The 72089-nt window shown below is 38.1% G+C and overlaps 2 protein-coding genes across 5 annotated transcripts; one reads left to right on the top strand and one right to left on the bottom strand.

Moving 5' to 3' along the window:
• Positions 1-24438: 24438 nt before the first annotated feature.
• Positions 24439-58193, bottom strand: LYRM7 (LYR motif containing 7). 4 transcript variants are annotated; one of them, XR_015768156.1, is made up of 6 exons: positions 57922-58189; positions 50156-50228; positions 48379-48449; positions 43751-43832; positions 28175-28773; positions 24439-24570 (listed from the first exon to the last, which is right to left on the bottom strand). XR_015768156.1 is itself a non-coding variant. In XM_088023247.1 (5 exons), exons 1-5 carry the CDS (start codon positions 57937-57939, stop codon positions 24461-24463), a joined length of 354 nt encoding a protein of 117 aa, XP_087879373.1. In that variant the 5' UTR covers positions 57940-58193; the 3' UTR covers positions 24439-24460. The 4 variants fall into 4 exon arrangements, 3 of the variants coding, with proteins under 3 accessions (XP_087879373.1, XP_087879374.1, XP_027959521.1); XM_088023247.1 differs by lacking the exon at positions 28175-28773 and having other exon boundaries at positions 57922-58193; XM_088023248.1 differs by lacking the exon at positions 28175-28773 and having other exon boundaries at positions 48379-48446; positions 57922-58193.
• Positions 58194-62105: 3912 nt separating this feature from the next.
• On the top strand, positions 62106-66443 carry HINT1 (histidine triad nucleotide binding protein 1). Its single transcript, XM_028103685.2, has 3 exons — positions 62106-62354; positions 64401-64505; positions 66124-66443. The coding sequence occupies exons 1-3, from the start codon at positions 62244-62246 to the stop codon at positions 66286-66288; spliced, it is 381 nt and encodes a 126-aa protein (XP_027959486.1). The 5' UTR covers positions 62106-62243; the 3' UTR covers positions 66289-66443.
• The last annotated feature ends 5646 nt before the right edge of the window (positions 66444-72089 follow it).

Below are 72089 nucleotides of genomic sequence, written 5' to 3'. Positions count from 1 at the left end.
GAAAGGCCATTTAATCATCTCATCAGGTAAAGCAAACATAAAAACCTCTTGGATGACTATGAATGTACAAAAACTTTCCTAATCTGAAGGAGGATACCGTGCAGCTCTTGACTTGTAGCTGTCAGCTTTATTTCTGAACTTGCTTTTTCTCTTCCATCACAGGGGGCTGGAAGCCTGACAATTCTATTTCCCCTGCTCCCTTGCTGTGGTTTGGTTAGGTTCTGCCAAGGGGAGACACTGGCGAGGACTTGAAAGGTGGCAGAGGGAAAGAAATCATTTGTCTCCTTCTGCTCCCGGCCCCTAGCAGCAGGAGCAGCGTCACCAGCTGTGTCCCAGCTGCCCAGAAGTACATAATGCCTGGGCTCTGAGAACCACTTTCACCTTTCTGCTCCTTCATCTTTTTAACAATTTTATAATTAGTTCTCTGTGTTAACTACCCTCTGACATTCCTAAAATGGTTTCTGTTTTTCAGACTGGTTAATAAATGATACAGACTGCAACAAACATCATTAATCGTGGTGAAACATTAAAAGATTTTCCTGTGGAGTCAAGACTGGGACAAATGCCACCTTTACTGCTTTCCAAGGAATATTGTACTGGAAGCCTCAGTCCGAGCAACAGGATAATTAAAAGGAAATGAATTATAAGGAATTAAAAGAGGGCAAGAGAATTGTCAATACAAAAAATAGGATGTTTGGCAACACTTCTTGGGGCTATATTAAACCAAAATCAATTGCATGCTTAGAAATGCTATCTGAAGGATTTTCAGAGAGGGCTCTGGTGTCTTTGCGTAAGGGAAACTGATCTTAAAGGATCAGGGCATTGCCCTTATGACCTCATTCAATCTCAATTACTTCCTTTGAGTGCCCTCTCCAAAAACAGCCCCACTGGGGGTTAGGGCCTCAGTATAAATTTGTGTGTGTGTGTGTGGAGGGACACCGACATTCAGTCCATAACAAAATATATGCCCTGAAAGAAGGTCAGAAGCTAGGCTGCTTGTGTTTGCACTCCAGAAAAACTGAGGGATTCTTAATTGCTTTCAGAGTCAAATGTCTTTTATTAAAGAGAATAGAGCCTTTGAATAACTCAGATAAAGGGCATAAGTCTCACGGAAACCAGAGACTGAAGCCAAAATTCCAATGGATTTCATGGGAACTAGAAAGCCACAAGGGACCAAGGCTGCTCTATGTTTATAGTCTATGGGGCAAATTCTTTATATGGTGCTATAGATTGGGTAGACAATGAGATACATGTCTCATACAATTACTAAGCATGAAGTTAGCAGTGCACCTCTAACAAATATTCTATTCATTCATGCATTTACCATATACATCCATACACTGACTTTATACTTAGCAAGAAAACTTGCCAACGGAGATTGAAATATGAAAGTCTAAAATAAAATTAAATTGTATAATGCTTAATTTAGTTTTATAAAACAACTGTACCCAACCTGACATTGAGTCATGAGTTACCAAATACAGAAGTTACATTTCATAACTATAAAGCCCTACTTCTTTCTAAGACCACATCTTGTAAAGGGATCTTCTTTATTAGCATTATTTTTTAAAATTTTACTTCCAGTGTAGTTAATATACAGTGCTATATTTGTTTCAGATGTACAATACAGGGATTCAACAATTCCATATGTTATTCAGTGCTCATCAAGATAAGTGTACTCTCAATCCCCATCACCTATTTCACCCATCCCCCACCCAACTCCCCTCCGGTAACCGTCTGTCTGTTCTTTAGAGTCAAGACTTTTTTCCCCCGCTTTGTTCATTTATTTTGTTTCTTAAATTCCACATGTGAGTGTGAGTATCACATGGTATTTGTCTTTCTCTGACTGGCTTGTTTCGCTTACTGAGGGGACACCACAGCTCTACTCTGAATTGCCATGCTGTGCTCCAACCAAGCCACTGTTCACCCAGGAGCCTCTGTTTCACGCTCCCTGCCCCTCGTGCTTGCCACAGCGGCTTCACCTGGGTCCCCGCTCCCTTTTCCTTAGGCTGCTGCTTACCGCTGCTACTGCTGTCCTCCACGCCCTTCTTGGCTCCTCCACATGGGATAGGGCTGCTCCAGATGCTGTCACTCTACCTGGATACTACTTCTCAGTGCTGTGCCACTCTGCCCGGCTCCACGCCTGGACCTTGTGCTTTGGCTCCTGCTTCTACCACTGTTATCCTCTGTGGCCGAACAGACCTCCCTGGGACCACAGCTCTGGCCCAGGCTGCTAGTGCTCAGCTTTCGTTTCTACAATAGGTAGGGAAACGGTTTCCTCTTCCCTGTTTTCGGTCCTCCTATAGAAGCCTATGTCAGGATTGCTTGGGGTCTAACGTGCTACGAAGTGTAAGGAGTCTGTAGTATTATCCACACGCTTCCCTGCTCTTACGCATCCTCCACACTGGCAATTAGAATGGCAACAGAGCTTAGGGGGAGGTCGCATCAGAGGCATTGCACGGTCCCCAGAAATCCTCTTGAAATTGCAGGCCTTATGACTTAGTTTAGTTTATCATGCCAGGCTTCCTTCCTTGAGATTGTGCCATACTTCTTCCAGGAGCTGCAGAATCCACTTTTCTTTTACCCAGTTTTCCACTCAATTTGAATTCCTATCATGAACACAGTTCAAATACTTGTCCTAGAAGATGCATTAACTTGTCGCTCAATCAGTGAATACGAACAGATCCAGTGGTAGCTGTGGGCCTCACCCCACACTAAAATATGGGGGACGGTCATGCCACTGCAGGAGTTAAGAATTCTCATTTGGTTTTATCAGACAGAAATAACTTTCCTATAATATCAACTATTCATCAAATATATACATTGTACAGATGCTTCTAGTACACTGGGACTAAAACAAGGATTTTTACCCTCAAGCAGCTAACATTTCAGTGAGAATACAGAAAATAAATAACAAATATAATAAGTAAGTTATATATTAGCGGGTGATGACTACAGAAACAAAGGGAACAGAACAGAATAATCAGAAATGCCAGTGGTATATGTGTTGCACCTGTGTGAGCGTGTGCATGCATGCACGGCCACAGCTGTAGTAGGAAACCAAGTGGTTAGAGCAAGTCTCGTCAAGAAAGGTCCCTCACTGAGGGAAGACATGAAGGAAGGGAGGGAGTTAGCTAAGGAAAAGAACACTTCAGGCACAGAGCACAGCCAGAGGAAGTGTGCCTGGGGTAATGGAGTAACAGCAAAGAGGCCAGTGAGTGAAGGGGAGAGTAGAAAGAGATAAAGTCAGGAGATAATGGGATGCCAGATTAAATAGGACCTTCAGCCTATTGTAAGAGTTTTGCTTTTGATCCAAGTAAAACGGGAAGTTACTGGAGGATTTTGAACAAATGATATGTCTGTCTTACCTTTTTAAAGCTCATTCTACCTACTGAAATGGGGTTTAGGTTAGAGGAAGACAGAGAGTTCTGACTTAGTTCAGATAAGAGAGGATGGTGGTTTAATCAGGGTAGTAACCAAGGAGGTGATGAGTAGTTTGATTCTGGTAATATCCGATGGAAGAGTCAAATAGGAATTCCTGACAAACCAGATGTGTGAGATACCATAACAGTCAAAGAGCGAACTCTGAGATTTTTGACCTGAGCAGATGGAAGGCCAGAGTTGTACAGGATGCCAAGATACCAGGATGGAGAAGGTTGTAGTTGGGCCAGGTGTGAAGAGTAAGATCTGGAGCTCTGTTTGAGACCTGTCAAGTTTGAGATTCCTATTAGATTTCAACTAGGCAGTTGGACATGGAAGTCAAGAATTCAAGAGAAAGACTGAAGCTGGAGAGATAGCTTTGGGATTTGTCAGATTAGAGGTGGCATTTTTAGCCCAGAGAACAGATGAGATCATCAAGGGAGTGAACGTGGACACAGAAGAAGAGAGGGCCCAGGACTGCTCCTGAGGCACACTCCAGAACTAGGAGGTGTGAGAGAGAAGAGACTAGGTTAGCCAGAGGCTGAGAAGAAACAGCTAGGCAAGTAGGAAGAAAACGAAGAGTGTGGGATTGTGGAAGCCCAGTGAAGAAAGTACATCAAAGAGGAGGGAGTGATCAGTGTCATCAATGCTGCTGGTCAGGTTAGATGAGGACTGAGAACTGAGAATTGGAATGATCCAGTGAGGTCTCTTGATGGCCTTGCCACAAACAGATTTGGTGGAACAAGGTGGGCAAAAGCCTCATTGGAGTATATTCAAGAAAATGGGAGGGAAACAATGGAGAGAGTTTATAGATGGCCTTTAGGAAATTTAACTGTAAAGAAAATGGGCAGTAGATGGAGGGGAAAGTAGGTCAAAAGAAGCCTTTTGTTCATTTCATTAAAGATGATAGAAACAATGGCATGCTTGTAGGCTGATGGAAATGATTTCGTGGAGAGGGAAAAATGGCTAACCTGAGCCAAGGAGTAGGAGTAACTGTGGCAATGTCCATTACTGGGTGAGAGGGGGTAAGAGCTAGTGCACGTGTTGAAGGACTGCCTTTAAACAGAACACGATGAGTTCATCCACAGTAACAAGCCATTTTGGGGGAGTTTTTATTTTATGTAAAAAATTGCATGTTTTTATCTGATTAATAATATTGATTGTAAGAAAGCAGAATGTTTGTCAGATTAATGGAAAGTCGCCTTTCCAAGTTGGTAGTTGTGCCCCCAGACATCCTCCTACCAGTACTCATCCTGCAGACACATGTCCAATCCTAAGAGTGGAGTCCACGCCCCAGACATATTTGGGGTAAGCCCAAGAAGGCCAAAGACCATCTTTCTGATGGTCACTGACATTCAATTCTGGGTTGAAGATGCTCCAGATTAGATTAAAACCTCAGGAGGAAAGAAAGAAAGAATCACATTTTACAGTCAATTGAGTTCCATTTAGGACTAGAAAGGAAGAAGAAAGAAACAATTTTCTATTTTAAGTAAATGATAGGGTGACGATGAGTCAAGTAAATTAGCTAAGAAACAGTGCTAGGAAGAAGGAGAGAAAATAATATGCTATTTTAAAAAAAATGGATGAGGTGACAATGATTTAATTACCTTAGCTAAGAAACGAGTCAGTGCTTATGGTACTTATTGGGGGGAGAGGTCTGGAGACTTGAATCTAGGACAAATCTGGAAGCTTGGCAGCAAGCAGAGTAAGAAGCAAAGATTTGATAAATGGTAAAAAATGATATTATCATCTGCATCTGTCTTTCTGAGAGAATCACCGGGAATGGCATTGAAAAGTTCCAGGTATGTCCCACATTCATGACCTCCTGTGTCCATGCCAGCCCACATGTTACTCTGTTAAAGAAGACTGCTGAGATAAAACCAATGGACAAGAAGCATATAGTGTGTCATCTCTGGCCAAAATAGGATTGGAGGGGATTCATCTGTGATAAACACACAGTAGAAACGCAAAGGCAAGTTCAGTGATGTGTGGGTCATTTCCGTTCATTTTTTTTATGTTTCATTTAGCAATAGCTCTGGTTTCTTTTGATTCAGTGTCATTATCAAACAATGCAAATAATAGGTGACATATTAAGAATTTACATGTGCCACACTCTGTTCGAAGTAGTTAAAATTTATTAATTCTTGGGTGCCTGGGTAGCTCAGTTGGTTAAGCAACTGCCTTCGGCTCAGGTCATGATCCTGGAGTCCCGGGATCGAGTCCCGCATCGGGCTCCCTGCTCAGCGAGGAGCCTGCTTCTCCCTCTAACCCTCTCCCCTCTCATGTACTCTCTCTCTCTCTTTCATTCTCACTCTCTCAAAATAAATAAATAAAAAAAATCTTTAAAAAAAGCTTTAAAAAATTTATTAATTCTTCTCAAGAAGGGACTATTATTTTCCCTTTACAGATGAGGAAACTGAGACACAGGAGAGGTTAGATAACCTGAACCTTCACACAAAACTAATGGCAAAGCTTGTTTTCTTGCCTACTCTGGAATACTCCATCTCAGGACTTTTGGCTGGCTAAGCACTTTTTATTGTATTTGTGTGTGTTTGTGAAAAATCTGTTTTATCTTTGAATTATGAGATTCTATCCCAATATTGAAAAATGAGGGGTGCCTGGGTGGCTCGGTTGGGTGTCAGACTCTTGGTTTCAGCTGAGCTTATGGGTCGTGAGATCAAGCCCTGGGTCAGGCTCCATGCTTAGTGGGGAGTCTGCTTGAGATTCTCTCTCTCCCTCTGCCCCCACTCACCCTTGCTCACTTTCTCTTTGTAAAAAATGGATAAATCTTTTCTAAAAAAGAATAAAAAAAAAAAGAATAAGGGGTGCCTGGGTGGCTCAGTTGGTTAAGCGTTCAACCCTTGGTTTTGCCTTGGTTGGTGATCTTGGGGTTGGGGTCCTGGGATGGAGCCTCACTGTGTTGGGTTCCATGCTTGGCATGGAGTCAGCTTGTCCCTCTCCCTCTGTTCCTCCCCAGCCCCCGCTCTCTCATAAATAAATAAAATCTTAAAAAAAAAAAGAATTAATAAAAAGAAAACTGAGCAGAACTTTATGGTCTTCACAGAGATATTAAAGTAGAAAACCTTAGGTACTCTTCCTTTGAAAGCAAACAATTTCTGGGAGCATTCATCCATGTGAGCATTATGTAATGATAAATCAGAGCTGTCTGAAAGGTTTGGGGAGTGATATATTATTCATATTGCTAATTTCCTTATCACTAAAATTATAACTTTACACAGTGTTTATTGTGAATGTTCTTCAGGTAGAGTTTAGTTATTTAAATGATTTCTAACTTTATGTATACATATGAATCAATGATAACTTGCCATGTTCTTTTCAGTACCAATATTTAACAATTAATAAAATATTAAATTTACACAATTCACCTATGGAAAAGAGCTCATGGGAAGTATGAAAAAAGAGGGCTGCAAATAGAGAAAAAAGGTGTGAAAGAAAACATTATTTGTGTAAGTTAGCAGAACCATTTTCCTCTTTAGAAATTGTAGAGGAGGAAAAATGAAACAAATCAGAATATATTCTGTTAGGCATAAAGATTCTCCATTCTGTGAAACTGGACCATTTTCTTACACCACACACAAAAATAGACTCAAAATGGATGAAAGACCTAAATGTGAGACAGGAATCCATCAAAATCCTAGAGGAGAACACAGGCAGCAACCTCTTCGACCTCAGCTGCAGCAACTTCCTCCTAGACACATTGCCAAAGGCAAGGGAAGCAAGGGCAAAAATGAACTATTGGGACTTCATCAAGATAAAAAGATTTTGCACAGCAAAGGAAACAGTCCACAAAACCAAAAGACAACCAGAGAATGGGAGAAGATAATTTGCAAATGACATTATCAGATAAAGGGCTAGTATCCAAAATCTATAAAGAACTTATCAAACTCAACACCCAAAGAACAAATAATCCAATCAAGAAATGGGCAGAAGACATGAACAGATATTTCTGCAAAGGAGACACCAAAATGGCCAACAGATACATGAAAAGGTGTTCAACATCATTCCACATCAGGGAAATACAAATCAAAACCTTAATGAGATACCACCTCACACCAGTCAGAATGGCTAAAATTAACAAGTCAGGAAATGACAGATGTTGGTGAGGATGCGGAGAAAGGGGAACCCTCCTACACTGTTGGTGAGAATGCAAGCTGGTGCAGCCACTCTGGAAAACAGTATGGAGGTTCCTCAGAAAGTTGAAAATAGAGCTACCCTATGACCCAGCAATTGCACTATTGGGTTTTTACCCCGAGGATACAAATGTAGTGATCCGAAGGGGCACATGCACCCCAATGTTTATAGCAGCAATGTCCACAATAGCCAAACTATGGAAAGAGCCAAGATGTTCATCAACAGATGAATGGATAAAGAAGATGTGGTGTATATATACAATGGGATATTATGCAGCCATCAAAGAAACGAAATCTTGCCATTTGCAACAATGTGGATGGAACTAGAGGGTATTATGCTAAGCTAAATAAGTCAATCAGAGAAAGACAAGTATCATATGATTTCACTAATATGGGGAATTTGAGAAACAAGACAGAGGATCATAGGGGAAGGGAGGGAAAAATGAAACAAGATGAAACCAGAGAGGGAGACAAACCATAAGAGACTCTTAATCTCAGGAAACAAACTGAAGGTTGCTGGAGTGGTGGGGTGCTGGGAGGGATGGGGGGGCTGGGTGATGGACATTGGGGAGGGTATGTGCTATGGTGAGCACTGTGAATTGTGTAAGACTGATGAATCATAGACCTGTACCTCTGAAACAAATAATACATTATATGTTAAAAAAAAAAAAAAGAAGAAGATAGTAGGAAGGGGAAAACGAAGGGGGGGATTCACAGGGGGAGATGAACCATGCATGAGAGACTATGGACTCTGAGAAACAAATTGAAGGTTTTAGAGGGGAGGGGGGTGGGGGGATGGGTGCCCAGTGATGGGTTATTAAGGAGGGCACATATTGCATGGAGCACTGGGTATTATACACAAACAATGAATCATGGAACACTACATCAAAAACTAACGATGTAATGTATGGTGACTAACATAACATAATAAAATTAATTAAAAAAAAAAGATTCTCCATTCTGTAATAAAAGAAGTCCATGAGAGCTCTACTCCATCCTCTGGAAAGACAGAGTGGGTATTCTGGGGTGGCTTGCTTTATTCCCCCCCTCTTTTTTTTTCTCAATGATAGTGTGCTCACACAGGAGAATACTATTACATTTTAAACTCTGAGGGTGGAGTCAAATTTCTTTTGTATTTTGGCTACTATCTAGTGCTATGGTTTGCTTAGTGGAGGGTGTTAAATAAATATTGATTTAGCTGGGTGTGATGGTTAATTTTTTTTAAAGATTTATTTATTTATTTATTTGAAAGAGAGAGAATGAGAGAGAGAGAGAGCACATGAGACGGGGGAGGGTCAGAGGGAGAAGCAGACTCCCTGTTGAGCAGGGAGCCCGACGTGGGACTCAATCCTGGGACTCCAGGATCATGACCTGAGCTGAAGGCAGTCGCTTAGCCAACTGAGCCACCCAGGCGCCCGATGGTTAATTTTATGCGTCAACTTCACTAGGCTAAAGGATGTTGGTAAAGCATTATTTCTGGAGAGCTAGTAAATCTCAGCTTGTAAAACATTATTTCTGGATGTATCTGTAAGGATGTCTCTGGAAGATTAGGATTTAAACAGTAGACTAGAAAAGATCTCCCTTACCAATGTGGTTAGGCATCATCTAATCTATTGAGGGCCTGAACAGACCAAAAAAATTGAGGATGGGCAAATTTATTCTTTCTGTTTGATTCGAGTCATCCACCTTCACCTGTCCTCAGACAGTGGTACTGCTGGTCCTTGGGATTTCAGACTCAGATCGGAACTGACTCCACTGGGCTCCCCAACCCCAACCCCTCTTCCCAGGTCTTTGGATTGGGCTGAATTCCACTGGTGGCCTTTCTGATTCTCCAGTTTGGAGATGGCAGATGGTGGTTGGCCTCCATAACAGTGTGAAACAATTCTTATAATAAATATAAATATTTATATATATTGGTTCTTTTTCTCTGGAAAACCCTAAGCAATACACAGGGTGATAGAATGAATGAGCAGACATTTAGTCTCAGGTGAGATACTCTTGGAAACATTTTGGCCTTGGAGATACACAAACAAGTGTGTTTAACTTGGGAGATGAGAGTCAAATATACATAGGCACCAATAATGTAGAACTGTGCCCTAGTAATTCGGCCATAGCACATGCTTCACAAAAATACCACTTGACAAATGGCTCATCCTGAGCAAAATCCCAGTAATAGTTCTGGCCTGATTTGCTTTGTGATCTTAAATAATTTATTACCTTCTGTCATTCTACCTCATTTTCTACATCTATAATAGGATATTCTATCAAGGTGCCACAAAAGCACATTAAGCTAAATGTGTTGTTGCAGATGGAATTAGCTGTTATGTGCTGCCTGCTTGGAAATATTTTCTGAGAAACAAGTAAAAAGTATTTTTAAAATAGGGTTATTCCTAAAACAAATGACATAATTAAATGCAAGTGTATGAGCAGAGCATTATTTCACTTAGAGAAATTCAATACTTCTAAGTATTTCCTGTATCAACCATTACTCAGCCATATTGATATAAAATATAGAGGAATTAGAGTGATCATAAGCAGACATAATCAAAACCTTATTCAAATAGATACCTACATTACAGTTACTGTGGCAACCCACAACTTTTCTTTTCCTGCATTGTATATCAAGCCACATGATGTTTTGGCAAATGATGTTTTAGCAGCCCAGGCTCCAAGGACAAGAGTTAATGACCCATCTCAATAAACAGTATTTTTAGTCTTACTTGTTCAGTATTGTGGAGGGAAGTAATAAAGTGCTACAGTTCCTGGAAAAAATGGCCAGACTTTATTTTTAGTGTAAACAGTCAGAATCGAGGTATATTCACAATAAGCAACAAATGTGGGCTTATATATAAACTGCTATTAGGGAGCTTCCTAGTGCCAGATGTAATTAAAAGGTAACTGATAATTTTTGAATCTTAAAATATAACAGAATTGTGAACTTCACTTACTAGTTTAATTTATACCATTATAAGTCCCAAAAATGTTTTTTTATTTTTCAAATATGTGTTGTGTTCAAGTCACCATGCCAAGATCACAGACAGGAGCTAACAATCTAATGTAAACTGCACTTTTTTTTTTGAACTTTCTTTTTAAATCAAAATCTTCACTGTTGGCATAATATACATATATAAAGAAAGGCACACAAATTATAAGTGTGTAAGCTCAGTGAATTTTCACAAAGTGAACCCTCTGCAATTCCCACTTCAATCAAAATACAGAGCCTTAGTAATACTCTAATAATTTGTTTCCAGTTTGGGCTAATATATTACTGACCATTTTTGTACGTCTTTGGTAAACATAGTTCCATAACTCAGAAGGCAAATGCTGGGTCACAGAATATGCTTATGTCCAGCTTTAGTAAATACAGCCAAACAGGATTCCAAAGTTGGACCAATTTGCATTCCTATCAGCAACATATGAAAGCTCCAGATGCTCCATATCCTTGTCAACTCTTGTTATTATCTGTCATTTACATTTTAGTCATTCTAGTAGGCATGTAGTGATACTGCCTTCCACTTACATTTTCCATTTCCATGATGAGCACTATCGTCAAATACCTTTTTCACAGGTTCATCAACTAAAAAAAAAATCCCCTTTTGGAGATATCTACTCAGGTCTTATGCCCATTTTTCTAATGTTTGTCTTTTGTATACTGATTTGGAAGAATTCTTTACATATTTTGGATATGAATCAGATACATGTATTACAAATACCTTCTTCTACTCTGTAGTCTGCCTATTCATTTTTTTCTTTTTCAAGATTTTATTTATTTATTTGTCAGAGAGAGAGAGTGCATAAGTAGGGAGAGTGGCAGGCAGAGCAGGCAGAGGGAGAAACAGGCTCCCTGCTGAGCAAGGAGCCCAATGTGGGACTAGATCCCAGGACCCTGGGATCATGACCTGAGCCAAAGGCTGACACTTACCCGAAAGGCAGATGCTTAACTGACTGAGCCACCCAGGTGTCCCTGCCTATTCATTTTCTTAATGTGTCTTTAGCAAAGAGCTTCTTAAGTTAAATGTAGCCCAACTGATTTTTTTTTCTTTAAGGTTAATTATTTTTTTGTGTTCAAGAAATTTTTGCTTCCCCCAAAGTCATAAAGATATTCTATTTTTCCTTTAAAAGCTTTGTTTTCTCTTTCGTATTTAAAGTCTATACAACATTCAGAATGGATTTCTTAGTATGGTGTGAGATATGGTCCAATATCTTTTTTTCATATTAATATCCTATTCACCCATTACCATTTATTGAAAAGAACATATTTTCTAAATCATGCTTTTGAGACAAGCCTATATGAGAAGGCACATTCAGAAAACATAGGTCTTTAAAAGCAGAACTGTATATAATCATGTGACTAATTTGGAATGCTCTAGACTGCCAATACAGATGTAAGAAATTTATCTTTAGACTAGAGTTGGCAAACTTTTTATGTAAAGAAGGAGATAGTAGGGGCACCTGCCTGGCTCAGTCAGTTCAGTATCAACTCTTGATCTTGGGGTCATGAGTTCAAGCCCCATGTTGGGTGTAGAGATTACTCAAACAAACAAAGAATGAGATAGTAAATATCTTAGGCTTTGTGGGTCATATAATTTCTGTCCTAACTACTCAGTGTTCCTACAGTGTGCTACTAGCAAAAAGAAGAGCTACAGACAACATGTAAATAAATGAGCATGGTAGTACTCCAATCAAAATTTATTTACGAAACCAGGTAGAAGGCTGGATTTGGGCTGATGGCCATGGTTTGCCAACTCCTGCTCTAGATTGTAAAAAAAATTACCAGATAATTATGCGTTTCTCTATTTCTTTGTATCAGTGAAACCCAGATATAGAAATAGGCCTTTGGCAGACAGATGGTCTGATCCTGCTTAGGAATTGCTCATAGGAGTTGATACTGATTCATCCAGTCTAAGCTACTTTAGCTGTTTCAAGTATTTAAGGTAAGACTGAGTGAATCAATATAAACTTCTCCAGTAAATCATCCCTAGGCAGTCATTTGGTGAGAGTTTTTAGAATGGTTTGGAAGGAAGGATTAATGTGGTATAAAGTTTCCTGACAGGAGAGGGAATGGAATTCTTGAGGACCTGATTGGATCATTCTCCCAAGTCAGGTCATTTCATTGGCAGCTTGATATCTCTTTGAGGACCTGTGGATCAGGGAAGTTTGTACCCAGTACTGGAAACACTGCTGTGTTCCCTGTTTTAGTGCAAATGAACTGTGTCTTCTACCTAAATTAAAGACTGTATCCTCACCCTGTGTCGATAGCTTGTTTCCGTCAATCACTTCAAAAACTCTTATGATAGCTACACTCCTGGTTATAGAAAATAAACTTCATTGTAAGTGAGTATCAGAAATTGGTTTAAGCCACACACCAATCACAAATCAAGGAAAATCTTTAGTCCAAGTGGTTTAAACATTTACATTTTCCCCTTTTGAAAACATTTTGTACTTCTTGATATTTTACTACCAGGTTAATATGGGTTCATTACCAGTTTTGTATGGGCCTAAGTAGAAGAGTGAAGCTGTCAATGCATTTTGCTGAGGGATTTAAACTTCAACCTCCCTCATTTAATTGTCAAATTTCCATTCACACTTTATGTATTTTAATTAACCACTATAATTTTTAAATGATAGTTTAAAGCATCATTTAAGAATCAGTGAAAAGTGAATCAAATTTTACTTGGGTAAGCTGCTTAATTAAATCATAGGATTTTAGAGATAGCAGCAGTGGACAAGTTAGCTGCCACATAGCATAGCATAGCATTGTCCTAAATGTTTTCTGGAAACTTCTCTCCCCGCTAGGTTCTCCTCACCTAAGCGCAGTTTGAATCAGAGGTTGTTCTCTTCATACATATATGGCCAACAAGCACTGTTCTCAGACAATCTGGAACTGAGACCCAGGGATTTTAGTCTGGGTGTGGCTGCTGTCTTTAATATAGGAAATGAAAACTCAAGAGTGGCTGTTTGTGTTATTTTCCTCATGTGAACTGAAAATCAGAATGAGCTGGACTGCAGCAATGGTGAAGAATGAAGCAAGCGCAGAGGTTGGGGTGGAGGGTGTCTCTGGATAGCCTGTAGCACTCCAGTGTGTTTCTGAAGCTCAGTTTCAACCCAGCTTCTGTGAGATGCACATTTATTCTTTAAACCAATTCCCTCCTCTTTCTCTCTCTCTTTCTCTCTCTAGCTAGGTAAAGGGGGTTTCTGTTAGTAACAACCTAAAATATTTCTAACTAATACATCATCTAGTCCATACCTTCCATTGTACAGGAAAAGAAACACAAGTCCAGGGATGATAAATGATTTGCTCAAAGACCCCATTTTCAGCGACAGAGTCGTGACTAGAACCCAGTCTCCTCCCTTTTTGCCAGGTTTTTCTCTAGGTGATGTTAGATAGACATTTATTGAATGAATGACCCCATGAATGAATTCACCTTGAATCTCAGCTTGTAATTAGCTTTTTCTAACGGGTTTGCTCTCTTCTTTTGGTCTGAATAGGTGACAAACTCTCTCTGGGGTACTTACTTTCCAGAAGGGAAAACGCTCAGCTTTAGAGTTGTGCTTCTCCTGCTCAGTTTGAGCTAATTATGGAAAGGCCTTATTTGGTATAGCAGATTCTGTGCACAGCCCAGATGTCCCCTTCAGAAGGAGGCATTCATTTCCCTAGCTCCTGAAGTGTTGGCTGCTGAAGGTTCACAAATGTTGCTCTTTCTGGTTATACCACTGCAGGGAATTGCCTAGTGAGGCTATGCCTCTTCCCTGGGGTCCAAACAAAAGTCTGGTCCCCTTGCCTCAACTATGTACAATTCTGAAGGCCATTTCATCTCCAGGCTTCCTTTGCAGCTGTGTGGCAGTTCAAAAACTCCCTCTGCCCAATCTCCCTTACTCCCTCCAGGGGTTATTCCTGAGCACACTCCTTAAATCTCTTGCATGCACAAAATCTGTTTCTCTGGGAATCTTATCTAACACAGTAGAACTTTCACTCTGTTACCAGAGTAAAAGATAAGAGGAGCAAAAAAGCTACATAAAGCAGTTTGTATCTTAAGATTCCCCAAACTTCTCCTGGCTCACAAAGCTCCATTTTTTCATTCTCATTGGTATTTTAAAATACTGTTAGCTGTGAGTTATTTTATAACTGTTTACTTCTTTAAGAGATTAAAAGTACATCATCTTGTATATTTATTGTATTTTATCAACCACTTTCTAATAAACTACTTTTATATTCCTTTTTTTTAAAGATTTTATTTATTTATTCATCAGAAAGGGGGAGAGAGAGAGAGAGAGAACACACAAGCAGGGGGAGCAGCAGGCAGAGGGAGAAGCAGGCTCCCCACTGAGCAGGGAGCCTGATGTGGGACTCGATCCCAGGACCACAGGATCCTGACCTGAGCCGAAGGCAGACGCTTAACCGACTAAGCCACCCAGGCGTCCCTACTTTTATATTCTTAAAACTCTATTTAATCCATGTATAGCAGTAATTATACTACAACTGCTTCCTTTGCTGGTCTTAACTTTGAATCTCTAGCACCTATCTTTCAGACTGCCCTTGAGCAATTCAGTTAATGTTGGTTGAATAAATAGATTGTATTCAGTTGAAATTTGGAAAAAGATTACAGCAGAAAAAAATTCCTAAACGGGACGCCTGAATCACATTTCATTAAATAAGATTTCTTTTTAAAAATTTAAACAATTTTTACTTTATTTTTAAAGATTTTATTCATTTGGGCGCCTGGGTGGCTCAGTTGGTTAAGCGACCGCCTTCGGCTCAGGTCATGATCCTGGAGTCCTGGGATCGAGTCCCGCATCGGGCTCCCCGCTCAGCGGGGAGTCTGCTTCTCCCTCTGACCCTCTTCCCTCTCGTGCTCGCTATCTCTCATTCTCTCTCTCTCAAATAAATAAATAAAATCTTAAAAAAAAAGATTTTATTCATTTATTTGAGAGAGCGAGAGTGAACATGGTGGGGGTAGTGGTAGAGAGAGAGGGGGAAGCAGACTCCCCGCTGAGCAGGGACCTGGGACACAAGGCTTGATACCAGGACCCTGGGCCTACTGAGCCACCCAGGTGCCCCTGAATAAGATTTCTTATACTCAGAACCCTTGAGATATTAACAATGGATTGTCAGAAAGACATTTTAGAGATTTGTTTCTAAAAGAATCAGTATCTGGAATTCAGTTTGGCAACATGTGAACTAAGCTAATGTAGAACATTCCCCCCCAACAAAATGCTGAATGAGATTCAATTTTTAATTTCCTCCAACTTTTATTTTGAAAAATTTCAAAGCTAAAGAAAATGTCAAAGTCTATATACAAATAAAAAACCTTACTTTTTTTTCTTTCTCTCCTTGAATGTCTTTATGAACTAATGGGTTATTTTATTTTTTATTTAATGTATTGTCCATGATAGTCTAATTATTATTTTTGATCCATAAATTGTCCCAAATTTGACTGAAGATTCTTTCAGTCTGGCTTCTGTGTCCTTTTAACATTACAACATTAGTCTTTTAGTATTTCTTTGCATTCTGGCTCATATTACACGGCTAAACTCATAAGAAAGGAAATTCGTATTTGCTAGAAAGGAAAGATAACTGAAAGCCAAAGCAGATTGTAATTGTAAACTGACACTGAGGTAACCTGGGAGGCTGTGAGGGGACCTGCACCTGGGCCTTGATAGCGAGGGGCTTAGATTTTAGTTCCTGCATATCAACAGGTGATGAGCCCCTGGACTGGGGTGTAGCATGGAGAGAAGTGAGACCTCTGTGTAAAGCAAGTCTCTTTCAAAGAGCTGCAAGTACCATGAAAGGGGACTGAAAAACTGTTCATAAAGCCGGAGAGAGAGCAAAGATCCAGGGACTCTGGGTAGAGGAAAAAAACTATTGGTGAGAGAAGAAAATCACCACACCATTCAGTGATTCAGTATCAGTTTTAAATTACCTGAGTGGTAAGGACATGTCCCAGGTACTCTTGGCATACCTGACAAAGGCATGTATAAAATCTCTTTGGAGGAACACTCCCATGATCTACAATTCCACGTTAGATCTTCAGAGAAATAACAATTGCCATTCAAGATATACACATAATCAAAAAATTAAAGGACACATGAGTAAAGACTGTCATGAACAAAGGAGTATTGAAAATCTAGACAGTTGATAAAATAGAATATTCTGAGAGATACTATAAAATTAGTATTTTTTTTTTTTAGAGAGAGTACATGTGAGTAGGGTCGGGAGAGGGGCAGGCTCTGTGCCCAGCATGGAGCCCAACATGGGACTTGATCCCATGACCCTGAGATCGTGACCTGAGCCGAAATCAAGAGTCAGACACTTAAATGACTAAGCCACCCAGGCACCCCTAAAATTAGTATCTTTCAATGATGAAACATATAAAGTATGATTAGAGATCAAATCACTGTGCGAAAGGAACAGTGTATTTGATTAAAAAACCAAACATAATGACAAGAAGTGAAAAATAAAGTCACTGAAATTACAAGAGAAATGCATGGTGTGAATAAAATGATCAGCCACAGATGAAGAAAGTAGTAATGAATTAGAGCAGATACTAAACTAGTAAAATTGAGCAAAGTACCAGAATGAAGCACAATGAGAGATGCCTAAGAGAAGCTCCACTAGGAAAAAACTGTAGAGAATATTTGTGAGATATTGAAAATATAGTGGATGAGAAATTTCCAAAATTGAAGCATGGCATGAATCCTCCGAAAAATCAAATACACCAAGTTTGAGTAAGATAAACAAAAATAAAATCCCTATCTAGAATACCGAAGAAAACAAAAATCTTAAAAGCAGTCATAAAGAAAGGGCAAATAAGGTAAAAGGGACTGGAATTAAACTGCTAATAAACACGTCCGCAGTAAAATGAGGTTAAAAGACAATACAAAGTATCTGTGAGGTGCTAAGGGCAAAAAAAGCCAACATAGAATTCTGTACCTTACTAAACTATTATTCAAAAAAAAGGGTGAAAATAAGGATTTACAGACGCAGATAATTATTAAAAGAAATATTAAGAATGTATAGAATGGTCAACTGCTACTATTTTCAGTTCTTTGACCAATACTACACTTAAAAAGAAAATCACTATAGGGGCGCCTGGGTGGCTCAGTCGTTAAGCCTCTGCTTTCTGTTCAGGTCATGATCCCAGGGTCCTGGGATCGAGCCCTGCATCCAGCTCCCTGCTCAGTGGGAAGTCTGCTTCTCCCTCTCCCACTCCCCCTGCTTGTGTTCCCTCTCTCGCTGTGTCTCTCTCTGTCAGATAAATAAATAAAAATCTTTAAAAAAAATCACTGTAACTTTGTAGTATTTTTTAACAGCTTTATTGTATTATAGTTGATATAAATTATACATATTTAAAATGTACACATGCATTTTGTACATTTTTTGACATGTGCATATACACATGAATACAGTACCACAATCAAGGTAATGAACATATACATTACCCTCCAAAATTTCCTCAGGTACCTTTTTAATCTCACCCTCCATCCCTCCCCATGCCCTCATCCCCTGGAAACTATTGATCTGCTTTCTATCACTATGAATTAGTTTGCAGTTTCTAGAGTTTTATAGAAACAGAATCAGAAAATATGTACTTGTTTTTATCTGTTTCTTTCACTCAGGATAAAGTATTTTGAGATTCATTTATGTTGTTGCATGTAACAATAGTTCATTTCTTTTTATTCCAGAGAAGTATTCCTTTGTATGGATATGATAAACAAAATTTGTTTATTCACTCATCTGCTGATGGACATCTGGGTTGTTTCCAGTTGTGGGCCATTACAAATAAAGTTGCTAGAAATAAGTCTTTTTTATTGAGATATAATTGACATATAATATTATACTAGTTTCAGTGTACAATGTAATGATTCAGTGTTTGTATGTATTATGAAATAATCACAATAAGTAAAATAACAATAAGTCTAGTTAAAATTCATCACCACACATAGTTGTAGTATCTTTTCTTGTGATGAGAACTTTTAAAATTTACTTTTCCCATCTTTCAAATATACAATATTATTAACTACAGTCACCATGCTGTACATTACATCCCCATGATTTATTTTTTTTACAACTGGAAGTTTGTACCTTTTGACCACCTTTGATCACCCTTTTTGCCCACCCCTCACTCCCTGTCTCTGGAAGCTACCAATCTGTTCTCTGTATGAGTTTAGCCTTTTGTTTTCAGAGTCCACAAATAAGTGAGATCATATAATATTTGTCTTTCTCTGTCTTATTTCACTTAGCATAATGTCCTTAAGGTCCATCCAATTTGTTGCAAAGGGCAAGATTTTATTCTTTTTTATAGCTGAATAATATTCCTATATATATATTATACACACATATCACATTTTATTTATCCATTCATCCATCAATGGACAGGTTACTTCCATGTCTTGGCTACTGTAAATATGCTGCAGTGAACATGGGGGTGCATCTATCTTTTCCAGTTAGTGTTTTCATTTTCTTTGGATAAGAAGTGAAGTGCTGGATCAAATGGTAGTTTTATTTTGGATTTTTTGAGAAACTTCCATACTGTTTTTCCATCATGCCTGCACCAGTTTACATTCTATCCACAGTGTACAAAGATTCCCTTTTTGTCCATATTCACACCAAAACTTATCTCGTCTTTTTGATAAGAGTCATTCTAACAGATATGAGGTGATATTTCATTGTGGTTTTGATTTGCATTTCGCTGATGAATAGTGATGTTGAGCATCTTTTCATGTAGTTGTTGTCCATTTGTACGTCCTCTTTGGAAAAATGTCTATTCAGATCTTTTGTCCATTTATTAAACTGGATTGTTTGTTTTTTGCTATTGAGTTGTATAAGTTCTTTATATATATATATATTTTTAAGATTTTATTTATTTATTTGAGAGAGAGAGAATGAGATATAGAGAGCACGAGAGGGAAGAGGGTCAGAGGGAGAAGCAGACTCCCCGCTGAGCAGGGAGCCCGATGCGGGACTCGATCCTGGGACTCCAGGATCATGACCTGAGCCGAAGGCAGTCGCTTAACCAACTGAGCCACCCAGGCGCCCGTTCTTTATATATTTTGGATATTAGTCCCTTATCAGATATGATCTGCAAATATTTTCTACAATTCCATAGGTTGCCTTTTCATCTGGTTGATGGTTTCCTTTGCTGTGAAATATCAGTAAGTCTTTGCATGGATAAATGCTTTCATTTCTCTTAAATACCAAGGAGTGGAAAGTTTGGATTATATGGGGAGTATATGTTTAACTTCTTAATAGCTTTTCAAATTTGTTCTGCCATTTTGCATTGCATTCAGCAATGTGTGGGAATTTCAGTTCCTCTAGATCCTTGCCAACCTTTGGTATGGTCACTCATTCTAATTTTAGCTACCAGAAAAGGTATGTAGCAGTATTCAATTGTGATTTTAATTTCTAAAGACTAATGATATTGAACATCTTTTCATGTGCCTATTTTCCACTTGTATATCTTTTTGATAATTTGATAACTTGATAATTTTTTCAAATATTGATCTGTTTTAAAAAGTAGGTTGTCCCCTTATTTTAAAAGTTCTTTGTATATTTGGGATACAAGTTCTTTCTTTTTTTTTTTAGATTTTATTTATTTATTTGACAGAGCGAGAGGGAACACAAGCAGGGGGGATTTGGAGAGGGAGAAGCAGGTTCCCCGCTGAGCAGGGAGCCCTATGCGGGGCTAGATCCCAGGACCCTGGGACCATGACCTGAGCCAAAGGCAGACACCTAATGACTGAGCCACCCAGGTGCCCCTGGATACAAGTTCTTTATCAGTTTATTATTTGTGAATATTTACTCCCAGTCTGTGCTTGTCTTTTCATTCTCTTTACAGTTACCTTTTACAGAGCAAAGGTTTTACATTTTGATAAAGTCCAGCTTCTTAAATTTTTCTTTAATGTATGGTGCATTTTGTGCCTTATCTAAGAAATCTATGCCTAACCCAAAGTCACAAAGATTCTCTCCTGTTATTTCAAGAAGTTTTATAGTTTTAGGCTTTACATTTAAGTCTATGATTGATTTTGAACTAATTTTATATGTATAGTTTGAGGTATGGATCAAAGTTCCATTTTTTGCATATGGATATCTAATTTTACTCTTTTGTCATAGCTGACTTAGCTATTTATGGACCTTTGTTATTTCTCATAAATTTCTGAGTAAATTTTAGTAGTTCCTCAAAAAGCCCTAGTGCAATTTTAACTGTGATTACAATGAATTTAAAGGTCAATATGGATAGAATCAACATGAGCATAAATTTCCCCAATTACATCACTGAAATTATCTTGCCATAGTCATCAAAACCACCTCCATGTGTCTAAATCCTACTGGAATTTTAATTGCGATTACCCTGCAACACTCCCTCTCCAATGAAACACTTTTTTCACTTGGGTTCTATGACTCTACCCCAGGGTTCAACAAACTTTCTATATGGGGACCAGATAGTAATTTTAGAGTTTGTGGATCAAACAGTTTCTGTTGCAGTTACTCAACTATGCCATTACAGTATGAAAGCTGCTACGGGGAAAATATATAAATGAACAAATGTGGTAGTATTCCAATAAAATTTTATTTACAAAAAAAGGCAGTGGGTCAGATTTAGTCTCTCTGAGCCACAGCCTGCCAACCTCTGTTCTACATTCTTTTTGTTTTCATTCCACCTACTGGAAACTTCTCTGTCTCTTGTGCTTATTGTTCCTTATTTCCTTAACCTTTTAACACTGGAGTAATCCAGGACTCAACTTTCCTTCTTTAGGTATAATCAATTTCTTGGTGATTTCATCCAATATTATGATTTTAAGTAGTTTATCTATATTAATGGCTGCCAAATACGTATGTCCGCCCAGACAACTTCCTGAACTCCAGCTATTACATTTGATGTCCAATTAGTATCTCCACTTGGATATCTAATAGGCATTTCAACCAATACATGTCCAAAACTAAACTCCTGATCTTTGTTCACAAACCTAGTCTGTTTTCACCATAACAATTGATGGCAACAATATATTTCCAGTTGCTCAGGCCAAAACCCTTGGGAATCATCCCTGACCCCTTTCTTTTTGTCTTACCTCACATTTAATCCATCAGGAAAACCATGAGCTCTATCAAAATATATCCAGAATCTTGGCCACTTCTTATCACCATCATTGCTGCCACTCTGGTCTAAGCCATTATCACCTCTTAACCTAATTTATGCAACAGATTTCTAATTGATATTCATGTATTCAACCTTGCCCCATAGTCTCTTCTCAGCATAATAGCCAAAGTCATCTCTTTAAAACTTAAAATCTTATATGACTTCTCTTTTCAAAACCATCTAATGGCTCTGCATTTTATTAAGAGTGAAAACCATAGTCCTTTTAATAGCCCGCATAAACTGGCATCCACTCCCCACCTCCTTCTACCACGTCATTTCTACGATTTCATCTCTTACTACTCACCCCATTAACCACTTCGCTCCTGTCACTGAGTTCTCTTCAAAGATAGCAGGCATGAACCAGTCTTAGGAACACTGCACTAGCAGTTTGCTGTTTGGAAAGCTCTCCCCTTAGATATATGCATGGCTAGATCCCTCACATCCTCACCTTTACTCGACTATCACTTGTCTTTACTCAACTATCACTTTCTTCGTGAGAACTTCCCTGATCACATTTAAAATTGTAACGCCCTACTGTTCCCAGCTTCCCTATCTCCCTTTCCTTCTAATTTACTTATTAATTTTGTTTATTGTCTATCACCTCCAGAAGTAAATTCCCCCAGGGCAGTGAATTAGTGAGTCCCAATAGGAAATAGATGGTACACCTAAAATACGGCAGTTTGAGAATGATTTACTTGTAAAGGGACTATTTACAAAACTATGAGTGTAGGGGAACCCACATGGATAGTAGCAGATGAGCTGTTGCAACCCCAGGCCTGCAGAGGAAAGGGAAGCTCTTACCCAAACCGGAAGGAGAGAACTGTACAGAACTCACCTTGAGAGAAGCTTTGAGGGATAGTGCAGCCTGAGACAACTTCTCAGGGATAGTCAGAAAGATAAATACCTGCCTTCACTCTCCTCCCTCCTTCTGATCTCCTGCCAGCATCCCTCATTAGAGAACCAGCTAAAAGTCAGAGGGTACAGAAGCCACTTGAGCTGGTTCATACAGGTCAGTCCTCCCAGAGAAGTTTGCAAGCAGGGTCAAAAAAGCCTGAAAGTGGATCTAAAATGACAAACAAGATAAGGCAGGCATTTTTCTTATTTGCATTCATGTCTGTATCATACTCACAATAGGTTTACAATAAAAGTGTCTAGGTCTCTCTGTTCAAAAAAGAGGGATGATTGATTATGCCAACTGCTACTGAGAGAATGAATAAAATGAGGACTAAAAATTGACCTTTGGACTTCCAAATGGAGGTCACCAGTAACTGGGACAACAAAGGTTTGATTGGAGTGGCAGAGTTTAAGTCGTGATTGGGATCTCTATAAGACAGAGTTGGGAGAGAAGTGGCACAGTAAGCACAGAAGCCTCGTAGTAAAAAAGTGCAGAAAAATAGCGTTGAAGCTCAAGGACGGAGGTGGGTTCAATAAAGTTTTTTTTTTTTTAAGATGGGAAATATTTCAGAATGTTGAATGCTGTTGAAAACAATCCAGTGGAGAGAGGGGTAAATAAAGATTTAGTGGAGGAGAGGGATAATAGTAGGAACAAAGTCCTTAAATGATTCCAATATATAGTAACTTGGGATATGATCACATTGTTTTACACGTAATCAGGAAAAGGATAGGCTATCCAATAAATGATGCTGAGGCAAACTTTTCTCATAAAAAAGGATAAAATTAAACCTCTCCCTCATTTATAAACAAAAATAAATTCTAGATGGCATAAAGGACCAAACATAAAAAGCAAAACTTAAATGTTTAAAGGAAAATGTATTAGAACACCTCTGACTATGGAATAGAAAAGAATTACTTAAAAAGGTACAAAAGCAAAAGAAATTTAAAATGGATACACTAAAATAAACTCCCATACTACAGGTTTATATAAACAGTGTTAAAAGACAAGACACATTATGGAAGAAGACATTTACATCACAGGTAACAGACTCAGGAATTAGTACCCAATATATATAAAAAGGGATCAGTAAGAAAAAGCCAGACAATCCAAGAGAAAAAAGTGAACAAAGGATATGAACACACATTCACAAAGGAAAACTGTAATGACCAATAAACACAAGATTACTTCATCTGTAATCCAGAAATGCAAATTAAAACGTGATACCATTTCATATCCATCAATTTGGGAAAAAAATGAGAGAAGTTATATACAACAATAGTGAGGATATGGAAAAATGGGACCTCTCACACAGTGCTGACTAGAATATAAACTGGTACAAAACCTATTTTTTATCTGAGTACAAGCAGGGGGAACGGCAGGCGGGAGAGGGAGAAGCAGGCTCCCCGCTCAGCAGGGAGCCTGATGTGGGGCTCGATCCCAGGACCCTGGGATCATGACCCGAGCCGAAGGCAGACGCCCATCTGTCTGAGCCACCCAGGTGCCCTGGTACAACTACTTTAAAGAACAATTTAAAATGGAAGGATTGAATATGTACATACCCCATGCCTCAATGGTTCTGCCTCCTCATATGAATTCAGATAAACTTTGGGTACAAGAATCCATGTGGAGTTTTTGGTAAATTTGTTTGCAATATCAAAAAACAAGACAATACTATTGTTCATCAAGAGACATGGATAAACTAGTTCATTCTTACAATGGAATAAGACATAAAAGACCCAGATATTTATGCAACAAAATAGATTAATCTCATGTGAAAAAATAAAAAAAGAATAGATCTTTAAAACTTAAGTATGATGAAAATAAGTTACAGAACACATGGAGCATAACACCATTTATTTTCATTTTAAAACCTCAAAACAATACATTGTTTTGAATACACATACATTTGGTAAAAGTATAAAAACAAGTATGGGAATGATATCCACCAGCTGTAAAACAGTAATTATACCTGAAAAGAGACAAGAGAAAGAAAAGGAAGTGGGACTTTAACTTTATAAGATTTTGTGACTTATAAGGAAGGACATCTTTAAACAAATACGGCAAAATGTAAGCTCTGTCAAATGTTGGAATGAGGTTCACGAGTGTCTGATACACTAGATGCTAATATTTTTACTATTTCATAATTAAGTTTTAAATAAATCACTAGTAGTTTAAGTACTGTCCTTTAACAATTATACATTGATCTACACACTGTAAAAAATATTTAAGCATTAAGTAATTACCATAATAAAAATCCCCAATTTACCAGTCCTTTCACCAAATCTCATTCTCCTACCTGACTACAATTGATCCCTGAACAACCTGGGGGGTTAGGGGCACTGAACTCCCACTCAGTTGAAAATGGACATATAACTTTTTTTTTCTTAAAGATTTTATTTATTTATTTGACAGAGAGAGACACAGCAAGAGAGGGAACACAAGCAGGGGGTAGTGGGAGAGGGAGAAGCAGGCTTCCTGCGGAGCACGGAGCCCGACGCGGGGCTTGATCCCAGGACCCTGGGATCATGACCTGAGCCGAAGGCAGACACTTAACAACTGAGCCACCCAGGTGCCCCTCAACATATAACTTTTAATTGCTCCAAAACCTAACTACTAATAGCTTACTTGTTAGCCTTACTGATAACATAGTTGATTAACACATATTTTGTATGTTATTTATATTATATACTATATTCTTAGAATAAAGTAAGCTAGAGAAAAGAAAATATTAAGAAAATCATAAGGACAAGAAAATATATTTACAGTACTGTACTCTATCAAAAAAAAAAAAAAAAGGTCCACGTATAAGTGGACCCATGCAGTTTAAGCCCTTATTCAAAGGTCAACTGTACTAACATTAAGCATGTTTATTTTTTTTAAAGTATGTAGATTTCTATTCATTTGTGTGTGTGTATATATATATATGTATATATGCACACATACTTTTGTATGTAAATGGATTCATAGATAACATATATTCTGTGACTTGCTTCTTTCACTTGACGGTATATATATTTTGCATCAATCTTTCCAACACCTGCATAATATCCTAAAGCTACATTTCCTATAATTGTTGCCCTAAATTTGGAAATTTAGGCCGTTTTCAATTTTTTACAGTTATAAACAATGTTACAGAAATTCCTATACCTATATTTGAGTGTTCATTAGTATTCTTGTGTGCTATGGAGATAAAAGATTAATATGTTTATTATTTTTTAAAGATTTTTATTTGACAGAGAGAGAGAGAGAGAGAGCACAAGCGGGGGAGCAGCAGGCAGACTGAGAGGGAGAAACAGGATCCCCGCTAAGCAAGGAGTCTGACGTGGGGCTCGATCCCAGCACTCTGGGATCATGACCTGAGCCGAAGGCAGATGCTTACCCGACTGAGCCACCCAGGCGCCCCAATACGTTTATTTTATTTTATTTTTTTTAAAGATTATTTATTTATTCATGAGAGACAGAGAGAGAGAGAGGCCTAGGGAGAAGCAGGCTTCCCGCTGAGCGGGGAGCCCGATGCGGGACTCGATCCCAGGACCCCGGGATCATGACCTGAGCCGAAGGCAGACGCCCAACCATCTGAGCCACCCAGGCGCCCGCCCCAATACGTTTATTTTAAATTTTGATGTCAATTTTCCTTTCAAAAAGGCTCTATCACTTACATCCCTTCCAGAAATATTTGAGATTGCTCATTTCCTCACACCCATGTTACTTTTACAAATAATGGATATGATCAGTTTAACTTCTGCAAATTTGATGAACAAAAAAAGTTTCATATTGTTTTAATTTACATTTCTCTAATCACTAGAGAGGCTTAATATTTCTTCTTTTGTGAACTTTTTATTTATATCATTTGTCCATTTTTCACTGAGTTATCTTTTACTGAGTCATAGGAGCACTTATATCTTAAAACTATTTTAATCATTGTGTTGGCAGCAAATATTTTCTCTAAACTTTTTTTATAGTAGCTTTTACAGAGTATAGAAGTTACATATTTTTACATAGATATATCTTGAACCTTTTGGGATTTTGATAGATAACATTTAAACTGTTCATGTCCATAATTTTCAATTGTCCCATCTAGAAACATAGTATGTCTTTCATTTTTAAGTTACACAGGTTTTAAAAAAAGTCTATTACTATTTTATAGTTTTGTCTGCTAAAATAAACACGATCTTTTTTCTTATATATATACAAGATATGTATCTTGAAGAAAATCTCAAAGCCACTGGCTTTAATAAAATATGCATGTGAATTATTAATCTCTATTGTTCCTAATGGTAAGTTTATAAAAAAAAATCTGTTGAGATATTTAAATTAATGTGAATGAAGAATGGAACACAGGAATTAAGATTAAAGAAAAAAAAAAAGCTAGGGGGAGCACCTGGGTGGCTCAGTTGGTTAAGCATCTGCCTTCAGCTCAGGTCATGATCCCAAGGTCCTGAGATCGAGTCCTGCAATGGGAATCCCTGCTCAGCGGGGAGCCTGCTTCTCTCTCTCCCCTTGTTCTTTCCCCCCTGCTCATGCTCTCTCTGTGTCAAATAAATAAATAAATAAATCCTTTAAAAAAAGAAAAAAGCTAGGAACTACTAAAAATGTTCAATATTACTGAAATAATTAAAATATATTAAGTTAACCTAGGTCAACCAACTTTCCTCCATATATATAATACAGATACTTAATGAAACAATACGAAGTCAGGGAATTTATCAGTGATTGTACTGTGACAACTTTCAACATTCTTTTATAAGAGCAAATTTCAAATATGAAACAATTAGGTATAATTTCCACATAAATAATAACTACACATGGGAGATGAAAAATTAATGTTGCAAATCGTTTGACATGTATAAACCATTTCACAGACTACTAAACACTCTTCTAACAAGTATTAGAAGGCATTAAGGATAGTTAATGGCTTAATGTTAAGTGTAATATGTCAGGAATTTAGCAAAATCTTTGATCTCTTTAAATTATTTTATTATTTTTTAAATTATTTTAAAATATGACATTTTATATCCACTATGGATATACCCATGTTTTGCCAACAAAGCTTGCATTAAGAATCCTATAAAAATGGAAAACCCTGTATCATTACTGAATGGGAGAATTGCTCAGTGAATGGGAGAGAACACACTGTTCACTAAGAAGAGAATGGTAAAGATACACAGATAAAAGAGAAACAAGAAGAATATTAAATGCAATTTTTTAGTTCCCACCATTAGATGGTAGAACGACACACTGTTTTGTGATACTGCCACTCACGTCAGGGATGGATGGGATATGTGGAAGAAAAGCCATTTAACTTTTTTTGATTAAAATGGAAAGAAGGTAGCCACATATCACATTTTCACAATAAAGTCTAGCTGTGGCCTAAGTACACTATTTCTACTAAGGGTGTATTCCATAGTTTGATTAAGGGTCATTATTTGCTAAAAAAATTAGGATTTCTTTGTTCCACAGCGATCCTAGGTGATTTTGATATTTTATTCATCTATCTTCAGAAGACTTATTAGAAAAATGTCTTTACAGGAACAGAGAGATACTCTATCTTTGAAAGGAAACTGAGTAATTACTTGTTAGCTACAGAAGTAATTTCAGTGCTGGGGCACCTGGGTGGCTCAGTCGTTAAGCGTCTGCCTTCGGCTCAGGTCATGATCCCAGGGTCCTGGGATTGAGCCCCGCATCAGGCTCCCTGCTCCATGGTAAGGCTGCTTCTCCTTCTCCCATTCCTCCTGCTTGTGCTCCCGCTCTCCCTGTCTCTCTATCAGATAAATAAATAAAATCTTAAAAAAAAAAAGACCAAAATACTCATCAAGGTCAAAGAGCAATGAGTATGATATACCTCCTGAGCATTTATTTTAGTTTATAAAGTTTGATTTTTAAAGCAAATTACATGTCTTATTTAATGCTGTCTAGGAATATTTAACTATGTTCTGCAGTTTTCAGCAATGTCCTTTTAATGTGAAATTTAATTATGAAGTGATACTTTAATTCATTCATTTTCAATAGGCTGGTTCTGAAATACTTGCATTTCCAAAACTTTTGCCAGAGTTATGTACTCAAGATTAAAAACTAAAAGACTTGATTTTATCCTAGAAAACTCATTGCTTCTGAGTTGGTGCATCACAATATGGCACATTTTCTATAAGGAGCTCTTTCCTAGGGACCAATTCTGAAAGAAAAACAAAAAGAACAATTGATATCATTAAAATTAAAATAAAATGAACATTCTCATTTCCCCCTAGAATTTTTAACAGTAAAATACTGAATTTTAAGGTAAATCTTCCAGAAATATTTCATTTCAGATAACTTCAAAAGTGAAGTCCTTGATTTTAAATGGAAAACTGTTAACAGGATTCTCATTTCAAATTATATTAAAACATCTATGATCATCTTAACCTTTTATGATTTATTAAATATACCTAATTACCTGAACAGAATTCGGCTAATGTACATTATCACCTATCTGATGAGAGATTACTGATAATTTAAACAATCAACTTGAAAATTTGTTAAACTGCCTACTATATAAAAAGCAAGACCATTTTCCTAACTTAAAGACTCTCAATGAATTTTACAGAATAGTGGTTCTCAAATGGGGGTGTTTTGGGTTGTCACACCAAGTGAGAATGCTACTGGAATTTAGAGAGCAGGAGCCAGAGATGTATGGGACAATCTGGTGCAGTAAAGAACTATGCTGTTCAGAATGTCAACAGTGCCCCACTAAGAAACTCAGTCAAACAACAACAACAAAAAATATTAAGTCTTCGGTAAGACATCCTACTGGAGGTCAAGTGAGAGCTCTTAAGATAAAAAATTTTGTAAAGATCAATGATTTTTCGTTTTTTTTTTTTTTTTTTTTCTTCCAGGAGAGGTGAATTCAGGTATCAGGATCAAAATGCTCATATCACATTCTATGAAATAACTTGGATATACTCTTCAAAAACATCATGGTCAGGAAAGACAAAGAAAGATTGAGGAATTGCTCCAGATTAAGGAAGACTAAAAAAATAGTGACTAAATGCTATTTGTGTGATCCTCAATTGGATCCTAGACCAGAGGGAATATTTTTCTTCTGCTAGACAAGTTAGGACAAATGAAAACATATGAATGGTAGAGTTGTATCAATGTTAATATTCTGGTTTTGATATTTACACTGTGGTTTTATAAGAGAATATCTTTGCAACTTTAACAAACATATATGAAAGTATTTTTAAGAAATACACTCTTTCTCCAAATCTAATCCTAGTGGGCTGTCATGATTTTAAAAATGACCATTTGGGTGTAAAGAGGCATTATGTTTACAATTTACCCTCAGAACATTCAGGAAAAAAATGAGGGATGGATAATAAAGCAAATGTGGTAAATGTTAGCATTTGTGGAATCTGGGTAAAGGAAATTTCCATACCCTTCAACATCTCTTACATCTTTTCTGTAAATCTGAATTATTAAAAAAATTTTTAAAAAGGTATCATTAAAACAAATTCAATTGAAAAGGAAAAATACCTGATCTAACTAAAATAATGTTCTTATGAGCCAGATGATAAATGTGGTTTACCAAAATGAAAATCAGCTAAGTAATTATTATTTAACCACTGTTTATATCTCATCTGCTTCTACCAATCTTTGGAGATACCACCAGAGAGCAAATTATAGTTTAGGTTTTAACATATTAGCAATGGCAGTAAATTGTTTCACTTATCAAACATATATGTGCCATTTTATGCTGAACATTATATCACAAAATGAAAATGCAGAAATGAATACAGAATAGTCTCTTCAGTATAGCATAGTGACTGTAGTTAATAATACTGTATTGCATATCTGAAAGCTGCTAAAAGAGTGGATCTTAAAAGTCCCCATCCCAAGAAAAACAATTTGTAACTATGTAAGCAGACAGACATTAACTAGACTTATTGTGGTAATCATTTTGCAATTTATACAAATATGGTATCATGTTGTACAAATGAAACTAATATATTTTATGTCAATTATACCTCAATTTAAAAAAAACGTCTATTGGGCGCCTGGGTGGCTCAGTTGGTTAGGCGACTGCCTTCGGCTCAGGTCATGATCCTGGAGTCCCGGGATGGAGTCCCGCATCGGGCTCCCTGCTCAGCAGGGAGTCTGCTTCTCCCTCTGACCCTCTCCCCTCTCATGCTCTCTCTCTATCTCATTCTCTCTCTCAAATAAATAAATAAATAATCTAAAAACAACAACAACAACAAAAAACGTCTATTTAACTTCAAGGGGTTTACAATCTGGTGGAAAAGAAAGATTAACCAAAAGTCCAACAAACAACAGTTTAAAATAAGAGATTTAATTTTCTCACATATCAAGCAATACAGATTAAAGCATCCTGGGCTACTGCAGGTCTTTACTACCACTAAGAAGCCAGGCTCTTTTTAAATTCCTGCTCTGCTATCCTTCATGTGTGATTTTTGTCTTTACTGCTGCTGTGACATCACCATCTGTACTCCAGGCAGGGAGAAGGGAAAAGGGCAAAAGAAGACTGCTAGGTTGACTTATGCCTTTTTAACAGGAAAACAATACCCTTCTTACAACAATATCCAGTACACAACTGCTTAGGTGGTCAGAAAGGTGTCATGTAGTCTGAGAAAGAACTTTTTACTTTTTGGCTTGGCACACTGCACCCCAACAAAATTTTTCAGCTGGTAAGAGGGAATGGATATTGCGGTAACAAGCAGTACACCCTCTTGGCTACGTGAATAGAACATGAATATATACCCTTTGTTTCATATACGGAATATATCCATTTACTACTTGACCCCCAAGGTCCTATCCAGATTCAAACTGAGTACTTCTGGCTGATGTGCTAGCCTTTCCATTAGGTCTAGCCAGAGCCCATATGGTAGTTACCTATGGGACTACCGTAAAGAATAAATAGATACAGCAATGAAAACCTGGAACAGGAAACATATGCAGTCACTGTTCCACAGTAAATCCTAAATGCTGCTGGAGAGGAAGAACAAGGACCCCTTGCTTTTGGCAAAGCAATAAATTCTTTAGTCAGTCAATCTGGTAGCATATATCCTGTTTTCTGGGAGACTCAAAGACCCTCTCTTGTCCATTGTTCTTCAAGGCTCCTGGCTCTGTATGCTGGGGAAATGCTTCCCAGAGGTGAGGATACTGGGAGAGATGCCCTTCTTTGAGGCTCTGAAGCTTTCATTTTCTATTGATATGAGTTCAGGGGCCCAGGGATGGCCTTAGGAGTTGAAGTGAGCTAGCCAGGCTTGGGGTTTCTTGGCAATATACTCCATTCAAAATTATCTTTTTCTAGTCATTTCTATGTACAAGTAGCCATAGGCAAACACCCTGAAAAATTTTAAGCATGGAGATTTTCATCCTTTGGTAAGGGCCTCTATGTTCTGCCCATTCCCCAACCCTAAGATTAATGGATACTCCTTAAAGTATGAAAAACTGTAGGCCCCACTGAGTAAATGCATTGTATATCTGATCCTTGTCTAGAAAGTGGGAACGGCTTGAGGCACTGATTTTATTTCATGTCAGAACTCAAAAGCCCCCTGCTTGTATTGGCTATAGGGTTAGTGAATAAGAGCAATTCTCATTTTCAACACTGCCAGACTCTAAATCTCAAGTATAAGACTCTCAATCAGGATGTAGACAGAAAAGTGCCCTTAGCAAAATAGTACTTCCTTCCATATTTGCTTTGCACCAACTAGCTTAATCTGCATTCATCCTCTTTTTCAGAATTTTGCTGAAAGCTTGAAGAAATAACCAGAACACCTTGACATTTTGGTTATTTCTCTTATTGCTGTAGCCTCAGCTGGTACTTGGTCTGTGCCTCAAGAAACACAATGAGGCACTGACCTCATGTTTCATCACTACATAACGAGGACCACCAGCCTAAAGACTGTAAAGGTCAGGTCCGCAACAGTCCTATCCCCCTCTGTCCTTGCCTTCCATTCAACTAATTTCACATTTTAGGCTGTGTAATTTTCAGTATCTCACTTCTGGTAACAACTTCTGTTGTTCTTGGTTAAAAGTAACAGAAGCTGACTCTGGATGATTAAGCAGAAAAGTCATTTATTAAAAAGGTTATTAGTCTAATTCATGCAATTATTGTGAGGGCTTAAGAATCAGGCAGGCTTAAGGCTAAGCTTCCAGCAACAATGTACAAAGCCATACCACAAAACTGGCCTGATGATGAAAACTACTGCTGCCTATTGGGCAAGAGAAGAAATTGCCACCAATTCTACCACCACGGAAACAAGACGCTACACTTTGAGATGCTGCTGGAAACTCAATTTTACTACATTTGCTCCTGCCACCACACCAGTGCGCTTCTACATCAGGAACTTGACTCTGCAACCACTGATGCTACTCTTGCCTGCAAAAGAGATTCTGTGCCAACTGTCTTTTCTCAAGTTCATTTCTGAATATGAGTGAATATACTTCACCTATGTCAAATTCTATGCTAAGCTGTAAAGAAAACTGAGGAACTGAATTTTCTAGATTCTATGATGGGAATTTAGAACTTAAGGAGATGGAAATCCCTGAAACAAAATTATCAACTCAAAGAGTGGTAAATAACCAGAAAAGCTGTCAAATATTCACTATTCCATCCCTTCACCCAATTCACCTTATTAGGTAATCTCTGGAATCAAAAAGTGCCCTACAATTGAATTTTTCTAAATTAACTGCTAGCACTTTCACAGGCCAAATATATCACAGGTATATTTATATGCTGTATACTATTTTTCACTGTAATGTTGCTTTATTGATTATAAAATCCCTGACTTTGCTCTTTATATTAGATGTCAATGTACCATAACAGCATAAGTTTATTGAAGTTGTCAGATCTTGAAAAAGAACTATACTGAAATCATGATTTATTTCCTGTACTTTAGGCCCCTAAAAAACCTTATCTGTTTTGGTCATATGAAATGTATCACTTAAAAAGTAATTTCTTAAAATGAAAAGGCTTTAATCAAAATTTAGGTCAAGATTAAAGATAAATAAATAAATAAAACAAAAGAGGAAGTAATATTTCCAAACTCATTTCATGAGGCCAGCATTACTCTGATACCAAAGGACACCATAAGGAAAGAAAAATAGAGGCCAATAACCCTGATGAACATAGATGTAAAAATGCTCAACAAAATATTAGCAAACCAAATTCAACAATATGTGAAAAGGATCACACATCAAGATCAAGTGGGATTTATACCAGGGATGCAAATCAACATCTGCAAATCAATGTGATACACCCCATTAACAAAATGAAGGAGAAAAAAAAATCATAGAATCAACTCAAAAGACATAGAGAAAGCATTTAACAGAATTCAGTATACACTCATGATAAAAACTCTCAGCAAAATGGGTATCATGGGAACATACCTCAACATAATGAAAGTCATATATGACAGGCCAACAAGTAACACCATACTCAATGATAAAAAACAGAAAGTTCATCCTCTAAGATCATGAACAAGGATGCCCTTTCTCATCACTTCTATTCAACACAGTATTGAAAGCCCTACCCAGAACTAGGCAAGAAGAAGAAGAAATAAAAGGCATCTAAATAAGAACAGAAGAATGGTCTCTATTTGCAGATAATATGACATTATATATAGAAAACCCTAAAGACTACCAAAACTGCTAGAATAAACAAATTCTGTAAATTTGCAGGATAAAAAATCAATATACAAACAATCAGTTGCATGCCTATATACCACTAACAAACTATCAGGAAAAGAAATTTAAGAAGATCCCATTTATGATTGTGTCAAAAATAATAAAATACTTAGGAATAAATTTAACCAAGGAGGTGAAAGACCTGTATACTCAAAACTATAAGATAGTGATGAAAGAAATAAAAGACAATACAAATAAATGGAAAATTATTCCATGCTAATGATTTGGAAGACTTAACACTGTTAAAATGTCCCTAATACCCTAAGGAATCTACATATTCAATGCAATCTCTATCAAAATTCCAATAGCATTTTTCACAGAAATAGAACAAATAATCCTAAAATTTAGAGAACCCCAAAAAACTTTGAAAAGCCAGAGCAACCTTGAGAAAGAACAAAGTTAGAGACATCACACTTCTTGATTTCAAACTATACTACAAAGCTATAGTAATCAAAACAATATGGTATTTGTGTAAAAACATAAGAATAAACACATAGATCAATGGAATAAAACAGAGGGCCCAGCAACAAACTCATGCACATACTGTCAATTAATTAACAACAAAGGAAATGGGAAAGGATACAATGGGAAAAGATAGTCTTTTCAATAAATAATTCTGGTAAACTGGACATCCACATGCAGAAAATGAAAGTGGACCTTTATCTTACACCATACACAAAAATGAACTCAAATGGATTAAAGGTCTGAACATAAGACCTGAAACCATAAAACTCCTAGAAGGAAACATAGGGGAATAAGCTTCTTGACATTGGCCTTGGCGATTTTTTTGGATTAGACATTGAAAACAAAGGCAATAAAAGAAAACAAATAAGTAGGACTAAATCAAACAAAAGCTTCTTGTACAGCAAAGGAAATCATCAACAAAATGAAAAGGCAACCAATGGGATGTGAGAAAGTATTTGCAAATCATATATCTGATAAGAAGCTACTATCTAAAATATATATTTAAAATATATAAAGAACTCATATAAGTTAATAGCAAAAAACCAAACATATAATTAAAAATTAAATTAAAAAATTAAAAAGGCACTGAGGATCTGAAAAGACGTTTTTCCAAAGACCTATAAATGGCTAATAAATACATGAAAAGGGGGCACCTGGGTGGCTCAGTTGGTTAAGCGACTGCCTTCGGCTCAGGTCATGATCCTGGAGTCCCAGGATCGAGTCCCGCATCGGGCTCCCTGCTCAGCGGGGAGTCTGCTTCTCCCTCTGACCTTCCCCCCTCTCATGTACTCTTCTCTCTCATTCTCTCTCTCAAATAAATAAACAAAATCTTTAAAAAAAAATTAAAAAAAATACATGAAAAGGTGCTCATCATCACTAATCATCAGGGAAATGAAATGCAAAACCACAATAAGATAGCACCTCATGCCTGTCAGAATGGTTATTATCCAAAAGACAAGTAAGAAGTGGTGGCAAGGATGTGGAGAAAAGGGAATCTTTGTGCGCTACTGCTGAAAATGTATACTGGTGCAGCCACTACAGATAACAGTATGTAATTTCCTCAAAAAAATTAAAATAAAACTACCATATGATCCAGCAATTCTGCTTCTGGGTATTTATCCAAAGAAAATGAAATCACTATCTTGAAAATATATCTGTACCATGTGTTCACTGCAGCATTATCTATAATAGCCAACACACTGAAACAATCTAAGCGTCCATTGACAGATGAATGGATAAAGAAAACGTGGTGTAGGGCGCCTGGGTGGCTCAGTTGGTTAAGCGACTGCCTTCGGCTCAGGTCATGATCCTGGAGTCCCGGGATCAAGTCCCACATCGGGCTCCCTGCTCAGCAGGGAGTCTGCTTCTCCCTCTGACCCTCTTCCCTCTCATGCTCTCTATCTCTCATTCTCTCTCTCTCAAATAAATAAAATCTTAAAAAAAAAAGAAAAAATGTGGTATGTGTATATATATATATATATATATATACATACACACGGTGGAATATAATTCAGCCATAACAAAGGAAGGAAATCTTGCCATTTGTGAAAACATGATGGGCTTTGAAGGCATTATGCTAAGTGAAATAAGTCAGACAAGAACAAACACTGTATGATCTTACTTACATGGAGAATCTAAAACAAATACATAACAAAATACTGAACTCACAGATACAGAGAACAGATTAGTGATTCAGAGGTGGAGAGTATGGGGACTGGATGAAATGGGTGAAAGGGGTCAAACAGTACACATTTCCAGCCTTAAGATAAATAAACTCTGGGGATGTAATGTACAGCATGGTGACTATAGTTAACAATACTGTACTGTATATTTGAAAGATGTTAAGAGAGTAAATCTTAGGGGTGCCTGCCTGGTTCAGTTGGCGAACATGCGACTCTTCATCTCAAGGTTGTGAGTTCAAGCCCTACATCATGTGTAGAGCTTACTTAAAAAAATAAATAAAAGTAATTTAAAAAAAATCTTTAAAAAAAGGAGAGTAAATCTTAAAATTCTCATAAGAAAAAAATGTGTAACTATGTGTGGTCATCAAAGTTAACTAAAAACTTGTAATCCATGTTAATTGTATTTCAATTAAAAAATCTATCAATGGCATGGTTTATAACAGTTTGGTAATCAGAGAGTTGTTTAGGATATAAATAAATTATAGGACATTAAAATATTTAGAATATTTAGCTCCACAGTTCTAGAAATGTCTCTAAACATATTAAGCACACAAATATACAAGCTCAAATTAAAGAACTTGAAGAAAAACTGCTTTTTTCTAAGAACCTCTCCTGACCCACGAAGTGTTGGATTTGGAACTCTGCCTATGTGCCTCAACAACACCCCTGCCTCTCTTATCATGGCACCCAAAGGATTGTAATACTTAACTGTTTGTTTTCCACATAGCACTCTAAGTTCCATTAGGACAGGAACTGTCTTTTTTTTTTTTTTAAGATTTTATTTATTTTTGACAGAGAGAGAGAGTGTACAAGCAGGGGAAGCAGCAGGCAGAGGGAGAGGGAGAAGCTCCCTGCTGAGCAGGGAGCCTGATGTGGGGCTCGATCCCAGGACCCTGGGATTATGACCTGAGCCAAAGGCAGATGCTTAACTGTCTGAGCCACCCAGGCGCCCCAGGACAGTCAACTATCTTGCTCATTTTCTATTCTCAGTGCCTTGCACAGTATGTAGTCAATAAACGTTTGTTGGATCACATGAACTTGCCTCAGAATAAAAAACCATATAATAGTTTTAGGCGAAGACAAATATAAAAAAAACAAAGAAGTTTAAAAATGCACCTGAAATAAAGAATAGTTTCCTGGAACTTTTTTATTTTAATATAACACGCATGTACTTTGTCTTTCACATATAGTCCAGAGAAGAAATTAAAAAAATATGGATAATACTGTTTAGAAACAAAGTATGATTAATATATAGCTATGTGAAGCCCTGAGTTTTCTTGTTCACAATTTGTTCATCATACATTTCTTATTCATAGTTTTTTCTTATTCACAAATTTGGTGACTGTCTATGAAATATGTTTGATAAAGGCCAACAATGAAACCAGCTGTCAATGTTCACATGAGAAAGAGGGCTTTGACAAATGTCAATAATCAATGAAAAAGTGTAGAACAATGGGATAATTTCAGTATTTTTCTAAGTCATAATTAGTTTTCTATACACTATCTAGAAAGGCTAGGCTAGACTAATGATGAAAATGGTATGAATCAAAGATTATGATTAATCCAAATTCATGTAGCTGAGATACCAAAAAAACAAACTAGACACACACAGAAAAAAGTAGGGATACATGGAAAGAAAAACAGTTTCTCTAATATTTTTTTTTCCTCATCCTGCCCCAGTTTCCCCAATATTTGAAAAGATTTTAAAAAATAATGAATCAACAAAACTAAAAGACAACCTATGGAATGGGTGAAGATATTTGCAAATGACATATCTGATAAAGGGTTAGTATCCAAAATATATAAAGAACTGATACTACTCAACACCAAAACCCCAAATAATCCAACTAAAAATGGGCAGAAGATATGAACAGACATTTCTGCAGAGAAGATATACAGATGGCCAACGGAAACATGAAAAAAATGCTCAACATCACAGATCATTGTGAAAATGCAAATCAAAACCACAATGAGATATCACCTCACACTTGTCAGAAGGGCTAAAATAAAAAAGACAGGAAACAACTAGTGCTGGCGAGGATGTGGAGAATAAGGAACCTTCATGCACTACTGGTGGAAATGCAAACTGGTGCAGCCACTGAGGAAAACAGTATGGAGATTCCTCAAAAAATTAAAAAATACAACCACTCTATAAGCCAGTAATTCCACTAGTGGGTATTTACTCAAAGAATAAGAAAACACTAATTGGAAAAGCAACACGCACCCCTATGTTTATTGTAGCATTATTTACCATAGTCAAATTATGGAAGCAGCCCGAGTATCCACTGATAGATGAATGGATAAAGAAGATGTGGTGTACATGTATAAGATGGAATATTGGTGTACATGTATAAGATGGAATATTACTCAGCACCAAAAAGAATGAAATCTTGCAATTTCCAACAATATGGATGGTTCTAGAGAGTATAATGCTAAATCAAATAAGTCAGAGAAAGAGAAATAGCATATAATTTCACTCATATGTGGAATTTAAGAAACAAATGAACAGAGAAAAAAGAGATAACCCAAGAAACAAACCTTTAACTCTAGAGAATAAATTGATGATTACCAGAGGGGAGGTGGGCAGGGGGAAGGGTAAAATAGGTGAAGGAGATTAAAAGTATACTTATCATGAGAACTGAGTAATGTATAGAATTGTTGAATCACTATATTGTATGCCTGAAACTAATATAATACTGTATGTTAACTATATCGGAATTGAGATTGTAAAGTATCAGCATTTTATTTTTAATTTTTTAAAGTTTTAAAAAATGAGTTTTTCTCAAATGATGAAATTATTTGGTCTGTAATAAGAAACTTGTAATTATCTGCAAGGATAGCGATGTGATTTTTTTTTAAAAAAGGAAAAAATGAGAGGGGCTCCTGGTTGGCTCAGTCAGTAGAGCATGTGACTCCTGATCTCAGGGTCATGAGTTCAAGCCCACTGGGCATGGTGCTTACTTAAAAAAAAAAAATAAAGGAAAAAATGAGGGGCGCCTGGATGGCTCAGTCGTTAAGCGTCTGCCTTCGGCTCAGGTCGTGATCCCGGGGTCCTGGGATCGGTTCCCGCATCGGGCACTCCACTTCGCGGGAAGCCTGCTTCTCCCTCTCCCACTCTCCCTGCTTGTGTTCCTGCTCTGGCTATCTCCCTCTCTATCAAATAAATAAATAAAATAAAAAAAAAAGGAAAAAATGAGAAGTTATTTAGTATAAAGAGTTCTTAGTAGGTATTTTATTTTATTTCCACTGTAGTTATTATTTGAAAGGGAAGGAAAAAGAGACATGGATTTAAAATTCATGCAGGGCGCCTGGGTGGCTCAGTCGTTAAGCGTCTGCCTTCGGCTCAGGTCATGGTCCCAGGGTCCTGGGATGGAGTCCCACATTGGGCTCCCTGCTCCGCGGGAAGCCTGCTTCTCCCTCTCCCACTCCCCCGCTTCTGTTCCTGTCTCTCTGTCAAATAAATAAATAAAATCTTAAAAAAATAAAATAAAATTCATGTAGCTGTTACTGAACTTGGTGATTATTCTTGCAAATGAAGTTTAATTTAATTATTTTCAATTGCTATTATTTTTCACATTGGGACATTATCTGATTATTTTTTAGAAACACACTATCACAACTCTACTTTTTAGCCAAGTAGCAGAATTCATTTCTGTATACCAGTATAGACATTGCTAAAATTTGTGGAGAGATTTGCTTAAAGTGATTGTAAAACAGATTAAAAAATCAAATTTGTTATATCTTGGACCCACAGGAATAAATTAAGAAAAAGAGACCCATATATCTCTTAATAGAAAGAATGAGGCTATTATTAAGGTAATACAGCATTCTATACTAATTACCATGAAAGAGTCAAAATTTTCAATCTTGTGGGAAAATTAAATTATACAAAAACCAATAGATAAAAAGAAATTTAAACCAATATTGTCATATCTAAAACAAGGCATGAGAAGTATAGATATCAAATTTAGTTAGTTGAAATAACCTCAATTTTTATTCATATAAATAAAAATACTTTTTTTTAAAATGATAAAAATAACATTTAGCTGTGACTACTTGCATAAAATGTTGGCTATATTATGCAAAAGCTCTAACAATCATTATTAAGATTAAAGATTATGACTAAAATTTGCAATTTAGATTAACTGTTTACCGCTTTTATAAATACAACTCAGATCTAATAACTTCTGATAAATTCTCATGAACTAAAAATAACTTTAAAGCTCTATAGAACGTATACTACTAAATATCAAGATTTATTATGAGGCTATAATAATTAAGACATTATGGCATATGATGCATGGATACAAAAACTAGTTATATAGATTATAAAGTTCAGAAACAGATATATGCATATATAGTTATCTGATTTTACAACAAAGGTGATCCTGCAGTGCAGTGGGGAGAAAGTGGTCTTCTCAATAAATGATGCTGGATTAAATGGACATTCACATGTAAAAAAATAATTTTTGACAAAAAGCTTATGATTTCACTTCTATGTGGAACGAAACAACAACAACAACAATGAATAAAAAAAGCAGAAAGAGACCTATAAATACAGAGAACTGGTGGTTGCCAGAGGGGATAGTGGTGGGGGAATGGGCAAAAAAGGGGGTGAAGGGGAGTGGGAGGTACAGGCTTCCAGTTATGAAATAAGTAAGTCACAGGGATAAAAGGTATGGATAGGGAATACTGTCAATGGTAGTGTAATAGTGCTGTGTGGTGACAAATGGTAGCTACATCTGGGATTAGCACAGCATGTACAGTGTTGTCATATCACTATGTTGTGCACCAGAAACTAACATAACATGGTGTCAACTATACTTCAATTAAAAAAAGAAAATCTTCACTTCTATCTCACACCATATACAAAAATCAACTCTAGTTGATAGAAACCACCAAATGGAAAAGATCAAACAATAAAGCTTTGGGAAGAAAGCATAGGAGAATCTCTTTATGACCTTGCTTGAGATAGGCAAAGATTTCTTAAACAAGACTCAAAAGTACCAATCATAAATGAAAAAACAGACAAACTGGATCACATTAAAATTAAGAACTTCTTATCAAAAGACAACATTACCAAAACAAAAAGCAAGCCATTAAGTAGAAGATTCCTATAAAATACATATCCAACAAAGAATACATATTCAGAACATACGAAGAATTTCTTCAAATCAATAATAAAAAGGCAGATAACCCCTCGGAAAAATGGGAAAAAGACTTGAACAGACACTTCATAAAGGAGAATATCCAAACGGCCATTTAACAACTGAAAAGTTGCTAGTACTTCATTAGTTACCAAAGCAATATAAATTAAAATCACAATGCAATACCATTATACAACTACCAGAAAGGCTAAAATTAAAGATGCAGAGTACCAAGTGTTGGTGAGGACGTCAAGCAACTGGAGCCAGACACTGCTGCTGGAAGTGTAAATTAGTCTAACCACTTTGGAAAACTGGTTAGCAGTATCATATATTAATTTTTTTGATAAATACAGTGTAGTACTATAAATGTCTTTTCTCTTCCTTATGATTTTAATAATTCTTTTTCCAGCTTACTTTATTTTAAGACTATAATATATAATACATATAACATATAAAACATGTGTTAATGTACTGTTTATGTTATCAGTAAGGCTTTTCATAACAGCTGGCTATCAGTAGTTAAGTTTCTGGGTAGGCAAAAGTTATACATGAATTTTTTTTTTTTTTAAATAGAGAGAGAGAGATCAAGCAGTGGGCAGTGGCAGAGGGAGAGGGAGAGAGAGAATTTTAAGCAGGCTCCAGGCCCAGGGCGGAGCCTGACATGGGGCTCTATCCCAGGACCCTGAGATCATGACTTGAGCTGACATCAATAGTTGGACGCTTAACCAGTTGAGCCACCCAGGCGCCCCTATATATGAATTTTCTAATGTGCAGGAGGTCAGCAACCCTAGCCCTTGCACAGTTTAAGGGTCAACTGTATATATATATGTTTGTATATATATGTATACACGTATGTACATGTTTGTGTAAATATGTGTACATTTTAATTTTCATATATGTATAAATTTTAATCTAAAAGGCACAGTCAATAATGTTCAAAGAATCAATATTCATTATAGTCCAGAACTAGGAGCAACCCAAATGAAAACGAAGGATAAATTGTGGTATATTCAAAGAATAGTCATAGAAATGTTGCTATACACAACGATACAGATGAATCTCACAAACACAATGCTAAAAGAAACTAGACAAAACAGTAATCCTATATGATTCCATTTATATGAAGTTCAAACGTTTTATTATATTAAGTTAAAAATCTATAATATTAATAGGATAGTGGTTAGCTTGTTGGAAGGGAGTATCTGGAAAAGACATGAGGACATGAGGGGTTTTGGAGATACTGGTAATATTATTAAACAGCTTACTGTAGATGTTGGTTACATGGATATTTCACTTTGTGAAAATTCACTGGCTGTATAGTTATAAATTGTGCACTTTTCTGTTTGTATGTTATACTTTGATAGTTCACTTTAAAAAAAAAAGAAACTTTTCAAAAATTTGAATATCATCTTTTTTGTTGTTGTTGTCCCCAAAGATACTTCAGGCAATGAAAACAAAATATAATGTGACATAAACATTCTGCTGAGGGGCGCCTGGGTGGCTTAGTCGTTAAGTGTCTGCCTTCGGCTCAGGTCATGATCCCAGGCCCTTGGGATCGAGCCCCGCATTGGGCTCCCTGCTCAGTGGGAAAGCCTGCTTCTCCCTCTCCCGCTCCCCCTGCTTGTGTTCCCTCTCTCGCTGTGTCTTTCTCTGTCAAATACATAAATAAAATCTTTAAAAAAAAAAAAAGAAAATTCTGCTGAAGTCCTACAAGGAGTCTGGAGGTATAATGGAGGATCCTCAACTATATTTCTATTTCCTATAATCATTTTTAAAATAACTTTAATCATAGAATAAAAGGTAAAGAATAGTAAGTGATAAGTAGGTGATAAATGGTAACAGTTTAAGTAGGTGATAAATAACATAATAGTTAAGAACCCCAAATAAATATGATGAAAAACTGGTCATATTGTCTTTTAACTACAGTTCTGTAATGTAACCAGTGGTTAAAATTAAGAAGAAAAAATAAATTTAAAAAAGAAAAAGAAAAAAAATCTAGGAAAACAAAGTTTTATAATCTAGCATTTAAAAATGGTAGTCTTACAAATGTATAAAGATATAGCACATTGTCTAGCAAAATCAAGCTGTTTTACTAATCAGCATTAGAAGTGAGGCAATTGCTGAGTATTTTAAAATACAATGAAGTCAGAAAATATTATTGTTTAATTTTACTTACTCAGTGTATTGTAGTCTGTGTGAATACCTTGTATAACAGATGTTCTGAGTAACAATTCAACATCGGAACCTATTTTTATTAGCTGTTAAGAAAACCAAACAGAATAAATCCTTTGGGTATTTTTTCAGTGGTCCTTATGAATGCACTGTTTTTGAAAACTGTAAATTTACTGTTAATTCTTTTTAAGTAATACTGCCTTTAACTTTTTCTAACCATTCCAAGCATACAGAAACTCAGACATATGTGTACTTTTAACTTTTATACATCCGTTCCATATTTTGTTCCAAAATAGATTCAGAGTGTTTTTTTTGTTGGAATATATATTTTATATGTTCAAAATGCTGTTTTCTTTGGGAGAGGGTTGAATCTTTCTTTTATAGAGCTGGATGTTCTAAACACGAGAAATAATACTGAACTAGGAGTCGGAATACTTGGATACCATAGCTCTATCATTAAGTATAAGGCCTTTAAGTTCTCTTTAAGTTTCAGAAATTATCATATGCAAAATGATGAAGTGGACTAGAACAAAGATTCTCAAAGCTGTGGACCCCTGAGGGACTTGAATTTACCAAGAACTTTCCTGTCTCAGGGCATTTATGCTGTTGCTTATTCCTAGGATATTCTTCTCCACATGCCCTTAAGTCTTCATTAGTAGACCAACAGATTTTTACCATGCATTATTTTGTAACATCTTGAACATTTTCTTGAAAATGAATGAGCTGACTCTGTTATTTCAAGAAAACAACTAATTGTATTTGCTGACAATGGTAAAATTCAAGTTTTCAAGAAAAAATTAGAATTCTAGGGAAACTATATCTGCCACCATGAGCTTGATAGTTTTTCAATGCTTATGGATTTTTCTGATGAGATAGATATTAATATTAATGAATATAATTTTAAAATATTACACACTGAATTATGTTAACATTTGGAAGATAGGCATTCGTTGGTGAACCTGTATTCTCCAAATCAATGGTGCAAGACGTTACAAAATCATGCATGGTAAAAGGTCCATTCAAAGAGAAAGACAGGACGCCTGGGTGGCTCAGTTGGTTAAGCGGCTGCCTTCGGCTCAGGTCATGATCCTGGAGTCCCGGGATCGAGTCCCATATCGGGCTCCCTGCTCAGCGGGGAGTCTGCTTCTCCCTCTGACCCTCTTCCCTCTTGTGCTCTCTGTCTCTCATTCTCTCTCTAATAAATAAATAAATAAATAAATAAATAAATAAATAAAGAGAAAGACAGATTAAATCTATTGGTCTACTAATGAAGACTTAAGGGCATGTGGAGAAGAACATCCTAGGAATAAGCAACAGCATAAATGCCCTGAGACAGGAAAGTTCTTGGTAAATTCAAGTACCCTCAATGCACTGAGACTGTAAGAGTAACAGGGATGGAGGGGGCTAAGGTGGGTAGTTAATAGAGGTCAAATGATATAGTTTTTTTTTTTAAGATTTTATTTATTTATTTGACAGAGAGAGACAGCTAGAGAAGGAACACAAGCAGGGGGAGTGGGAGAGGGAGAAGCAGGCTCCCAGCTGAGCAGGGAGCCCGATGCGGGGCTCGATCCCAGGACCCTGAGATCATGACCTGAGCTGAAGGCAGACGTTTAACGACTGAGCCACCCAGGCGCCCCCGGATGATATGATCTTATAGATCATGGTAAGCACCTTAGATTTTACTTTGGGATGAGAAGCTTTGGGGGTTGTGAGTACAGGAGTGATGGGATATGCCTTTTTATTTAAAAGGCTCAATCTGCCTTTAAAAGTACTGAGAATAGGCTCCAGGGTGTTAGGGAGGAAGCAGGGAGACCCACTAGGAGGCTGTTGTAACAATCTAGTGAAAGAGGATAGTGGCTTGAACTAGGAGATAATGATGGGTAGGATGAGAAGTGGTCGAATTCTGGATATATTTTGAAGTCAAGAAAATTGGCTGACAGGTTGGATATTAAGTGTGAGAGAAAGAGGGCAATCAAGAAAGAGAACACCAGGGCGCCTGGGTGGCTCAGTTGGTTAAGCGACTGCCTTCGGCTCAGGTCATGATCCTGGAGTCCCGGGATCGAGTCCCGCATCGGGCTCCCTGCTCAGCAGGGAGCCTGCTTCTCCCTCTGACCCTCTTCCCTCTTGTGCTCTCTGTCTCTCATTCTCTCCTTCTCAAATAAATAAATAAAATCTTTAAAAAAAAAAAAAAAAAGAAAGAGAACACCAAGTTCTTTGGTCTGAGCATTAAAAGGTGGGAGCAGCCATTAATTAACATGGAGAAGGTGTGGAAAAGCAAAGCCTCAACTCCCAACACATGTGAGACGGGACTTAGCAGGAGAGAGAAAGAATAAAAATGGGCCTCCTGATCCACTGAAGGTGCATAAACCGAGTCTACTCATAGGTCTAAGGCAGGAAACAAGGCTTGTTGAGGAATAAGGGATAAGGGGAAATCAGAAAGGATGAGCAGGAGGTGGTCTGTATGAATCCTGGAGCAAAAAAAAAAAAGAATCTATCTATCTGCTTACCTACCTATCTACCTCTCTCCACCCACTGGTCTAACAGCAAACAGAGTTCCACAATGCAACTAACCTTTAAGGAAGTTTACTATTTGTTGAGGTGTAGTATCAAAGAATATTCACAATTTATTTGAAAGGCTATTTATACTCCTAACTCTTTTCCAACTTTATCTGTGTGAGGCTGAATTTTCTTCATATATTTCAACCTAAAAAACATTGCACCAGATTGAATGAGGAAGCAGATATGAGAATTGAGCTGCCTTCTATTAAGACAGACTTTAAAGATTTTATTTATTATTATTTGAGAGAGAGAGTGAGAGAGAGAGAGAAAAGAGAGAGAGAGAAAACATGAGCAGGGGAGTGGTAGAGGGAGAAGCACACTCCCTGCTGAGCAGGGAGCCCGATGCTGGGCTTGATCCTGGGATTCCAGGATCATGACCCGAGCCAAAGGCAGATGTTTGTTTGTTTGTTTGTTTTTAAAGATTTTATTTATTATTGAATTATTATTATTTGAGAGACAGAGAGAGAATTAAGCCAGACTTTAAAGAGATTTGCAAAATGGTAAAACAGTGCCCACTCTTCTCACTAAGTGTTTTGAAAATATAGTTATTTTCCATAAAGAGTATATTTGTTACCACGTAATGAGCTTATTATTTTTAGACAAAAAATACGTATTTCAAAAATCTCTCAGTTTTAATTTCTACTAAGATAAAAATCGAAAGGCATACCACATGAAACTTACTTTTTGGGGTCCTCAACTTTTAAGAAGGTAAAAAGGGTCTTGTGACCAAACAGTTTAAGAACTGCTGGTATAAAAGATACCTAAGATTCTTTGTGGTGCCAAGACTTCATGAACCTTCCAATACATAACAATAACAGTGCAATTTACTAAAAACTACTAAATATTTAATCTATGCAGAATTATATAAAATACACATTTGTATATAACAAAAAGGTCATTTCTAGACTGCTTTATGTTAAATTAGTGCTTTACAAGTAAAAGGCATTTATAGTTGATAGAAAGACATGTCAATTTAAAAATTTATGATTTCAAAATTTAAAAATAATTACCATATTGTTATTAATCAGCCTACTGAATAGCAAATACAAACTTTTGTATACATCTTTTAACTTCAAGTTATGACTTGATTATGATGTCATCTTAACTTCTGCCATGAATAAAAATTACACAGTCCCTGTTTGCCCTATCAGATGGTTAAATGAAATCTTTCCCTTTCTTCTTTATATAGGAGGGATAGAAACAATTAGGCTATCTCATTTTGACTCATTAACTTGATTATTACAGATATTTACTATTCTAAAAACAGCATTTTTCTCTACCAAAAAGAAATGCATTTTTTTCTAAAAAATTTTTAACATGTAGAAATTTTATTAAACATGGAAGATTCTAATTTGTACCTCCCTCTTTATCAAACCAATTCTTGGAATTATGACTGCCCCTGCAAATAATTTTCCATTTTTTGTTTTCCTCCTAAGTGTCCTTTTCCTACATTTATACAAAGTATAAGTAAATTGTACAGAAACATTTAGGAAGCTCAAAATAGAGACAATATGTATGTATATGCAGTATGATTTTACACAAAAAAGGAATCATTGTGCATTTTTTAAATGAACATGTACTGGGCGTATTAAGAAGCTCACTGATCAGTGTCAGTAGACTGTCTTCAACTAGAGCAAGTGACCAAATGGCAAAGCAGGACTAGTTCATGAATTCTGGCTGATTAACTCTCACTGCATAGTTAGGAATTAAAAAAAAGTCTGTCTAGCTGAGCTAAATGGACAGAAATTCCTTCTGTAGTTCTAATACGCATGCTCCTTAGTTTTAGTCACTTGCCTTAGGTAAAGATAGAATTTCTGTGGGTTTCTGGGTTGGTTGAGCTGCTCTTGATTTGACCATAGCTACATCCATGTTTTGTACACTGGCAACTTGCTGTCTTAAGGGTGTAGCAGATGGCCCTAAAGAGGTGAGCCATACCAAACAAGTGGAGGTTATCTATAGTTGTGATATAACTACCAAGTAATAATCTTTATTTCATATAACCCCTCTATTTTCATCATTTTCTAAGAAAATTTATAAGGGCTTTATCATAATTGAAAGACTCAATTACTATACCTCTTCTATTTTCTTGGGAGAAGTTTCACTTTTATTATTTTTGAATTCTTCATTTATCTTTATTCTGGCTGCTAGAGAAAGAAAAAAATATAATTATTTCTCTTCTAATTTATAATTCCTGTCCCAAGAATTTATACCTTATTCATTATAACTACTTCTCTAGTAGTCGAAAGTTTTGCCCTATGTGAAACTAATTATAAAAATAAGACTTTTTTTTAAAAAAAAAACTGTCCTAGAAAGCTTTTGACAGGCTGGTAAATTTTTAATTAAACCTAATATACAAATACTTTCGTTTCCTGCTTTTTACTTCCAATTTCATTTATATACCTCTAGCTATCAGATTCTAATGAATCCCATTTAATAATTTCTTTCCATGAATCTAAAAAGTTAAAATGCTTTAAGATGGCAAAATTCAATACATACAAACATGTTAAACCACACACACACACACACACACACACAAATAAAATAAAGACATAGCACCAAAATATATATAAAAGTGGTTTGGCTGGCATGTAAAGTGAGTGATAAATAAACCTTTGTTCATGTAAACCACTGATACTTTGGCATCATTACAGCATAATTTAGTCTAATCTGACAAGTGCCTTATTGTTGCTGTGAGCATTTAATGGAACAACCCATGTAAAGTGCTTAGTAACTATGCAATGTTAGCTTTTCTTATGTCACTTAATAACACTTGAAGTGCTGTTGATGGAGAATAGCCAGAAACCCTCCTTCTATGCTTTATATATTTCAATATTAGGTGCTGAAAATTTGGGATTTGGAGCCAAACTGCTTAGGCTAAATCCTAGCTCTACCTCTCCCAAGTATGATGTGGGACAAATCCTTTCACATTTTGTCAGTTTTCTCATTGGAAAAAAACAAATTATAGTAGTAACTACCCCACAGGGATATATGAAGAACTAAATGAATTTGGTAAAGCATATACAATATGAAGCATATACTTTAATATTCAAGAAATTGGTCTTGGTGAATTACAAAAACTTGAATTCCTAGGGACAGTGGGGATACTACCTAGGTACCCACTTAAAGAGTTTTAGAAATATATGAAGATAGATGGGGCGCCTGGGTGGCTTGGTTGGTTAAGCGTCTACCTTCAGCTCAGGTCACGATCACAGGGTTCCTGGATTGAACCCCGCATTGAGCTCCCTGCTCAGCAGGGAGCCTGTTTCTCCCTCCCCCTCTGCCTGTCCTCCTAGCTTGTGCTCTCTCTCTTTCAAATAAATAAAATCTTAAAAAAAAAAAAAAAGAAAACGAAATATACGAAGATAGATACTGCACATGACCAACACATAACCTAAGCTTTAGAACTCTGACTTTTAGATATGATAAAAGCCACTTAAAACAGTGAAATACTAAATTTGTAAACATTTGGGATAGATTCTTTTTCACAGCTGCTTTCATTTCTGGAATGACACAAGGAATTAATAATATGGAAGTATCTGGTCCTAGAGAGTGTGAAAATGTGATTATATAATAGAGAGAAATAAGTTTAACGGCTTGACAAGCAATGGAGCATGCTAAAATTCTGATCTTTTCTGATTCTTTATAAAAACTAGATCTTTAAAAATTTTCTTTAAGTAGATACTCCTCAAAGTAGTGTAATGTAAACTAATCTTCATAAAACATAAGAAAATTAGGGGAGAGATATGAAGATCACTCTCTAAGATGGGTCTTGACCATACAAGTTCTCTTGGATATATTAGCAGCCATGTGAAGAAGTGACTTACTCCAACGTGATGAAAAATAAACCTACCTTCTAATGCTCTGGTATCATTTTTAAAAACCCGTTGTCTGGTCCTGTGTAATGTTTTAAAGAGCTGTAAAACCTATGAAAAAAAATTAGAATTCAGACCTCAAAAGAAAAAAAGTTTACATTTTATATAATTACAAGGATTAGAAAGTATTTTTCTCTTTAGTTACTTGGACTATTTTTCAAAATAGCTGGTAAAACCAGGGTTTGCCAAAACAATTTTCCCTTCGTTATTTATCTTTAAATTAAAAAAAAAATTAGATTTACAAAAATAATACCAAGTTCTTTGGAAAAAAAAACAAGGGTGGTTAAAAAGTTAATAATCCCCCTGCCAAAACCAGTCTGCTAAAGTAACTTTGTCAGTCTGGTACGTATTTGTTCTCACTTTTCTTAACATATGGAGGCCTTCATCTGCTCTTAAAGTTTTACACACATATACACAAACTCATGAACTTATTACATCTTAAGAGAGCCCAGAAGGAAGATGTTTCAGATAATTTAGGAAAGTGTAATTGTGATTTCCCAAAGAGAAGTGGAATGCTGAGACTTATGAATATTCTAACACTTTGTTAAAAAAATAGAAGAGCCTGACATTTTGGTAGAAGACAGATTGTGTAGAGGCTTTAGTGTTAGGCCAAGCCTACCTCACACTTCTCAAGTTTAAAAACGTACTCAATATTGTTCCCCCAATATTGTTTTTTCTCCTGTCTTTTCAATTTCAGAGAATAGAAGACACTGAGTTTCTCAAGCTGGAAATTTCTACACAATTCTTTAAATCTCTATTACTCTTCATGTGGAAATTTTAGGAATGTCTCTCTAATGTTTTCAATATTCTCCATTCCTGAAAATTATTTAAGTTCAGACCCTCCCATCTCTTGCATAGACTACTTAACACAGATTTGTCACTCTGCCACTATTCCCTTCTTCCCTCCAATCCATTCACTAGATAAAATATCTAATATTTATTTACTAAGTATACCCTGTGCTAGGCATTGTTTTAGGTATTTACATATATTAGAAAACCTATAACATCAAAGGCAGACACCAAAAGAGAAACAGGAAACATGAAGCAAAAAACATAAAAACACAAAAACAAAAACCAAACAACCAAAATGAACTTCCTCAGAAACATAAGTCACTGCAGAGATGGAATAACAACAAAAAGAAGCCATAGTAAACTGAAAAAGGAACATTCAGAAAATGCCCCAAAGCTCTCAGATATCAAATGAATGACAGCAAATATTAAGGGTAGAAAACAGCCGAGAAGTAGAATAAAAACTCAGAAATCGAGGTGAGAAAACAAAATTAAGGGAGTAGTCCAGATGGACCAACAATTACATTAATAGGATTTCCAACAAGAAAGAACAGAGGGGTGCCTGGGTGGGTTAGTCGGTTAAGTGTCCGACTATTGATTTTGGCTTAGGTCATGATCTCAGGGTCCTGGGATGGAGCCCTGCGTCAGGCTCTGCACTCAGCGTGGAGTCTGCTTAAGATTCTCTCTCTCTCTCAAATAAATAAACAAATCTTAAAAAAAAAGGACAGAGAAAATAGACAAAAGAAATTAAAAAGGGAAAAATTAAGAAAATGTTACCGAGTAAGGTGCATCAGTTACTTGACTGAAAAAGCTCCAAGTGCCCAACACAAAACCCATACCATAGTACATCATGATACAGGTTCAGTACGATGCTAATAAAAAGAAACATCTCGAAGATAAAAAACTGTTCACATAGAAAGGACAGAAAATCAGAATGACACCTGACTTCTAAATAGCATCACTGTGAGAAGACAATGGTGTAAGATCTTCAAGTTAAAAAAAAAAAAAAAATGCCCAGGGCAACCTTCTCGGGCTCCCTCCCTCTTTGGGAGCTTTGTACTATCACTTTACTAACACTCAATAAACTTTGCGTTGCTGCCCACCAAAAAAAAAAAAAGAAAAAAAAAGATTTCCAGCTTAGAATACCATACATAGCCAAATTACCATTTAACTGCAAAGGCAAAGAGACATTTTTGAAAATACGAAGTCTCTTATCTGCCATACATCCTTTCTTGTAAAGCTGTAGAAGATGTACCCCACAACAAGGGGATGAACTACAAAAGAAAAAACATGGGAACCAGTGAGGCAGGTGATCCAACACAGAGAAGATGGTGAAGGACAAATACAGGTCACCATTTGCGCAGCCAGCCTACAAAGCAAAGTCCAGACTATAGCAAAAGGTTGAACTGCTCCAGAAAAGATGTTCCCAGGAAAAAATCAAACTGATATGGATTTTGGGAAGAGATAAGTAGGAAACTAACCAATGATAATAAAAACCAGGTTATTATTTTCAAGAGAAACAGAATTAGAAAAGAAAGGCAATGTAAGAGGACTCAGCTGTGGACAATTTTATACAATCATAGTAACTTAAAAAAATGAAAACTAATTCACCAAAATTTGTAAATGAGAGGACTAAGGTTTAAGAGGGGAGCTCAGTCATCAAATTCTATTGTTAAAAGTCAATAAATAGTATCTCCCAAAAGAAAAAAAAAACACAATGAATAGCAGTTTATGTTCTTTAGAAACATGGAGGTAAATGTGAGAATAGCTAAAATGATTAAAAGCACTTACCTCTGGGGAGCAGGAATTGAGAGTATGTAGAAGGAAGTATACACCTATTGGTTTCTGTGTAACACTTTGATATCTTAAACCTTACACATTTATCAACTTTATAAAAACTAAAAAAAAGTATTTTAGAAAGAGAAAGGGAAAGAACATTATCAAAAAAGAGATAAGACAAGCCCTGACAAGAAGAAAATATCTGCAAACCATATATCTGGTAAGGGGCTATTATCTGGAACATTTAAAGAACTTTTACAACTCAACAATAAAAACAAAGACAAAGGATTTCAATAGACATTTCTCTAAAGATAGACAAATGGTCATCAAGGCCATGAAAAGACACTCAATATGATCTGGCATCTGGGAAATACAAATCTAATTCTCAGTGAAGTACACTTAAGCCCAGCAGAATGGCTGTAATGAAAAAGAAAATCAGTAACGAGTATTGGCAAGAATGTAGGAAATTGGAACTCTTATACATTGTTGGTGGGAATGTAAAATGTTGCAGCTGTTTGGAAAACAGTTTGGCAGTTGCTCAAAAAATTAAACATAATGTTATCACCTGATCTAGCAATTCGACACTTATATACCCAAGAGAAATGAAAACATATGTTTACACAAAAACTTGGACTTGAACAATCATAGCAGCATTATTCACGACAAAAAGTAGAAACTCAAATTTCTATCAATTCATGAACAGGTAAATAAAATGTGGTATTTCCAAACTGTTATAGCTTAAATTGTGTTTCCCCAAAGGACATACTGAAGTCCTAATTCCTGGTACCTGTAAAATGTGAATTTACTTGGAAATAGGGTCTTTGCAGATGAATTAAGTTAAGATGAGGTCATTAAAGTGGGCTCTAATACAATATAACTGGTATCCTTAAAAGAAGCAGCAAATGAATGCCATGTGAACACAGAGACACACACACAGACTGCCAAGTAAAGACAGAGGCAGAGATTAGAGTGGAGCAAGAGTGAGCCAGCAAGCCAACAAGCCAATGAACATCAGGGATTGATGGCCACCATCAGAAGCTAGGAAGAAGTAAAGATTCTACCCAGTTTCAGAGGAAGCATGGCTCTGCTGGCACCTTCATTTCAGACTTCTGGCCTCCAGGACTGTGGAGACAATACCATTCTGTTGCTTTAAGCCACCCAGTTTGTGGTACTTTGTTAGAACAGCCATAGGAAACTAATACAGATGTTAGTATTGGGAAGTGGGGTACTGCTATAATGAGTACCTAAAAAATGGAAGTGGCTTTGGAACTGAGATATGTAGAGACTGAAAGAATTTTGAGGTGTTTGACAGTAAAAGCTGAGACTGCCATGAAAAGATTGTTTGTAGAAATACAGACTGTTTTTTTTTAAGATTTTATTTATTTATTTGAGAGAGAGAATGAGATAGAGAGCATGAGAGGGTCAGAGGGAAAAGCAGACTCCCTGCTGATCAGTGAGCCCAATGTGGGACTCGATCCCGGGACTCCAGGATCATGACCTGAGCCGAAGGCAGTCGCTTAACCAACTGAGCCACCCAGGCGCCCCTAGAAATACAGACTTTAAAGGTAATAGAGTATCATAGAAACCCAGGCAGTTTAATATTACAAGAGTGGTAGAAGATAAGTTGCACAGGATTAAGACTAAAGTGGAAAGTTAAGTAAATCTAATCATTTTAGGGTACCTGGGTGGCTCAGTCGTTAAGTGTCTGCCTTCGGCTCAGGTCATGATCCCAGGGTCCTGGGATCGAGTCCCATGTCAGGCTCCCTGCTCAGTGGAAAGCCTGCTTCTCCCTCCCCCACTCCCCCTGCTTGTGTTCCCCTCTCGCTGTGTCTCTCTCTGTCAAATAAATAAAAATTTAAAAAATCTAATCATTTTACTTGTTTTTTAGGGAAAAAAGAAATTTCATTAATAGAACAGCCAGCATCCCTAATTTAAGAACTAGTACACACAAGAATAAATTCAAAATGGATTAACATGAAACCATGAAAATCCTAGAGGAGAACACAGGCATTAACCTCTTTGACATCAGCTGTAGCAACTTCTTTCTAGATATGTCTCCTGACGCAAGGGAAACAAAAGCAAAAATAAACAACTGGGAGTACATCACAATAAAAAGCTTTTTGCACAGTGAAGGAAACAACCAATAAAACTAAAAGGCAGCCTATGGAATGGGAGAAGATATTTGCAAATGACATATCTGATAAAGGGTTAGTACCCAAAACATACAAAGAACTTATAAAACCCAACATCCAAAAAATGAATAATCTAGTTAAAAAAGGGGTAGAAGAATAGACATCTTTCCAAAGAAGACATACAGCTGGCCAACAGACACATGAAAAGATGCTTAGCATCACTCATCATCAGAGAAATGCAAATCAAAACTACAAGAGATACCACCTCACACCTGTCAGAATGGCCAAACTCAAAATACAAGAAATAACAGATATTGGTGAGGATGTGGAGGAAGAGGAACCCTCCTGCACTGCTGGTGGGAATGCAAAGTGGTACAGCCACTCTGGAAAACAGTGTGGAGGTTCCTAAAAAAAGTTAAAGATAGAACTAACCTATGATCCAGCAACTGCAATACTAGGTTCCACGGAATACAAAAATATTAATTCAAAGGGTTATATGCACCCTGATGTTTATAGCAGCATTACTTACAATAGCAAAATTATGGAAACAGCCCAAGTGTCCATCGACTAATGAATGGATAAAGAAGTGGCATATAAATATACAATGGAATATTACTCAGCCTTAAAAAAGAATGAAACCTTGCTATTTGCTATGATGTGGATGGAGCTAGAAAGTGTTATGCTAAGCAAAGTAAGTCAGAGAAAGACAAATACCATGATTTCACTCATATGTGGGATTTAAGAAGCAAAACAAATGAGTAAAGGGGGAAAAAAAAAAGGGAGAGGCAAACCAAGAAAGAAACTCTTACCTATAGGGAACAAACTGATGGTTATGGGGGGGCGGGAGCGGATTAAATAGGTGATGGGGATTAAGGAGTGCACGTGCTGTGCTGGGAACCAGGTGTTTGTTGTATGAAAGTGTTGAATCACTGTAGTGTACACCTGAAACTAACATTACACTGTAGGTTCACTGGCATTTAAATAAAAACTTAAAATAATAGAACCAATATAAGAAAATGTTATCAATACTGTCTTGGAACTCTAAGAGCTAATATCACCTTGGAGTTAATAAATTTTTATTAAATGCAGAAAGCTAGGTCACAGATTATCTTCTCTTCCTCATTTACTTATACTAATTGGATAATTTAGGTAATGTATACAGAAGGCGGATTCTCTACAGACAGATCAGTTGGAACAGGACATTGCCACTTATTGTAACCTTGGACAAGTTACTCAGCCTTTTTGTCTCAATTTTCTTACATAATGGGTTAATATTAGGGGTATATGGGAAAATTTCTGAACTAGGTTTCACTTTGGATAGTTATTACTTATCTATCTCTTCCAATTCTGGGTTATATGCTCTTCCTGAGTACATCCACAGCACTGGGCACTTACTACATAGTATGTGAAATCAAATGCTTACTTGCTGTGGTCCCTAAGTATCGTCTATATATGGTAGGCCTCCCCAAAAGTGTTTTTGGAATGAATCTTATTTAATTTCTTTTGAATTCAAGTTTTCCAAGCAACTTCCTACATCAAGGACTTTCCATATACTACTTCCTCTTTCTGGAATACTCTTTCCTCTCTTCTTCTAGCTAATTTCTAATCAAACTTCAGGTCTTAACTTTTATTCTATGAAAGACTTTTTTTTTTTTTTTTTTTTAAATAGGCTCCATCTCAAGATCCTGAGATCAAGACCTAGGCTGAGATCAAGAGTAGGACGCTTAACTGACTCAGCGACCCAGGCGTCCCAAAAGATTCCTTTTTTTTTTTTCATCCCTCTAGAGAGGTTGAATCCCAACTATAAGCTCACAAAATACACTGTATTTTCAATTCAAAATCTCCCTCCCTGCTAAATTTTTTAAAAAGATTTTATTTATTTATCTGACAGAGAGACAGAGAACACAAGTTGGCAGAGAAGGAGGGAGAAGCAGGCTCTCCTCTGAGCAGGGAGCCCCATGCAGGGCTCGATCCCAGGACTCTGGGACCATGACCTGAGCTGAAAGCAGACGCCCAACCAACCGAGCCACCCAGGAGCCCCCCTGCTAAATTTCTTTATGAAGGCAAAGGTGGTCTGTCTATCGTTGCATCCACTGTGCCTAGACGGTGTAGACTAAATGTTGGCTGTAAGGTATTAGTGATAGCTACTATGGACACTCAAATTATCTGAGTAATTCTTTACAATTGTTTCTACTGGTGCTGTGACATATACTAAAACGTACGGAGAACACCAAAGCCAGTAGTACAGGAGGCACCGCTCGGTGGTGGCTTATTATTGACCAACCATAAACACTGCTTTTCCTCACTATACGGTAACAGGCCTTTTCCCCCTTTCCATGCTTATACTGCAGCCAGTGACAGAGACAGGACCAAACTGGGCATGCTGATACGCAAGGTTAGGGATGGCTGGTCCCTGAGAAGTGTGCGCCGGCCAGGAACGTGCATCAGTTTGACAAGAAATGAATCTGACACCAGGTACTCAGGGAAGCACCTGGCGGGGACATCACTGCCCAAGCTCATTTCGAGCACTCAGGTCTCACGGGTCTCTGCTCTGTCTCCGTGGGTGTCGATGTTTCGCAAGTGATTCCGCCCGGATTCACTTTCCTCGGTGCCACACTTCGGTGTGCCTTCCGGTTATCTGGTTATCTGACCAAACTTTTCACCTCATCCGACCTTTCACTCAGTAGATGGTTGCAGCGCAGGGCTGCCTTTGGCGTCTCGTCTACCTCTCAACGACGGGAAAAAAGTCCCTCAAACACTCGGTGTGGGGATGAAACGGGGGCAGAACTTGCATGGCGCAGAAACAAACACTTCGGTACCCAGGCGACGAGTGGGGAAGCTCTGGTGCCACCCTCCCTCATCGCACCAGCACAAACCTTCTCCCGCCCTTCGCAGGTGGTCACCGGGCTCCTTAGCGGCAACGTTCACAAGCTCCGTGGAGGGCCCTGAACCCACACCTACTGAGATTCCAGACAACCTGCGCCAGGCCGCCCGTTTTCCCTCCCCGTCGGCAAAGAACCCAAACCCTCCCCGGGCCCTGTCACCTTGGCCGCCTGACCCATGGCTCCCCTCACCGCGGCGGCTACTTCGGCGATCGAGCCGCCCCGCCTCTCGGCAACCAATCACTGCCCGGCGTGGACTATCCAACTCCCCGAAGTCACGTTCCTAACGTGCCGAAACCAATCACCGCGCAGATTCCCTTTTGTAGCCTCGCCTTCCACAGAGAGACACCGGAGACGAGTTTGCTAAACGGCTGCAGTCTGGTACCAAAGACCGCGAGAAGCTGCCGAGCCCAAATACTGGAGAGAGGAGAACGGAAATTACCTGACGCCATGTTAGTTAGGGGCAGAGTCATTTCCGGTCTTTTCCGAGGCAGTCAGGTGGCGGGCGTGGCTTGATAGTTATTGGATGTCTTCGACGTCTCTACGTTATTACCCCTTGTTTGGGGGTTGCGGTTATCTAATAAAGAACCTTTACGTTAATGTTTACCAGTTGCGACAGTCTTCTTGTGAAGGTGCATAAGAGCCAAGCCCTAACAAGTATGGCTGCCGTTAGTTGGAATTCTGACTTCCCAAAGCGCTATTTGTACATTTTCTCAATTCCCGGAAAAGGTGAGGTAGAGTTACTTGCTCAAGACCACAGGCTAGAGGCGTGCCTGGTGACTCAGTCGGTTAAGCTGACAACTCTTGATTTCAGCTTAGGTCATGATCTCTGGGTAGTGCGATCGAGCCCCGCCCTTGGGCTCCACCCTCAGCGGGGAGTAGCTTCTTTTCTCCCTTTCCCTTTGCCCCTCCCCCTGCTCAGGTGGTCCCGTGCATACTCTCTCTCTCTGAAATAAATAGTTTCTTAAAACAAAACAAAAACCATAGGGCTAGTAAATGGAGGTCCGGGACACAAATCCCTATGCCTGACTAGTCTTACCCTCTACACATCCTGCTTACTCACCTTACCCTACTCTTTGGTTATGCTGGTCAGTCAGAAATGTTATTTAAGTACATTTTAACTTAGGACCTTGCAAACCGCAAGAAAAATCTCAAGCTTTCCCTCATCGCATAATCGTTTTTTGCCTTCCCTACGTCACAGACTTTCAGGTAAAACTACTTTTTAGTAGGAATGAACGATTTGAAGCAAAAGAGCTTAAAGACCTTTTTCTTTCTCTGTGATTTATGTCATTTTAAAGAATATTGGAAGTCATCAAAATAGCAAGATAACAGTTGACTTTTAAATTATAATTCATTAGATTTGCAGATGAGTGTTTAACATAACCAAGCAATTAACCAAATATACTCAAGTACTGTCTTTTATATAGGAAACAATAGATGATCTTGTGACATTGCATGATGGTGCCTTCAAATTTTTAAAGAATGACTGAAACATGCTTATTTTCATTTCCAGTTTAGAATCACTGCCCAATTTCCTGAAAATTCATAATTTACTGTTACAATTTCTGGCTAACTAGGGTCCTGACCAAAACCCCATATCTGCCAATACTTGAAAATAAAAATCTCATAGGGTCAAAATCAGTTCATTACTGAAGCCTCTCTTAGATAACTCTGTATGGTTCCTTCAGCAGTTCCACAAATGAGGTAACTATTTTTGTTATTCTAGGACTATGTCCTGGTTTACATCTCAAAGTGTGAGACCAGAACTAAACAAGAATTCCAATTTGTTCCTCACATAAGTTCATGGAGCTCTCAGTAGGCAGAATAAAGGCCTCCAAAAGATGTCCCTGTTTAAATCCTAGGAACTTTTGAATATGTTACCTTATATGACAAAAGGGACTTTGCAGATGTGATTAAATTAAGGCTTTTGAGATGGGAAAATTTTCCTGGATTGTCTGGTGGGCCCACTGTAACCACAAGGATCCTTATAAGTGGGCAAAGGAAGCAGAGTCAGGGAGAGGTTTGAAGGTGCCCTGCTGCTGGTTCTGAAGACAGAGGAAGGGGCTTCAAGCCAAGAAATGCAGGTAGCTTATAGAAGGTAAAGTAAGGTACATGTTCTCCCCTAGAACCTCTAGAAGGAATGCAGCCCTGTTAACAATGATTTTAGCCCAGTGAAACTCAGACTTCTGACTTCCAGAATGTTACCTGTTTGTGGCCCCTTCCATCTTGAAAGCCGACAGGAGGGCATCTTCAATCTTTGACTGTCCCCTCTCCTTCCATCATATCTCCTCCCTCTCCTTTGCCCCCCTTTCACTTATGAAAGCCCCCATGATTATATTGGGCCTACCGGGACAATCCAGGAATCTCACCCACCACAAGATCCTTACTTTAATGACATCTGGAAATCCCCACCATGTAAAGAAACATATTCATAGGCTCCAGAGATTAGGACATGGACATCTTCTGCCTACCATACCCGGTTTAGTTAAAGCTGGGCAATAAGGTTGAAATTGAAGGAAATGAAGCAGGAGAAGCAGCCATGGGCCTGATCAGGTAAGAACCCTATAATCCAAGGTAGGATTTTGGATTTAATTTTGTGACGAAATGCCTTACCAGCGGGAGAGTGAGATCATGATTTATATTTTATAAAAATCACTTTGTGTGCTGAATGGCAAATTGACTACAATGGAAGCAGAACCTAGCTAGGAGGCTCTCAAAGTACTGCATGCAAAATCTGACAGTGGCTTGGATTAGGGTGGTGTAGTAGAAGAGGCGAAAAGTGGTTGGATTCATGATATATCTCTTCTTTTTAACTTCCTATTTTGACAGTTTCAGTCTTACAGGAAAGTTGCAAGAATAACAGAATTTGCATACACCCCTCACTCGGATTCCCCAAATGTTAACATTTGACCACAATCACTTTATCCTTTTCTATCTCTCTATATATGAACATTTTTTTGGGGGGGTATTTCTTTAACTGTTTGAAAGTGAGCTGCAGACATGATACTCCTATACTCCTAAATACTTCAGTATTTTTTATTCCTACAAAAAAAAAAAAAGACAGTCTCTTACATCACTGGGCCTCAAAGTATGATTCCAGGGCAAGCAGCAAATGCATCACTTGGAAACATGTTAGAAACCCACATTATAAGACCCTACCCCAAATCAACTAATTTTGATAATTTTGCTATGGTTATGTGAGGAAATTAACACAACTTTCCAAAGCTACTATTTAATTTATAGGCATTATTTAGATTTTGCTAATTGTCCTAGTAATGTCTTTGATAGCAACAGTAGCAAATGAGTCACTTTGGAGATTCAAGGGATCCACTATCAGTAATTTTTATTGGCAGAGGACAAGACAAGACAAACTGGTAAAATATTATTATATAGAGTAGTCTTGGAGCTGGAGTTAGTTTTTCTTAATAAGGGCATGTGGAAATTAAATGTTAGCTAGAGAAGACAGCCAAGAATGGAACCCATTGAGAAGTCTGGAACTGGAGGCTTACTGTGAAGGAGAAACAGCATCCAGAGGGGTATAGGAGACAAGACTAGGAGAGCGAAGACTATTCCTGAAAAGAGGAAATGATCAACATTAGGAAATAATGCCAGGAGGTCTAGTATGATAAGAAATGGAAATGTTCGTAGAATTTTGTAAGTGGAGGTCCTTAACAACATTGGCAAGAGGGAAATGGGTTAAAAAGAGATGAGAAAGGGGACACAATAAAGAAAAGTTTTAAGAAGCAGCAAAGATATGAAGGGGTATGTCAAGTTAAGGAAGGTGTTCTTCCTTTAAGGTGGGGCATGTTACATTACGCTGATTACTTTTGGGAAGAAGTCTTAGTTGCACAGTGGAGGGAGGATTACAAACTCCTGATGCCTGGGTCCCAACCTCGGAGTCTGATTTAATTGATCTAGATTTTGGCCAGGTTCAAGAGGATTTTTCAAAAGTTCCCGAAGTGATTTTAACGTGCGGTGAGAACCACTGCTAGAGGGAGAAAAACACTGGTGCAAGGAAGGCTTACTTACTGGAACCAAGACCTTCTGCAGCTGATAATTGTTAGGGTGTCTCAGACAACAAACACGACCAGCATTGCTTGGATTATCAAATCTTTTCAGTACAGTATCTATTTTTTCCTACAAGTGTCCATTAAGCAAGTGAAGAAGGGCGTATACAGTAACTCCACTCCCCAAGACACACTAAAGAAAGGAAAAAAAAAAAAAAGACCTCGGTGTGGCTCCCTAGAGTCTCGAATCAGGAACCTCCCTTCCGCCGGGTCTCGTCGGGCGGTTCTTGGAAGCTCCCGCGCGCTCTCTGCACCCGCAGTGCAGGTCGCCAATGCGCACGCGCAGGACCAGCCCGGACGCCCGAGCAGCGGTCCCCGCGCAGGCTTGGCGGTGCACCCCCGCCCTCTGCCCGCTGCCCCGGCTCCTCCCTCCTCTCGAGCTTCTCTCCGGGGCGGCCGCGCGGGAGGGAGGCCGAGATGGCAGATGAGATCGCCAAAGCACAGGCCGCACGGCCTGGTGGCGACACGATCTTCGGGAAGATCATTCGCAAGGAAATCCCAGCCAAAATCATTTTTGAGGACGACCAGGTAGACACCGGGCGTCGCCTCCCTGGAGGGCTGAGGCGGGGCAGTCTCCGGTGAACACGCGGGTTTCCCGCGGACGGAAGGGAAAGGGTCGGGCAGCGTCGCGAAGGGAAGGGACTCGGCCGCCCCGCGGGGCCTCTGCCGCGGGCCCCCAGCCAGCGGGCAGGGCCGCGGCCGCTCGCAGGCCGCCTGCCGGCGCGTGCCGACGCTCCGGTTACGCGTTATCAGCCCGGGGCGCGGGCCAGGCTGCCGGGCGCCCGCCGGGCCAGCACCGCGGGGTCTGGGCGCGTGTGGGGGACGCGCTGGCTCCTCGGTGTGGGCGCCGGCCGGCTCCGCGACTGCCTCGAACCTCGCCCGTGTCAGGAATCTCACAATCTCGCCAGCGCTCTGCCCGACAGGTAGAAATCCGATCGCGCCCTGCCTAGGGCCCAATCTCCGCGATCTCCCGCGCACAGCCTGCCCGCCTGGGCTTTCCCGGGCGCCAGTCCGCGCCACGTTGCGTGAGACGGCCGGGGGCCCGCGGCCTCGGGGTGGCTGGGGGCGTGCGGACGCTGGGGGCCAAAGGTCCGCCTCGCCCAGGGCCTGCTAGTCAACCCCACCCCACCCCCATCCCGCTCGGGAGTGGGTCGGTTTTTGGGATTTGCTTTTCTTTGGCCCCGCGCGGTAGCAAAGTTTCCTTTCCTATTTTACAGGAAGCAGTTTTATGCCAGGGGACTAAGCACGTAGTTTTTGTTGACTTCATCGTAGGTGAAATTCTGTTTTAGGAGGGCCAAGTAGATGTGACATCTTGTGTAAAATACTGGGCGAGTTGTATTTATGGGCTTGGATCTCAGATAAAGCTGGGCAGGAGGTTGGCTGATTTAGATAGAAATTAACTTTGTCAAATTAACTTCAAGAAATATGGAATAGAAGGGAAACATTCTTTTTACACATAGTAGCGTTCTTAGATTCAAAATGTTACCTAGATTAGATTCTTCTAGGTGAATTTTATTTAGATACCTTTATTTGTTACTGGTAGGGAAGTGCTTTTGTTCTAGAAAATGCATATTTCTTTTTAAATATTTTCACTTGCTTTTTATAAATGATTGAAATAATTGATTTTTGAACCACGTAAGACCCAACAGTATAACTGCATGAAGCAAGCTAAATGATACAGCATTTTGTGTGGAGTACTAAATAGAATTAGTCCTAAGACCATTGAGCAGGGAAGGTTCTATTAATAAGCAGCTTCCACCTTCAGTAGAGAACAAGAGATAAAAAAAAATTCATGTGGTATGTAATTTGCCTAAATGCTGCTTATCTTCATTTCTACAAAAGACAAAAGGTGTATTACTTAAATAGTTGAGTAAGGTGGGAAGAAATAGGTATTAGTCAAAATATCAGAGAAATACGTAATTACAAAGCTCATCACTGGGGTAAAGGAAAAAAACAGGAAATTGCACAATCAGGACTCCTAACCTAGGGAAGGTGGGGAGAGAAATCTGATTTCTTTCAGAAATTTTATATATGCTGGGAGCTGAGGAATGAATATCAGGTTAAGTTAGACAAAAGCTGGGGTTGAGGGGAGAGAGGACCATTGCAGTAGAGGGAAGGGCCTTTGAAAAAAGCCTGGGAGTGTGGAGAGAGATGAAAGACACTGTGATTTGAGCAGGAAGAGTTGAATGAGATCAAACTCAAAAGGTAGACAAGGATTAGCTTGCCTAATTTCTACTTCACTTTTGGATTTCACTTTAAATGTCCCTACCTCAGAGTGGTTTGTCTGTGATCCCCCTGTCAAAATTGGGTTTTTCTGTGATAATCATTTATTTCACTCTTTACTTTTCCTTTGTAACATGTAGGTAGAATCTTAACTCTTTTATACCTTTATTTGTTTAGGGTCAGCCTTCCCATTAGACTAAGTTCTATGAAAGTAACCATGGGATCACAGGTATTGTGTACACTTCTGATTTCCTAGCATCTGCTACATGCCTCCCATGGGGCTAGTTGTGAAAGAATAAATTTAGGCTATAAGATGATACTAAAACTGATTTTTCCCCCCCTTTTCTCTAGTGTCTTGCTTTCCATGACATTTCCCCTCAAGCACCAACTCATTTTCTGGTGGTACCCAAGAAACCTATATCTCAGATTTCTGTAGCAGAAGATGATGATGAACGTGTAAGTAAATTTACCAACACAATTCATTTTCTTGCCTTTTTTTTTTTAATTTGGGAGACTAAATTTTGACCTGAAAGTGATGTCATATTTTCATTTTCCTGAGGGTATTATTGAGGGGAAAAAACCAAACAATCCTTTGGGAGTGCAATGTAGAAATAGTTTGATTTTTTAAAATTGAGATATAGTTGACACATAACATGTTAGTTTTAGGTGTACAACATAATGGTTTGACATATGTATATTACGAGTTGATCACCACAGTCAGTCAAGTTAACATCCATCATCACCAATTCTTAAACAAAATGGTTCCTAACAAGGAATAGTTGGTGAGACTCATTTTTTCTCAATAAAGAAACAGTACATCATACAGGGGATGATGTTTCTTTTTCTTCTTCCTTCCTTCCTTTCTTTCTCTCTCTCTCTCTCTTTCTAAATTTATTTGACAAAGAAGGAGAGAGCACAAGCAGGGGAGAGGGGCAGAGGCAGAGGGAGAAACAGACTCCCGCTTAGCAGGGAGCCCAATGTGGGGCTCGATCCCAGGACCCTGGATCATGACCTGAACCAAAGGCAGTCACTTAACCAACTGAGCCACCCAGGCATCCCGATTTTTTCTATTAATTTTTTCTATTAATGCTGTTAAAGGAAAGAAAAATCATTATTTGGTTTTGTCAGATGTATAGGCCTCAGTTAAATATTTTCCTAATGCTCCTTATGGTAGATTGTATAATTGTTTATAAATACTGGCTCTTCTTCAGGGGTGCTTTAATACTTCCTGCCTTATTGATGGCAGTCCTGGTCATGTGACTTGATTTGGCCAGGAAATGCAAGCAGAAGTGGTATGTCTTGCATAGAAACTATAAGAGACTAGCACCTGGTTTGTCAAGTTCTCTCTTCCCTCTGCCACTGTGGTCATAACAGAAACTTCTCCATCAGCCTGGGTTTCAAAGTGAAAACGATGAAGAATTTAGAGCCTAGTCAACTTGTGATGAGCCTATAGTGAGCACAAAAAGTGTTATCTTTGTTGTAAACCAGTATGTGGGGTGGCTTGTTACCACAGCTTAACCAAAGCTATCCTGATTGATGAACTCTTCTGTTATAAGAAAGCAAGACATATCTTGCTTTATTAAGAACATGTAAATCTTTTTTTTTTAAGATTTTATTTATTTATTTGAGAGAGAGAGAATGAGAGAGAGAGAGCACGAGAGAGGGGAAGGTTAGAGGGAGAAGCAGACTCCCTGCTAAGCAGGGAGCCCAATGTGGGACTCAGTTCTCAACTCCAGGATCATGACCTGAACTGAAGGCAGGCACTTAACCAACTGAGCCACCCAGGCGTCCTATTAAGAACATTTCCCACTTGGAAAATGATTTTAAAATTGTTTTAATTGAGCAGATTTATGTCTAATTTGTTTATTGGAATTAGTCATGAGTAAATACCTAACCTTAATGGCTTTTTATTGTAAATTGTGTTGTATTAGTATTAAGAGTTTCCAAATATTTGCCCAGAGGGATATGTTTCCACTTGGTGGTCTTTTAATATTTCAACTTGGTAGTATGTTATTTAATGACAAGAATTTGTAAATTGCCTGTTGCTTAAGAAATTTTTTTTCTTCTTTTCCAGCTTCTTGGACATTTAATGATTGTTGGCAAGAAATGTGCTGCTGATCTGGGCCTGAAGAAGGGTTATCGAATGGTGGTGAATGAAGGTTCAGATGGGGGACAGTCTGTCTATCATGTTCATCTCCATGTTCTTGGAGGTCGGCAGATGAATTGGCCTCCTGGTTAAGCATATTTTAGGGATAATTTTACCTTCTCTGGGCAATGGTCAATATTTCCCAGTTCCAGTATGTTAAACAGTATACTTACTTTTGTCTGTGTATGGAGAGATTGAGGAAATAATTTTTAAAACCCATACATAATAAAAGACAATGTTGCATGGTTTACAGTCTTTTTGACTGCTGTATTTGATTTATTAAAAAAAAATATATATATATATTTGTTGGAACGTATAAAGGTAGAGTTCATAATTTGGGAGGTTTTTTGGTTTTTCTCCCCAAGGAGGACTAAATACATGTACATTGTTATAATGGTGTGACTGGTTTCTGAATACAAATTACATGATTTCACAAATTTAGCTTTGAAATACCCTTTTAGGGTAAAATATTAGTCCAGGAGAAGATTTTCTAATCTAATTCTCTGATTTCTTAAGAACAAAGGAGTATGTGATGTGATTGATCCAGAAAGTGACAGTTTTGGGTTTAGAAGGAATATCACAAAAGTTAAGTCAGATGAATTTTTTGGTCTAGAAGGAATGGTTTTTGTCTAGCCTCTACTTCCCCTGGACTGTTGGGGTAATTTGGAAGGGATGAAAGTCGATTTGTCACAGAATCTTTGATGATCATATGAAGCCACACATTGGTATTTCTTTTGTCATCTAAACTCTGTCTGAATATTTATTATAATCATATTACTTAGAATTAACTTTCCAAATTGAAAACTTACTGTTTAAATGTGCATGTGCACACTAGCAAAAATATTTAAGTTGTACTTGAATCTGGCTATGTGGAGTTGGGGAGGGAATAACATGGTGTGAGTTCTTATGTAGACTGACCAAACTTTTTTAGTCTTGCCATGCACCGTAGTCTTTCTGAGATACTGTAGGGCAAGTAGTTTTGCCTTTTGGCTTTCCTTCACATAGGCACTGTTTTCCAAAACCTAACTTGATACTTCTTGTCTACCTTACCTTCCTCTTTGATTCTCTTTGTGCTTATGGATTCCTTCCATTATTAATCTCTATAAAGACCATTTGAGTAAGGTTTGACACTGAAAACTTTTTTTTTCTACATTTTAAATTATGTTATTGATTTTTAAATACCTGTTTGGGGGGATTAGGAAAATTGGCCATTTAGATCTTAAAAATAATTTTTTCCTAATTGTCATTTTTTAAAAAGATTTTATTTATTTATTTGAGAGAGAGAAAGCCAGCAGGAGTCGGAGGCAGAGGGAGAGGGAGAAGCAGGCTCCCCACTGAGCAGGGAGCCCAATGTGGGGCTGGATCCCAGGACTCTGAGATCATGACCTGAGCCGAAGGCTTAACCAACTGAGCCACCCAGGCGCCCCCCCACCAATTGTCATTTTTTAACTTTTTAATAGTGTTTAAAATATTTCTGTAGTTGATCTATCGAGTTCTTAATTTATTTCATATTTTAAAAAGACTTTCCCACTCCAGGAGGATTTAAAAAAATCATTATTTTTTTCCCCTTAATACTTTAATGGTTTTATGTACTTCTGTGACTTTTTTAAGTAAGCTCTAGGCCCAAGGTGGGGCTTGAATTCATGACCCTGAGATCAAGAGTCACATGTTCCATTGACTGAGCCAGCCAGGCACCCTTTTTTTTTTCAATGGGGGTAGGTCTGGGGAGGAATTTGGGAAGGACTTGTGCCACTATAGAGAATGTTGTAATGAGAGAAGCATTTGTATTACATACAAGAGGGTAGCGTCTGCTTTCTTTAGGCACATTATCTTTCCCATTGATTTCATCAAACCAGTGCTAATAAATCAGGTAGACAACTGCTAAGTTGTCTTGTTGGTTTTGTCTCTGACCTTTCTGCCTTAAACAAACTTGTGGCAGTTGTTGCCCACCAACTCCTTTCTGTGAATAACAGTGGGTGCAACTTTTATTCCAAGTTAAAGCTCCTTCCTTGCTGCACTCATGGTGCTTTATTGTACTGATAATTTTTTTTTTCTATTCACATTATGACATACAAAATAAGTAATTAAATTTTAAAAAGCCCTTTTCTTATAGCATGGGTTTTACTTAAATAGAATAGTGATTAAGCTGTTCTCAAATACGTACTGCAAGTATGCCAAAAGTTGATTCAAACTTTGCATATCAGTCCTTTCATTAGTCTGGAAAGCAAACTATTTGAGAACACCAGCAGATCATAGTAATTGCTTCTTGAATTGCTTTCTGTGATATACAGGATCATTTAGTAAAGAGATTTTTGCCTATACTGGCATACCTTAGGGACATTGCAGGTTCTCTTCTAGACCACTACAATAAAGTGAATATCAAAAAAGTTAAGTCAGATGAATTTTTTGGTGCCCAGTGCATATAAAAATTATATTTATACTATAGTCTGTTAAGTATGCAATAACATCATGTATAAAAAAACAATGTATGTACTTTAAAAAATACTTTATTTCTATTTTTTTATTAAAGATTTTATTTATTTATTTGATAGAGCGAGAGAGCACAAGCAGGGGGAACAGTAGAGGGAGAGGGAGAAGCAGGTTCCCCGCCAAGCAGGGAGCCCAATGCGGGGCTCGATCCCAGGACCCTGGGATCACGACCTGAGCCAAAGGCAGACGCTTAACCATCTGAGCCACCCAGGCGCTCCTAAAAATACCTTATTTCTAAAAAAATGCTATCTCCTGAGCTTCCAGGGAGACGATCTTTGCTGACAGAGGGTCTTGCCTTGATGTTGATGGCTGCTGACTGATAAGGTTGGGGTTGCTGTAGCAATTTCTTTAAGACAGCAATGAAATTTGTTTCACTGACGGACTCATCATTTCATGAATGATTTCTCTGGGGCATACAACACTGACAGCACTTGACCCACAGCAGAACTTCGTTCAAAATTGGATTCAAAGGGTGCCTGGGTGGCTCAGTCGGTTAAGTGTCTGCCTTTGCCTCAGGTCATGATCCCAGGGTTCTGAGATCCCCCGCATCGGGGATCCCTGCTCAGTGGGGAGCCTGCTTCTCCCTCTCCCACTCCCCCTGCTTGTGTTCCCTCTCTCACTGTCTCTCTGTCAAATAAATAAAATCTTAAAAAACAAAAAAACAAAATTGGATTCAATTTTCTCAAACCCTGCCACTGTTTGATCGACTAAGTAATATTCTAAATCTTTTGTTGTCATTTCAACAATCTTCACAGCATCTTCACCAGGAGCAGATTCTATCACAAGAAAGCACTTTGTTCACCCTTAAGAAGCAACTCCTTATCCATTAAAATTGTATGAGATTGCAGCAGTTTGGTCACATCTCAGGCTCCAGTTCTAATTCTAGTTCTCTTGCTATTTCCACCACATCTGCAGTTATTTATTCCACTGAACTCTTTAACCCCTTGTAGTCATCCATGAAAGCTGGAGTCAACTTCCAAACTTTTTTTTTTTTACAATTTTACTGACTTACTAGAAAGAGATCACGAGCTGGGGGAAGGAGGGGCAGAGGGACAAGGAGACTCCCCACTGAGCAGGGAGCTTGATATGAGACTGCATCTCAGGACCCTGAGATCCTGACCTGAGCCAAATTCAGACGTTTAACCGACTGAGCCACCCAAGTGCCCCAACTTCTTCCAAACCTCTGTTGATGTTGATATTTTGACCTCTTCCATGAATCATGAAGGTTCTTAGGGTATCTGGAATGATGAATCCTTTCTAGAAAGTTTCCAATTTATGTTGCCCAGATCCATCAGAGGAACCCTCTCTATGGCAGCTATAGCCTCAGGAAATGGCTTTCTGTCTTTCTGCCTTGTCTTGTCTTTTCAGAGATTTATTTTAAAAAGAGAGAAAGTGGGTGCACACACTGGGGGGGTGCAGAGGGAGAGGGAGAGAGAATCCTAAGCAGGCTTCACACCCAGCACGGAACCTGACTTGGGGCCCCATCTCACGACCCTGAGATCATGACCTGAGCTGCAATCAAGAGTTGGACACTTAACTGGCTGAGCCACCCAGGTGCCCCAGGAAATGTATTTCTTAAAGAGTAAGACATGAAAGTCAGAATGACTCCTTGATCCATGGACTGCAGAATAGATCTTGTCTTAGCAGGCATGAAAACAACATTAATCTCATTGTACATCTCCTTCAGAGCTCTTGGGTGACCAGGTACATTGTCAATGAGCAGTAATATTTTTAAAGGACCTTTTTCCCCCCTAAGCAGATCTAAATAGTAGGCTTAAAATATTCAGTAAATACTGTTGTAAACATGTTGTAAACAGATGTGCTGTCATTCAGGCTTTGTCCCATTTATAAAGCAAAGGCAGAGTAGATTTAGCATAATTCTTAAGGGTCCTAGGCATTTCAAAATGGTTAATGAGCATTGGCTTCAAATTCAAGTTTCCAGCTGCATTAGCCCCTAATAAGAGTCAGCCCATCTTTTGAGGCTTTGAAGCCAGGCAGTGACCTCTCTAGCTATGAAAGTCTTACCATCTTTTTCCAATAGAAGACTCTTTGTCTATGTTGAAAATCTGTTGTTTGGTGTAGCCATCTTCATTATCTTCACTTAGACCTTCTGCAAAATTGGCTTCAGCTTCATGTCAATCTGTCTTGGCTTTTGACATGCCTCCCTCACCAAACTTAATCATTTCTGTCTTCTGATTTAAAGCAAGAGACATGTGACTCTTCCTTTCACTTCAACACTTGGAGGCCACTGCAGGGTTATTAAGTAGCATTTGCTCAGAGTATTATATGTGTAATGGACACTTGTAATTATTGGTGTCCAGCATTTGAATGCTCTTCACGTTTGAGGGATTCCTTGCCTCCCCAAAGAGAAACTGAAATGAACAGACATCTAGTATCCTAGCTCCTCTGCTAGCTGGGATGTGGGCCCTTGATTTAGGCTCTGCCAATCAGATACACTCATCTGGGATTTTGAATTTGAAACTAATGACACAAAGAAACAAGGACAGTGGAGACTTTTTTTCTGGTGTCAGTGGCAGCAGCATCCAGTTGGCAGGCACAAGAGTGCCTGTGTTGCCCGTTGTTGGATCCAGTATCAAATGCCAGGGGTGCTAACGGTGCTGGCTGTGGTTCCTGTGTTCAGTGACGGTTAGCAGTGCCCTGCTGGACTAGCTCTCTCAGTCTGTTTTTGAGCGTGGTGTTATCTGCATAGCTTTGCTTTATTCCTGCCTATTTTCCCAGTTAATCTGTGACTAGCCACTAAATACTGTTTCAAGAAATGTACACCTGGAGAAATTTTTACGAGGAATGGTTATAGACAATAGATTCTCAGGGGAAGGGGGGGTGGAGTGGTGGGGAGCTGAGATAGTTATTTGGCCTGGTTTGAGAATCCAGTGACTATTAAGAAGCTGTATTTTCATAGCCCATGGTAAATAGTAGCAAAGTAGCTAATTAAGTCATTCCATGGCTCACTTGTACTGATATGCCAATTGAAGGAAAGGCTTTGGGTTTCCCACTGCTACAGCCATAGGACAGTATGAAAGATAGGCAGAACTCAAGGATCATGGAGGTGTTGTGATTACTTCTAATTGCTGAACAACTTAAAAAATGAATGACAAGGTCAGATTTCTTCTTTTTCTCCTTTTTTTGACAAGCTAAGATTTCTTTCTTTTTATTTTTAAAGTTTTATAGAGAAAGCACACATGTGGGGGTGGGAGGAAGGGCAGAGGGAGAGAGAGAGAGAGAGAGAGAAAGAATTCCAAGCAGACTCCCCACTGAGCAGGGAGCCTGAAGTGGGGCTTGATCCCATGACCCCGACATCATGACCCAAACTGAAACCAAGAGTCAGACACTCAACCTACTGAGCCACCCAGGCACCCTGAGCTGATTTCTAAATTATTAGTTCA

The sequence above is a fragment of the Eumetopias jubatus genome, unplaced genomic scaffold (genome assembly GCF_037043125.1).
Source record: "Eumetopias jubatus isolate StellerSeaLion01/CBP00866 unplaced genomic scaffold, mEumJub1_p1.0 scaffold_5, whole genome shotgun sequence".
In the NCBI taxonomy this organism is placed as follows: domain Eukaryota; kingdom Metazoa; phylum Chordata; class Mammalia; order Carnivora; family Otariidae; genus Eumetopias; species Eumetopias jubatus.
Note: the sequence above shows the minus strand (reverse complement) of the source record. Positions and strands in the feature narration are given on the sequence as shown.

Excerpts from the sequence above, each read along its gene's own strand:
- LYRM7 (XM_088023247.1), bottom strand. Across the intron at positions 48,450-50,155 it reads TGATACCAGAGCATTAGAAG|CAGCCAGAATAAAGATAAAT; the intron begins GTAGGTTTATTT and ends TTCTTTCTCTAG. Across the intron at positions 24,571-43,750 it reads CACAGACTACAATACACTGA|GTATAATTACTGTTTTACAG; the intron begins GTAAGTAAAATT and ends GTCTCTTTTCAG.
- HINT1 (XM_028103685.2), top strand. The coding sequence starts at position 62,244 with ATGGCAGATGAGATCGCCAAAGCACAGGCCGCACGGCCTGGTGGCGAC. Across the intron at positions 62,355-64,400 it reads TCATTTTTGAGGACGACCAG|TGTCTTGCTTTCCATGACAT; the intron begins GTAGACACCGGG and ends CCTTTTCTCTAG. Across the intron at positions 64,506-66,123 it reads CAGAAGATGATGATGAACGT|CTTCTTGGACATTTAATGAT; the intron begins GTAAGTAAATTT and ends CTTCTTTTCCAG.